The sequence below is a fragment of the Acyrthosiphon pisum genome, chromosome A1, assembly GCF_005508785.2.
Source record: "Acyrthosiphon pisum isolate AL4f chromosome A1, pea_aphid_22Mar2018_4r6ur, whole genome shotgun sequence".
Classification (NCBI taxonomy): Eukaryota; Metazoa; Arthropoda; class Insecta; order Hemiptera; family Aphididae; genus Acyrthosiphon; species Acyrthosiphon pisum.
In genome coordinates, this window is record NC_042494.1 from 34,894,732 (window position 1) to 34,951,907 (window position 57,176).

Sequence of the window (57,176 nt, forward strand, 5' to 3'; positions counted from 1 at the left end):
TTATCTCAACTTATTTATTACAACTTATATACATGTCAAACTATATATTACAATATTACACTATTTGAGGCCTGAGCACTTACGTAATATAATCTCCAATCAAATATAAACATTGTTTAATATTAATATTATTATTGGTTAGGCAGTCTAAGAATGAAGACTCAAATTTTAAATCATTTAGATCTCTGTAATATTAATTAATAATTTATTAAATTTATTGAAGTATTTTAAGCAGTATTTTTTTTTATTTGTATTTTTTTTATACATGTTAATAATTCAAAATTAAAATATAATATTACTTGAGAATAATTTTCTGACCTTTATCATATTACTTATTGCTTCATAACACATTATGTTAGATGAATATATTTTTATAGTATTGTGACTAGTAGCAATTTTTAGTTATGATATTAAACTATTAAACTATTTTCATGTAACCTGTTCGTCAAATGATAAATAATATAATATTTGATTTTAAATTTTAATGCAATAGTTATATTGTATTTTGATATGTATTTTATTCCAGGGCCTTGCACCCAAATTAACCAGAACACGTAACACCCTTAACAAATCAAACACCCAAAACCCATATAACCCAAATGATTCTAATTTCAAAACACCCAAATTAACCGGATCCTGAGAAATATTTTATTTTACAATCTTCATGTGATATTTAAATTTATAAATTATATTTTTGGTGCCAGTAATCGCTGGCACCATACTCACCTTCCTAGCAAAAAAAACGCTACAACAACCTTGCATGCTCTTTTAAAAACCTTCTTCGCACACACAATTCAGAAACATACCAACAGTATATACACTCCCTCACCATCTCAAACATCTCTATTTGGAAAGCTACTAAAAGTATTTTAAACCAAAAGAATACAATACCACCTATTAGATATCTTGATGGATGTTTTTCCAAGACCAATTCAGAAAAATCTATCTATTAGCCACTGACATAAATAACAAAGACCATACTCCCTTCATTGAAAAATCTCTAACTAACCGTCTTCCAATGTCCTTACCGACCAAACATACCTCGCCCAGCTAAATTCAATTCATCATAAAAAAATTGTCAAACAAAAAATCACCACGTCATGTACCTTATAACTAATCAAATTATAAAACACCTGCCCAAGAAAGCCATTCTACTCTTAACATTAATTTTTAACTCCATTCTTTGTCTCTCCCACATCCTCCACTTATAGAAACACTCCATTATAATTTTAATCCCAAAACCCGACAAACCACCAGACCTACCCTCCTATCGTTCAATCAGTCTCATACCTTCTTCGACAAAAATTCTAGAAAAAAATATTACTGATGCAAATCAATCCTATTCTATCAAGTCATAACATAATTCCTAACACCCAATTCAGATTTAAGAACAAACACTCGTTATCCTCAATACTCCATAGGTGTTTTTCTAGCCGTCGCCCAGGCATTTGACCGCGTCTGGCACAAAGGTCTCCTACACAAAATTTTTCCAATCATTTCAGTCAATTTGCCTTCGCCTCATTACAAAAGCCCCCTGGTACGTCAGCAATCTCTCCCTCCACTCTGACCTCAAAATCCCAACCATTCATACACTTGCCGCCCACTATTATACATCATTCCACAAAAACACTTTCAATCACTCAAATCCTCTAATTTCAAACCTCTCCTCTCTTACTCTTCCTAATAACCCACCTCGTCTCAAACGAAATTGGCCCAGAGCCCTCCTTAACACTAAATAAAAAAAAAAACCGGCTTAGAATTTTGAAGTAGGGCCTCCTCTTCTATCATGAAGTCCCGTCTTGTACACTTGTATTCCCCCCCCCCCCCATATTACCTATTGCATAAATTATTACAGATTGTATATATTCTTGTTTTCTAATAAAAAAAAAAAATTTTATCTGGTGATTTCAATTTTGTATATTTTATTATTTTGTTTAATAAAATTATAAGTTAGGTATAACAATATTTGGATTATTAAAAGTTTTAAAAATATATCTAATAAAAACAACTATAAAAAATGATGTTTTTTCTGAACAACACCCGTATTAAGTAATATTAATCTGAATTATAACAGTTATTATATTTTTTTATTCTGGTGTTTGAACACCCAAAACCAGATACCGGAATAAATCATTCAGATGCAGAGCTATTTTTATTCATAATAGAAATTTAATATAATATAGATGAATGTATATAATTATGGTTAGTGCTATCTGCCGTCTTGTAGTCCATTTTTGGTTAATTTTCCCAATTAGCTTATTAATAATATTTTATTAATCTTTATTACACTGGAACCCTTTTAAAATCTTTAGTGCTTATGTACATAAATCATTGGGGCTTAACAGGTTAACAATCGTTTAAATATTTTTTGAACATATATGTGTCAGACTTTAGTACAAAGTCTTTTACAAACGTCATTTTAATCCTTCAACTAGCAATTATATTTTCTAGGACACAATTCATTGACCCTAAAATATTGTGAAAAATATTTTTTAAATTTATCTAGTGACTAATATTTAAACATTTTAATTTAAATACCATTTATGTCCTTGAATTTAACAATGCAATACCGATTTACAAATATTAATAAAAATTTTTATTTTATTTATTAATTAATTGACTTATTGATTATTTTTCTTCGATTAATGTAGACAATATTATTAATATTTGGTCTAATAACACTGATTAAGGTTATAATTCATATTTTCTTAACCCAACACATAACCCACTATTTGCAACAGAATATAATTATCTATAATTTTATAACATTTTAATAATGATAAATAAAATGCATAAACACATTCATTGTTATTTTTTTAATTTCATTAAGATAAGTTTATTATTAGATAAACCGTAAACTTTAATGCCAAATAGGTATTGATAATTATTAATTGTACATTATAATAATAGTTATAACTTATAAATTATACTTGTATCTATATACTTACTGTTTATAGAAATAACATTAAACTCTTGATTGTACAGTGTTTTTATTTCGTTAAAATAAATATATTATTAGCTATGCATAAAATATGCCTATAAAATTTAAGGTTATTTTTTGATTTATGTAAATCGTTTGGTAAATTCAATTGTACTAATATCATGTGTTAAGTGTACTATATTTGTAAAATAAAATTATTTTGTCGATGTAAAGAATGATTTATTCAGTAATACCTTCATACGTCCTATAGTCCAGTCAAATTAGGTTTTCTGCTTGGAAAAACTCCCACCTTGCTGAATTTGGTACACACCTTTATGACATCGTTGTAAATAACGTGTAAAAAGTCACCATCGATGTCATGTACGCGTTAAAGGTTGTTCGAGGTAAAAAAAAAATTAGCATTTTTTTTAAATATCTCGCTTTATACTGGTTATGCAAAAAAAGTTTCAAACAAAAATTGTAGAGGACAAAATTATCTACAAGATGGTTTTACCTATATTTAGTGATGTGGATTTTACGTAAAAAAATTACCAAAAATTGGTAAATATATAATATAATCAGAAATATATTGAAAATTATTATTTATTATGACCATGATATTTATAAGTTTATAATAATATTGTATTCAAAATAAATGTGATGAGATTAAGATAAGATATAACGTATCGTATTAAAGAGTACCAGTAACCGCGTACACCACATCACAATAATTCGTATCACGTAACTGCCATTATAATTTTATAAAAATCCTAATTTGCATAGGCGTGACTAGACTTCATCCGCAGGGGCAGCCCCTAACTAATGACCGGCGCCACCTAACCTAACCGAAAAAACACCCATTACCCTCTGATAATAATTTGGGGGGGGGGGTAGTCCAACCAATTTAACATTTATATAGTTTAAAAAAGTCTTTTATTCAAGTGATCTATAACAAAATTCTATAAATAGTATGTACATAGAGGTACCTAATATGTTTAATAATTATAAGAATATTGAACAACACATTATATTTATATTATAAAACAATACGTATATCATTAGAAGTTATACGTTATTACAATTGTACCAGTTGGCAGTTACCCGCATAATATCATCATAAATCAATTCGACAATGCAATATATAATAATGTAATATTATTAGAACAAAATAAACAATGCATGACATTTTTTTTTCTAAATAAAAGCTGTAAGCCACTAGATTTAAGACTTGGTTGACCGGCGCCTTTCGAAAATTGCAGGGGCAGCCCAGGCACCCTAGGCACCCACCGTAGACGCGCTTATGCTAATTTGTATTACAATCCTAATATCTTGATAAAAAATACAAAGACATACAAATAAAGTGGTAAAAAAAATGTAAATTGTAAATTTTTTTTGTAAATTTACTTTACCGGTAAAATTTTACATGGTAAATTTATGAGACTCACATCACTATATATATATATATATATATATATATAGCCAATCGCACTAGCGGTATATACGAATCTTAACGTTTTTCTTCTTCTTCTTCTTCATATTTTTCTACATTATAGACTTTTGATTCAGATATATCCGCTGACAAAAAGTCAAGTGGGTCTATATCGTCTATATTGTCATCTAAGTTGACTGGACGTCTGCACTACGACTATAATGGTGACAAACTGATTAGTGATTTTATTATTATTAAACTTCCTCGAGTTCCTATGCAAATCTACAATAACTGACCATAACATTTCAGTTAAAATTGTAATAATATTAATACATAATGGGTAGGTAGGTAGGTAGGTATGCACATTAGAATTACTCTGTGTAGAGTATAAAACACAAAATTTCTATATTAATTAACTACCCATTTTTTATAGTATCTAGGTTATATAGGACCTGCTACTATATTCTTCCAGGATAAAAATTTAAATGTCTACGGTAGGTACCTAGGTATTCAATAGTTCAAATTATAAATAATATGATGTGTCAATGTTAACTCAAATAATAACTGAACAAATCGGTATTTATCATTACACAAATTAATCATCGGTAAATTATAATATATATCATTAAATAATAAATTGTTGTTTGAAAAAAAAAAGAATTAAAAAAAATTAATCGTTAGTTTAAAGTAATAATAATAATAATGATATTAATATTTTTTTATGTTTGACCTTAAGAAGGTTATAGTAATTCATAAGTTATATTTTATCGATTAGGTACCGATTATTCAGCGAACATACAAAACAAAGTATTATGCAGTAACTCATTGGTAGGTACCTAATCGAATATAATTATGAATTATTGTATCTGTAGATAGGTACTATAGATATATTTTGTACAGGTATGACTGTATGAGGAATAGGTAACAAATTATTACCAATAATTATATTATTAATAATCAAATCAAATATTTATTTTAATTAATTTTGGGAATTGAATAACTTCAATGTTTGGATTTTTTGTGTGACTTTAATTATGTTCTTGAAATTTTTGTCCGACGATAAAAAATGAGTCCGAATTATTTGTACGACTTTTTGTCCCTGACTGTACCGATTTCAATGTAAATAAGTACCTATACTAGATAGGCACCTACCTAGATATCGTATGAACAGATATTTTTATTTAATATTTAGTTGTCGAATTCAATGGTTTCTGCACATTATTTGAATATTTTGTATAGGTAAACTATAAAATACAAATTTTATGTACCTACTATGCCCATATCTTCAAAGATAAAATGTAAAATACAATTTTGCCCTCAAAGCAGCCACCATAGTAAACTTTTAAACTAAGGTTTATAGGCCTATTGCAGCCACATACCATCTATGAGCTTCCTGCGTACCACGGTTGAGAAAATATATTGTGGTCAGTGGCGTAATCAGGTGGCCAGAAGGACATCCGTAGTTTACAATGAATAGGTACGTTAAATATAAGACATATTAAGTACTTCCTACCACATTAAATATTTACCTTATATTTATATAAGTTGTTTGCAATAAATTATTATAAATACAAATTTGTTAAATATTTTATTAATTTCAGCGGGATTTAAGTAGGTATTTAATAATATAATATCTGGTCGTATACATTTACATATACGAATTATATCTTTTTTTATAGCGAAAACAATACAAATTCAATTTGTTATATAAGGTTTTTTTATTCCCCCCCCCCCCCTTAGAAATCCTGGCTTGGTATGCCACTGATGAGGGTACCTATATTCTTCTACGATTCACCTAGAATAATTTACGTCTTACTAGCTGATCCCCCGTGCACTTCGTTTCCCGTTAAATGTACCAACTCTATATGACTGAAACTTTTTTCAATTCGTCATTTAATATTCGGTGTATAGTGTTCAAAATTTATCTTAACTTTTCTATTGCCTGGAATAAAAATTCTGATTCGCAGCAGTACCTATATTATCAGGCAAGCAATCTATTACCTGCGGTAGATCGTGGACCCCGTGCTTTTTGTTCGTAACTTTATAATTTAACTCTAAAGTATCAAAGTTATACCAAGTATGTCACTGAACCAAGGCTTTGCACCCATTTAGCCCATATAGCCCAAACCCAAAAACCCTTAAAAATTATCAAAACCGTAAACCCATATAAACCGATTGATTTTGATGACGTAAACCCGAAACACTCAAAACCGAAATTAAATTCAGGTTTTAACCCATAACCCGTATAAAAAAAATATTACATTTTCAAGTGACATATGAATTTGTATGTATATTTCATGGAGAATTCAGTTTTTCATAATTGGGAATACTGGTTACATGTGACAAGTGTAATACAACTGATAAATTTTTTTGATTGTTTTGAATTGTGTTATTTTTAAATTTTTAATATAATATTATTATGTCGGTAGTGAACATTGTCTTGTGTATGTTTTTTCTTTATAACTATTTAATACTTTGTTGTTAAATCATTTAATATTTAATATTATACAATTTTAAATTATATTACGTGTGTCACTATTGTATTAGACATTAGTACTGAAAAGTTGGACTGGTTGGACCTAGGGGGATGATTTGTGAATCTAAAAAATCCGAGGCGTCACCCAAACGCATCCAACAAAATTCATTCAAATCGGTCTAACTGTTCAATCACAACTCACGTACAGTAGAATTATATATAATATAAAGATATAAGTCAACTTTTTGTAATGTGTCAATTCTATAGTTAATTTTTTCCTTGGCATATTTGATGAAAATTCATATTAATTGCATATTTCTTGATAGTTGCATATTCTACATTAATAATAATAATAATAATTCTATCTTTATTCATTAAAATAGTCATATATGCCTATGTCTGGACCTACTGCAGTCGATCGTACATAACCCATTATAGTATACATCGATAAGTTATCGACGAATGACGAAAAATATTGGATTTATTCTAATGGTAAATTTATAATTACCCTCACACGTCTATAAAAATCGTGGATATTCAACATTGAAAAAAATTGATAGTATAATCAACGGCGAGGTAACGGAATGTGACGAAGACGAGGAACTATCAGTTGAAGATTTATATAGTTTTAAAATTTAAATGAAACTTGAAATCGATTTGTATTACTTCATGCTGGTACCTACTCGCCCCGTATTAATAATTTAATATAATTAATATTAAATACCTAGTATAATAAAAACTTAGTAAATAATACTTTTAAAATCATATTATATTACTATTGAGTATTGACTATTGAGTATACCTTGCGCCACGAGAGAATGCTACGGTGGCTGACCAAAACTCGTATTTTTTCGCGCATCTCCACCACTTTACCAGCAAGATTGCCACCCGTCGGAGCGCTTCGGAGCACGCCTGTTTCGGCGGCAGGTGTGTACCTACCATAGACCAGTTGCAGCGTGGTGGGGGGGAAATTTAGCCAAGCAGTCATTTGGAAGCGCGTGCCGTATGCATTCTCTCGTGGCGCGGAGTATAATACATTAATACCTATACCTAAATAAACTAGAATAAGAACTCCAAGCTCGTTTTATCAGATGAGTTAAGTACCTAAATCTCTAGTTGGAAAAGATACTTAGTCCATACTTTATAGATACCTACAACCATAGGCGCAAATAGGGGGGACCTGGGGGCTTAGCCCCCCCAAAACTAATTATTTCACAACTATAATTTAAAAGCATCATAAGAGTTTCAAGTTTTTTGTATTTATATTTTAAGCAGTATATATGTGTGGTTTTTTAAATTTTAATTTAACAAAAAACTTGAATGTTTAAATGAAATGCCTACATCAATCCATAAATAAACGTCCAGAGTCCAGACGAATTAATAAGTAACCTACTAACCCACCAATTAAAATAAATGATGAACATAATAATAATATCATAATATAGACAGGATAGGACATTGGTAGGAAGACAGGAATTAGTATAATATAGACCATAGGTAGTAGGTTAAGTTTTAGGTATAGGTGTAATATATTATGTTATTAGGTACGTACTTATGAGTTATGACTTAAAGTAGGTATATAATATTATGCCACTTGCTTACTTATTGCAACATTCTGTGCTATATATTATTTCCTATTATTATATTTTTCTCATTTAACTATAATATTAATCAATGAATGATAATAAAATGTAGGCTACAATAGGAAGAAATTAGTAGATAGGATAGGTATAGATACCACCTACCTACCCAGCTATATATTATCGATTAATAACTGCTAAATACGCAAATTCGTAAATATCAATATGGGCGTTGTTTCACAGATAAACACTATATAGGTAGTCATTCATTAAGACTAACAAATTGAAAAAAGAAAACCATATGAACAAATTAATTGGTATGTAATGACGATGTGAAACGTACGATGTACCTATTATTATACTTTTACAATACATATGTATATAGCACCTAACGTATTATATAAGCATTATTCTAAAATATTACAGCAATTAGTAGGTAGGTGCGCTGTTTACCTACCAAGTACCAACTGGCAAGTGCCATTGGCTAATGCTTGTAGAGATTATAATAATACGTATCATAATAATATGGTCTATGCGGTATAGGACATATTATGTAGTAGGTAATTTACAGTGTTGACGCAATCGGCAATACTAATAATAAGCATTTTCAGATTTTCTATTGGAGGCGTTCTGCACATCTGAATTTTAATTCAATTTTATAGCACCTCCACCTGCAGGTTAGTTCCAAAATGTAAACTTAAGAAAAGTTTTTATTCTATACCTACCAGAAATTATATATTATCACTATTTTTAATTGTATTATGATTAATCATAAATCATAAATTATAAAATCTATAATTATTTTTTTATTTATTTTATAAAATGAAAAGAAAAACATTATTTTTGCAAGTGATAGGAATTTATTAATTACAATAGATGATTACCTAGTTATTGTGGTGCACTCTGTAAAATGGTAATTATATTTCTTACAAATAAAAACAGTTTAAACTCAGTTTTAATTTAGGTACCTATATGGCTATATACTACATAGGTAGGTACATAATATTATATTGATTTGCATAATTTAAATATCACGGCCCAGATATCACGTCAAATGTTTACAGTTCTTAAAAAATAATTTTAGTTCCCCACCCCAAAATGTCCTCTCTTGTTGCACCAATTTGCAGTGCTCAGGCGCAGTCAGGGCCGTGTTAAACCTTTTTGAGGCCCTGGGCGGTGGTAATGGGGAGCTCCCCATTGGGGACCCTACGACTCGGACAGAGTACTATTTTATCAAAACCGGCAAACAGGAGGACCCATCGAACGTGTCTAAAGTGAATATAAAAAAATGTGATTATAAAAAAACCAATAGGAAAGAAGTGCCTGGCAGTACTGAACTATGCACCTAACTATAGTGTGCACCTATAATCAGTTGTGCAGTATATCATTCCTACATATTGAAATAATATTTACAATAAAAATACATTTATTATAATAGATAATATAATATATTTTTATGATTAGCTATTGTTTGTTCTACATATTTATAATAAATTGAATTTATACATTCCACATGTTATCTATGTATAAATATTTTGAACATTTAAAAATTATTTTTTATAAATATCTATTTACTAACAATATGTATAATGTATATTGTATAGGTATATCAATCATAGTATGTATATAATATATATATACTATATATATATTATGGACATATTGATTAACATCAAAATCACAGTCAAAAATAAATAACAAATTCATAATAATATATATATAATACTATACATAAACACGAGATAAAATATTAATGATAAATCGCAAGTTTAGTCTAACGGAGAATAAAACTATTTAGTCTACTAGTCTTTTTTGTATATATATTTTTTGCGAACACAACTTTTCGAACTTGAACAACATTTATAGATATTTTATAAATAATAATTCATGTATATAATATGTATAATAGAGATATACATTATAATAACCTAGAGAGAAAATATTTTAACGATAATCGTACATTGTATAAATAACATGATATCGTTTTTTATGTTAAATAATAGTAAAATATTATTTTCAATTTAAAATTGTTGTTGTTTTTTTTTTTTTTTAATAGGAATGATGTTTGAAAGATATGATAAATATAATATATTATGTAATTTTTATTATATAATAATATATCGGATATAGGTAGGTATAACATTTAACATATAGTTTAAGAAGGATTTCTTGTATACCACCGTTTTAAATAGGTTCAATAACACAAAATAAAAATTTGTATACAATATAGAAAATTATACCTAATAATAGTATTATAAATTCAATTAAATAACCAAATAAACAATTCATCAGTCGGTCAGCAAGGGGAATCGGTCTCCGAAGCACCGTTAATTTGTTTCCACACTTTTTCTTCGATTTGCTGAAAATTAAAATATTACAATATCATTACATAATGTAATAATATATAATTATATTAAACACAATAAAATATAAATATAACTTGTAAATTGTATTTATATGTTTTAATAGCCACCGTTTTGTTATGTTAACAACTTAATATAACTAATATGATAGGTAGTGATTTTTTTTATCGATCTCTGAATGAATGGAATACTATTTCAATTTAATTATGTTTGATGAGTAAACTAATTATTACGTAGGTAATAACCAATAGGTATATATGTAATAGAGACATTAATACATTATGGTACCAACTACCTAGGTACCTACATATTTCACTTGTTGTTTCATAATATAATATTATCATTGTATACAATATCATGTAGGTATCATTAACACTAATGCTGTTATGCCTATGGGCAATGAGAGATTTTTGTTTAATTCAAACCATCACCAATAATGTTATTATTTTTCTTACACATTATATAAATAATTCCAACAATAAAAGCCAAAGGGTTCTTTCATTATTCAAGTTAGTTGCGTGCTAGATTAATACAATATAAATTAAAAACCTTCAGTATTTATTGTTTGTTTTTACGTAAGACATATTTTGTTCATAGTCATGATACTAATATACATAGTAAATAAATTACGAAGGCTTAATTAAAATCAACTCCTTAGTTGGAAATTGTTAGATTTCTATTGGAGTTTGCATGTTAAAAAATGTATTTATTTTATGGAATCTTGGAATAGATATCGGGGTTGATTATTAAATATAAAATACTAAAATACTAAAACGTGTTAATTTGTTTATGTTTTTCAGAGTAATATAAAAACAATCTTGTAGTTAGGTTATTTTAGGTTCATTCTGTATTTTCAATTATTATTATTAAAAATAATTATAATTTCTATAAACTGGACATAATAAATAACAAAATAAATTATATAAATTATAAATAACAATTGAACACCTTTCACTAGAATTTTTTTATCGTTTAGTAAATATTGAAGTTAATTTATTTTACGACTAATCGATTTTCGTTCAGTAATTTTATTGATAAAAGATAGATGAAATTAGTTATTAGACCGTTATGTTTTGGTTTTGATGTATATTATTTGTATTAGTTGAGTGTTTGATGTTTGATGTTTGATTTCAAAGCTTATGAATACGTTTTTAAACAATATTATTTGTATTTAAGATACTGTAAAAAATGTGCGTGTAGGTACTTACATAGGTATAATATTAGTTTAATCTACAGCAATGTTCTAAATAAATAAATAAATAAATAAATAAATAAAATAATGTTAAAATTTGTAATTAAAATTATGTTAGTAAAAATATACTTAGGTACTATCATTATTTTTGATTAATGTATTGTTAATTATTTTAATAGGTATTTAAATTATTTGATGAAAAGTGCAAACTGATTATAAAATATTTTTATGGATATGTATGTACCTACTATCTTATCATGATATTCAAATTATAATAATACCTATATTATTTCTTATTGCCTCATTCATAAATATACCTATGCAGAGACTTATTGATATGTTATGTAATTAAAATAGTCAATCATAAAGTAATGCTTACCTACTTAACTTTAATAAGTAGGCACTAGGTGACAGGTGCCTAGTTAATATTTTCCGGAAGTTTGTTTAGTTTTTAATTTAAAGACAAATTAAAATAAATAAAAAACAAAATACTACAATATTGATTTGAAGTTTTTCTGAACAATGATATTGACTGCAGTATCATATATTATTTAAGATCTATAGTATCTCTAGGTAAATAATATTTATAAAAACAATTATGCATTTTAATTTTAAATCATGATTATGATTTTGAAAAGTTTAAAAAAAAAAAAAATATGTAATTGAAGCACAAAATACCAATAGCTTTAGGTAAGTGCACCGAGATTCATCAATGTTTTCCCAAGGGCATTAATGTATTGAGCGTTGACATGCAAACGAGTATAATTATATACCATCACCATTCACCGTAATCACCGTAATTATCGTGACGTCTTACCCTGTGTACCAATTTATTACGGTCGTATCGTTCAATCAATTCTTTTTCCGACAAGTACGCCAAACATTCAGATTTTATAATGGATGCTTCGATCTCGGGTATTAAAGTTAGAGCAGCTCTATGTTTTCGTTTTAACATTGTTGACAACGACTTCCAACCCTTACTAGAAGTTTTAACCGTGACATCCAACCCAATGGTGTTGTTGTTTGTCTCTTCGGGCAGTTCTTCTGGCATTTCACATTCTACTTGGTCGTACACGCTCAACAAGTGTGCGCAATCTTGGCGCATCGATACGTAACCTAAGTCATCAGCGTTCTTACCATTCAAAATAACTGTTTTCGTGGTCTTCATGCTGGCTGCGTCACTATCGCTACTGTCATCCGTCCGGTCATTGCTGTGGCCATTTGGAGATTCTAAATCTTGGTATGTCTTGTAGTGCGTCGTCCAAATCTGCATCGAATCTGTAAAATATTAAACCACATGTACAGGTCAAATGCTTGTTTCGTCTTAAAAATATATATACACATGAAATATCCATGGGATGTTCAAACGCTTTGGTTATGGTATGGATATTGGATTTTAAGAATAATTTTGAGGGTAACGATAAAAATCTTATAATTAAGAGAAACCCAAAATAGTAATTTATAGATGTGCGTGACATCTGTTAAGCTTCAAACCAGATAATTAATAGATTAATAAATCTGCTAATTTAAACATATTTTATATGACTGACCGACAATACGACCACCGGTGGGTTTCCCTCAGAGTTCATTTTTTAATACTGAAATTAAATTATATATAGGTATTAAAAGATGGACAAATTAAGTCAGCGCAGAGATATTGGTTGGAATAGTCAGAATAATCCCCCCCCCCCAATACCTAGTTTTTTTTTAAATTCAAACACCAAACACCAATCATGATTCAGTAAATATACCTAATAGAAATCGCAGAGGAGGAACTTGAAAAAAAACATAGGTATACCAGTAAATGCTTAAATATTCCCAGTTTATCATTGCTTTGATTAAAGTACTTTTTTCCCATTCCTTTCTACACATTAAAAATTATATTTCATTTATCATACATCATAGGTTGAATAAACTAAAATTACACAGCATAAAATGTATTATGAATAAAATATATTTTGATAAGAAGTCATCATTCAAACTCCAGCGAGAACATACTGTACCTACTTGAGTACCCCGGACTCGAAACCTGCCCAAAAACATATACTGTGATACATAATATTATTATAACGAATGAAAATAATTTAGGTAACTTACCAGTTACCACCATGGTTACAGCATAGAACAATTAAAGACAATGCCATGGTGTCATGGTCTAAGACCACGGTGTTGTGGTTCACAATGTAGAAAATATAATATATATTTTATGATCTTTTCTACATCGTTTCAGTAATCTCGTGGTTATTACATTTTTTATCAATATTATTGAATATAGAATAGATATATTATGTCACATTCTAATTTAAACGAAAATAAAAATGGTAAAAGTAAAATGTCTTTTCTTATTTATTAATAATTGCGGGGAAAATAGGGAATAACTGGAATTTTTTATGTAAAACTAGTTTTGAGAACATTGATTTTCTTATTTTGTTGTAATTTAAAAACGAATAACCGTAGGTAGGTTATTGAAATTTCCACCAATTGTTTATATTATTATTTTAAAAATATTTTGACTGTTTTTGAGGCAATTGAAATTTTAGATTTTTTTTTAGGTTTTTTCAATAAATATAGATAAAAAATATATTGCACGGTCAAACACCTTGAAAATTTAACACAAAGTTCTTCATAATTCATAAGGTTTATATAGCCTATATATATAGTTTATATAATATTTATATAGCTACTTATAAATATTAAAGATACAATGCACATTTTTTTTATAGGAATACAAATTTGGGTAAAAATTAATTTTTAAACGAAAAATAACTATTTTAGTTTTTTTTGTTGTAATTTAGAACTTATATGTATAATATTATATTTTATATAACTACACAATGATATTTTTAAATTATTTAAATTAAATTTATGATATTGCTTATTTATAGTGCATACCGTAATACTAATAGTTAAATCAATTAGGTACTATAGTAATTATTATTTAATACAGTTATAGGTATATATTATATAGATTATAGGTACTTAGTTTATAAGTTTATAGGCTGAATGATTGTCTCCGCTTAAAATCGTTTTTCGTGTGCCAAATTTTATCATTGAATTCAAATTTAATACATTCATTATAGTTTACTCCATGACAAGGTACACTTGGACTCCTACCTTACAACAGATCGGTTACCTACTTCCGCCTTTTTCTTTAATATTGCAATTCTTCAAAATATGATTTTTATGAGTTCTTAAATATACTCAAAGACTATATAGTTTCGAATATTTGAGATTGTTTGAACGAATTAAACTCAAATTTTTCATATAAAAAGCACTGTATTTTACTTTAATCTATTGGGCAGATATTTTTTGAAAATTGTGATTTGTCTAAATCGAAATTTGAACCATTTGTTTTTAATTTATTAAACTTGGCGTAATAAGGATAATTGTATATTTAGTCCATGACACTATCCCGGGCTCCCAGTTATGCCACAAGTTAATTATTTTTGATTAAAATATATATATTTTGTATTTGCTTAGTCATTTTCTTATTAGTTATTAGTTATTATTCAAGCAATTATTACAAATTGTTTAATGAAAATAAAATAGTATATAGCTTACTTATTACAGTTTGAAAATGAATTAAAAATTAAACAATACCTATGTTTCATGTTTATTCGAATATCGTATCTACTATTTTTTCATACATATGAACACTAAATAATATCACATAATATATTTTATGGTATAAGCATATAATATATATATATTATTATCCTTAGTATATAAGTACCCAAGTGGCCAAGTATATTATATAGGTATTGTTAGTAACTTGGAAACTACTCGTTCAAATTTTGATTGAGATAGATCACAACCAAATATCAAATATTCAAGAGCGGAGTTTAATAAAAATTAATTTTTTTACTTAAAAAACTCCAAAAATTAGGTTTTGAATAACTGCGCTTTTCTAATGAAAAAAAAAATGGGGGTGAGTATGCTTGTGGCGAATATCACTATTGCAGTATAAATGTATAATATCGGGGTGGTGGCTGATTTTCTACTCACCTCTCTTCGGGCGATTCAACGTGTTTGGAGAGTCTGTTTCCGATGGTCTTCTGTAACTCCTCCATCAGTGACGCGTACTGGACGGGCTCGGCGGCGGGCGGCGGCCTGGGCGACAGGCTCCGGGGCGGCCGGTCACCGGACGCGATGGCCTCCTGGATGCTGGCCGACAGGGCGGTGTTCAAGCGGGACCTGTACACGGACGGTTCGGTCAGCTTCTCCAGGCACTCGTAAATTGGCGCGTTGGCCACGGCGACCGCGGACACCGAGTCCTGAGACGAGCTCTCCGAAAGTCCAACCGGCGATGGTGTCCGCGAGAAACTGGTCATCAGCTGCGTGGGCCGGCTGCCTGTGCCGTCCATCTCGACGATCACCACCGGTGTCACCGGCTTGGCCCTGCGCTTCAGCGTCACCGTCCGGCTGCACACGGCCGCGCCTGCCGTCACCGCCGCCGTCGCCGGTAGACGGTGGTCGAGCGCGCTCAGCGATTCTGTGGACGCGTACGTGGGGGGACAGCCACCCGGGCCCGCCGTGCCGTCCGCCTCGAACACCCAGGAACGGCCGTAGTTGTTGTCCGACGTTTTCCTGGCGGTACTATTCGACCGCAACACGCACTCCGATTTAACCTGCGAGGTATCAACGACGGATGCGGTCAGTGATATCGATAACATTATATATTATGTTACTGGGGTTGTCGATAGCTTAGGAAATGATTCCTGGGAAATTATGACAATATTTCCTAATATGGTAAGGATATGATAATGTCCATTGCCTAGGAATATTGTCATCATTTCCGTATACTGCAGTTTATTAGGCAATGTTATAACAGTAGAAACGACAGGTCAAGCAGAAAAACCAATTTCACTTCGGGAGGTAGCTATACAATATATAGATAATAGATATTTCAGGGAACAAGGATATACACAATGTCATTGTAAAACTAAATGCAAGACAAACAGAACGTGCGTGCTTGCAGATCGGCATCCAAAATTTGTAATTCTAAATCAAAAAGTCTAAATATCTTGGAATAGTTTTCCATTCGAAAATAAAAATGATTAGGTAATAAGTAACTGAATTATGTCTTGTCAAATTTTAATGACATTTCTTGTATTATTATACTAATGAAATTGACACAAAAACGTATTATGTGTGCAAGTGTACAACAATAACTAAGTTTCAATAAATTATTTAAATTGTTTTACGATGACGTTTATATTGTGCGGATTTTAGTGCTCTTATAGAAACGACAAATATAAGTACAATAAGACGTATATGTACTATAAATCGCAACAACATTTTAGAAACAATGCTAAACATGAGTACCTCAACGCATAGGCACAAATTGAGAGGGGGCTAAGCCCCCCAAACTTAGTCGTAGCCCCCCACCAAAAAAAAAAAAACCTAGGACATACAATTTTAAAATGCTATATTGCAATGGTCTACTTGCCTTTAATACATTCAGCCCCTCCCCAAGTCAAAAGTTGAAATTGCGCCTATGCCTTAACGGCTCTACATATTTGTTTCTTTTCTAAGATTACTGATACGTTATCGAAAATAGGAACTGGGCTACGGGTATTATTTGTCTTATTTTATACAGACACGTTGAAATTAGAAATTAGATTTTTCGGAATTATTATCATCGTTAGTTGTTATAAACTTTGAATCAAACGTTTTCATAATAAAAAAAGGTAAAGTTCTAGGACACCCTAACAAAAATGCATTCTTCTTAATTTTTTCACTCTTTCAAATCTACGTCTAACACAATAATAACATTGTAAAATGTGGCTATCGAACAATACCGTGCAGACTGCAGACAGTATTGATTTTCAAACACTACCGTGACACATTTATTGGCGTTGGGATGCCGAAACCGAGAGCGAGTATTAGATACATTTTTGTTGTATTTAATTTTATCTTTAACACTAGATACCTACATCATTGCTACTTACGTTTTCACTGAACTGGTGTGCTGCAGGTATCGTACCTATATTATTATTAGAATCGTATAGGAAAATCACATCACCATAACTGTTTTGAATTCCATTTCGAAAATTATGCACGATAATAACCTGGGTTACGGTTATTTTGTTAAACAGAATGGGTGTAATTGGTGCACATTTTGTTAACTTTACGACCCGATGAAAGCCGGCACATTCCCTTGCACAGATATTGGCGTACCTACCTACCTACATGTCTACAGTTAGCACGACGTATCCACTGTTCTATACTGTTGTATTACCATAGTCGACAATTTAATTACGCAGCTGTCTTTTTTCGAAAACGTGGAAAAAATAGTGTAGGTGGATGGACAAGTTTCGAAATTGTACCAATCAGGAATGCTTATTATTATTTTTGTTTATAACATACAAAAAATTAAAAAACCTGAACAATTATTGCCCTTTAAAATATCATATTTTTATTATGCGTTTAATAATATGTTTGAGAAGCAGTATCAAAAGAATTGTTATTTGTTTACGTTTACGGGTTACCTCACAGCTTATGTAGTAAATTGGTATTTCAAAAATAATCATGTTACATCATATATTATAAATGTCTATATGAATAATCTTAGGTTTTTTTTTAAACGTAATAATTTAAATTTTAAATAATAATTAACTGTTTTAAAAATTAAGAACATGTAGATGCACTGGAAAAACATATTTATAATGCTCTCATCTGACGATGAGATATATTGTGTAATGGTCTAATGTGAATCAAAATGTATAAAATATGCTATCCTATGGAATATAGATATGGATAATAAAAACATTAATTCTTATAACACAACAAATATTTCATGTTTTTCCTTTGTAAATTACTGTATTATTTATTTGTATTCAGTTAGTCAAGAGAAGTCAAGCAAAAACAATGTCATAAAACTGTTATCATTGTATTTTAGAGTCAATATAATAGTAATACGCAGTACCTATCGATTTTTAAATTATGGTGAGTTATAACCTATGGGTAATATTATCCTACAAAAGTATATATTATTCATAGTTACCTACATTATATTTTGTATTGATTCCGATAAAACTGATGTTAATAATTTATTTTAATTATAATAATTTTGAATATATTACGATGTTTGGATTTTACAGTGTATGAAAATTTTTTTGACATTTTCCGTATAGTTTCATATAATTTATAATGTAGTGGAGCACCACTTTTCCCCTTCATTTGGTTGTCATGGCGAATGATCTGCACAGAAAATATTGTTGTAATTCATTGTATTTTGCGGAACATATTTCGAGAAACTTTTGGAGTATTTTACCTTCTTTTCAATGTTATGATTTAAAATATATTTCTAAAACAAATACTTTTTTATTGGATTAAAAATAAAGCCACGGTTGGGTAGTTAGGTTTTCATTGCATAGCGGCTATTACAATACAAATGAGAAACATATTTTACTCGTTAGTAATATACATAATATGTATTTTGTTTTATAAGTTTAAAATATTTTATTTACTGTTTTTGGTGATCGATTGAAAGTAATTTTCCTGACCTCACTGCTATAATATAGGTACCTCATATACTTTTAAAGTGTATAAAAAGTAGAAATACTATTTTATGTATAAAGCACATGAAATGAAAACATACCCTTGGCATAATGTAATCGACATCTGAATTGTTATCTGGCTCTGTATTTTGTTGTGTTTTATCCACACGTAGCATACAACAAAACGTTATCTGCGAATCGAAAAATGCGCCGATTATGGCTACTAATGTGCTTATACTGGTAGTGTAACGAGCTGTAAAACAAGTACATAATATCATATCCATTATAATATACCATACCAAACTAATAACTACCTATATATATTAATATAAGTTAGTACCAATACACACATACACAATAATGACAATTATTTTTTATATAAAAATTAATCGAACGATATAATAATTACTGTAATAGCATTAGTTATATCATTGATTATAAAATAAATAGGTGATCATTTCATAAGCAATGATTACATAAATAATGAATGTACTGAAGTGTAATATATAATGTACCTACTGGTAACTGTAAGTAATCAGTATTGTCTTCATAGATATTAATAACAATTAATAATAATTACCTATCAGTATAACACTGTTAAGCTTTTTTTATTTTTTGATTGTAAGCAAAGGTTTTTTTCCTATCATACTAATTACTAAGATATAGATAAGTAAAAATCCCTAATACATTAATATGTGCCATTGTCTATTTACACATAGCTACATAATTTGACATTGTTTATCACAATATCCTGTTACGAAAATCAAAATACCTAGGTTTACGCAATAATGCTTTAAAGTTTGTCTTTTCTCACTTAAACAATTGGAAAAAAAGATTTAATTAATTTAAAATTAAAATTAATGAATATATTAAGTAGTTCCCATCATAAAATAAGGAAGGAACGTAATCTCTCCTAAACTTTTCAATAAACAACTAGGTAAATGGTATACATTTAGGTACTTCCGTTAAAAATCCAATTAGGTAGATACTTGTTTTTCAAATTATATTGATACGTTTTCAGGTGATTCTTTGGAAGAAATATCAAAGATTTAAAACAAATAATATTAAAAATAATAATGGTTAGTAAAAAATATCCTAAATTTAGAAAAAAACTTATCCTGCTCACTATTTAATGGAAAATACACTACTGACTGGAACTAAACTTAAAATTCACAATGATGTAGGTATTCAATTAAATAACTGTTATTATAAATCACTAACTAAATATTATACTCTTAGGGCCAGTTGCACCGTCTACGGTTAAACTTCGATTAAGCTTAATCAGCTGATAACAGATATTTAACCGGGCAAATTCGGCCGATTAAACTCCGGTTAACTTTAATCAGAGACGGTGCAACTGGCCCTTAAATATTCAGAATTTAAAACCAAAAACAATATGAAATGGAAAAATAAAATTGATATTAAAATTAAGTTATATCAGTTAAGAAATTTAAATAAAGTCTTAGGACCAACTTAATTGCGCCAAGTGTATTTAGCATTGGTGGAATAACTTATCCTTGATGGTAAAAAAGGTTTGAGTGGTGTATTTATTGATAATGCATGTTTCAAATGTGTCAAAATTTAACGTGTGGCTCAATAAAGAACAAAGGTATCCAACGAACAATTATTTATATAAAAGTGCCACCAGTAAAAATGTATTTAAAAGTACATAATTGTGGTACCTACTGTAAATGTATACATCTGAAAAACCACAATTTGTTTCACTCAATGTTACTAAAAATAAACACAAGATACTCAAATATGAATTCTCTTATAAAAATGACTTAAAAACCACATCAGGATAGACATTTTAAAATACTTGGCACTAAATTATGTAATTAAATATTTGAATTATTACGAATATTTTGAATTTTCCAAAATAGTTATTTAAAAAAAAATTATAGGTACTATAGTCCTATTGAATTTGTAATATTATGACAATCCATTATGATATTGTAAGTCTATTAAACATTCTTTTTATTTTTGTTAATCTCTCTATGTAATTCTATATACCTATGTGGCTAATGGTTATGTCCTAATATCCTATACATGGTAAAATAATTTAATATTTTATTGTAATTAATAATCATTGAATTCTATGCCTATCAAATGGTAATATTATATGATGTAACTTCGGATTTCTGGACACGAGTATTCTCAGTGGGGACTAGTATTCATATACTTATTGGTATTGCATAATATATGAAATTGAATTAAATAAATATGATATAGGTAGTATATTATTAATAACTTATTATACATAATATACATAAATAAAAAACAATAATAATTACCATATAAAATTAACGTTTCCAATCCTTCTCTTGACATGCTATCTTTGACCGATTCAGGTGTTAGGTATCTCCATTCTCCGATTTCTAATATGATTAAATTTACGATGTTCATGATCAGTATAGACACAGTGAGGCATAAAAGGCCTCGTTGTTTGGCCGTAGTCCAATCACCTACACACGAGAAAACTGCTCCTCCTACACCAAAGAACACGTTCTGCGAAAAATAAATTAGTATATACTAATTCGTTTAATTTATTTATTTAGAACATATTATTATAAGGTCGAGGTTTTTAATGAATAAAATAAATCTAGGTATGTTTTAAAGCTGAACGATAAAAGCTTTAAAGCTGAACTGATCAATATTTGGTTTAATATTATTTACATAATCGTTAGGTATAGATTCTAAGCAGAGCTGTGTTTGGTTGTACAATATTTGACGAGATTATACTTTGCGGGGTTGAAAGTAAAAACTTTCCAGTACTTTTCTAAATCATAACGAAAACCAAACCAAAAATCGTAAAAACGGGAATATTTATCTAGTACGACTGTACGAGTAATGAGTATTCGATAAAATTGATTTTGTTTTTTTGTTGAAATTTAAAAATTAATTTGATAGATACAAGAAATTTTCATCAAATAATTTATTATACTTTCATTTTGAGATTTTTTCAAAGGATGTTGGCTTTTTAAGTTATTCATGAACATTTGAGTTTTTTTTTAGCTATTTTCGATTTATGTTAAAAACATTTTTTTTCTTAGTCATAAATCTGGATATTTTAATACAAGGCTCCTCATAAGTTGTTCTTACGGCAATTAAAAAAATATCGAAAATACAATCACATTTTTTTATAAACGTGAGTAGTTTGAATTTTTACGATATTGCAAACAATTATCATCTTATGGTTTTAGTTATAACTTATTTGGTTGTAATTGAAACTTTTTGCCATCATAATAATATGTATTGCTATTTTCTGTACAAAATGACATTTTCGAAAATTTTCTCTAGTTTCAAGCGATTTATATATTTTATAGGTTCTACTATTTACACCGTCCTATTGTACGTATCAACGTATAAATTAAATATCAACAATATATGCGCTGTTAAAAAAAAAAAAAATAATTCAACATTTTATCGTATCACTAATGGAAATAAAAATAAATTATGATATATTATTATATTCAGAAATAGAGGTTGAGCGCTACACACCGTTTTCGCTCAGATCGTTTTTCGCATATACAATGACATGCCATTGAATTCAAATTTAACACGACCATTACAACGGTGACCAGTATCAATTACGGCGGAGCGACTTCCGCGGATTTTTTTTATATCATCATCTATTACAAAATATTATCTTGTCATCTGTTTCATACATTTCTCACATATTATTATCATAATGGTATTATTTACCCAAGACCCTGTCCATATGTTTGATCCTATTCTGAGAACAGGTATTGTGAACAGGAAAAATATGCCTGCTACTATTTGAACAGCGCCAACGCTTATGTACAGCACACTCCACAGCAGGTGTATGGCGGTGCATGCTTGAATCCAGCTTAAGCACATCAAGTCATCTATATGATTTTACTTTTTCACGACTTTGCACCCGTGTTGTGTGATTTGATTTCTATAAACATAAACAATTTAAATTTAGTAACATTTTTGAGTTTGTTGCTTGTTTATGAAATAGGCATGTGTAGGTGCCTATGAGTTATTATACGTTTTAATAAACGTACAAGTTAAGCTCTTGGACAATGCATACCCGTACGGCCTTACCGTACGTTGTATATAATTAAATTAAATTTACACATATATTATGTATTATATACATAAATAGATACCTAATAGACAATAGCATGCACATTGCACATGCTATATACATGATATATTATATTAAGCAAAATAACAATTATTAAACGGCTTTATAGTGTTTATAAATTATGGTAAATTAATCTTTTTAGGTATAATATTTTGCAAATTGTGATTTATTGGCTCTAAGTATTATTATGTGGTGCTTTGGAGCAACAAATGTTGAAGGTTAATGATAATAATATAAATAGGTCCTGACATTGAGACATTTTTTTATCACATTCTCATTTGTTGGTATCCATTCAACAATACACTTTCCGTCACGGTTACTAACACAAATTTATTTCCGGTAATGTTTTTCCTTCAAAAAAAATTATTATTTTTGGTACAAAAATATTATTTGTTACGTTGTTTATATTATTGAGATGTTAAACACACATGTTTTTCAGTTACAAGTCACCTCGTAATCAGAAGAACCATATAACCATGGTAGTTGTTCCGTGACGAACATAATATACATATGTATTTGATTTTACAATTCTGTTAATGCCTTCATAAATCACCTTAAAAACAGTCAATTAAATTAAAAATTGTATTTCATAAAAAAATTTTTATCTCTATAGTAATATACAAATATACATATTATATAGTTCATATGAACTACACTGGTTTGTGCATTCCAAAACAATAATACAGTTTGTATTATTCATATTTCTATAGACATTTTAAATTTTTAATAAATAAAAAAATAGTAAATAAACTAACAAAGGCAATGACAAATTACTCAACTTATCTTTGGTTGAATCTAATAATCAATGCTACACATTAAACTTTGAAATTTAATAACTGGAACAAATTTTTTGTATTGTGGTTCCAATGTTTGGTTTGTATCGAGGGTGTGAGCTATTTTTTTATAACTATGGCATATTTTTATAATCAGTTATTTTTGACAATAACATTTAACTTATAGTCCAAAGAATTTACAATGTATATCTAATAAGTAATAACCATTGAGTAGTGAGTAATAAAATAAATATATCTAGCGTTTGCCACCACTTAAAAATATTTTACGTTTTGTTTCCTTATTAGTTTTTAAGTCACTTATAACATAGGTAGTTATGCCATTTTAACTATACAATATTGTATTTTAGTTTAAACTTTAAAGTAAATAATATTATAATATTAGTCCATGGCTAGCTTCTATATAAAATTAACTAAAATTTGTATTATATTTAATTTACATACCAATATTTTCAATGTTAGGGTCCTGGAAAGTCTTGATTATACACTGAGTACAATAGTTTTTATCAATTCATGATACTTTTTTTATTTTACTTCAAGATTAGATAAAAAGGCTAAGAGGGCAGGGACCGTTATAGTAGATTATGGGAAAATAATTGCGACAACTAATAATAAAATGCACTCCATAGGATGATAATTATAATATGCATATAATAACTTATCAGTTAATGTAGGTATTCCTTTGATTCTATACCTATACTATCTTTATTTTGGTATAATAATTATTATATAATTGTTATTTTATTTTAGATTCCAAGTAAATTGTATTGTTCAAATTGTTTCTACTGAACCTATAATATTTGTATACACTTTAAAATAATATCATAAATTATATAAATTTTAAAACTCTTAGTCGAAGATCAACTTAGAATATTAAAATTGAACCGGCGAGGTGTATATAACGTAATATTAGTAATTATTTAAATAAATACAAATTGCTGTGAATGAAAAATAAAGTCAAAATGGTGAAGTTGAATAAATATTATTATACCTACTGCATTTTCAGAATAGAATGTGAAGTCATTAGTTAATGATTTGAATTTCAAACAATAGTTAATGGATTAAATTATGCAGATACGAAATAATATCAAAAAACAATAATATTGCTTTGTTATTTTGATTCAGGAACAACTTGAGGTATCTTTTATTTTACTTTTATTATTTCAAATTTAATTAGAAAAATGGGAGATTGGGTGAAAAATATTATTCTTTAAATCACATATTTGAATAAATAATAAAATTCCTACCAATATATATTAGAGAATTAAATGCATTTAAAGTGCCATAAATTAGTTTGTTGTTTTAAATTAATTACATTTCATGAAATCATATAGTTTACAACTGAAATATTATGTTCAAATAGTGTTAACGAATGCATTATAGATAAAGTATTAACAAAATATATTTGATACCTAATATAGTGTTATTTAGTAGTAACTATTAATATAGGTAGTAAGATATACACATTAATAGAAGTAGAATAATATTTTTGATATTATCACTCATATAAATTAGTTTTGTTTAAATGCCAGAAACCAGAATAGTTGTAATATTTTACAAAATCGCATAGGTACTATTTTATACCTATTAGGTATACTATGAATTACAATAGATACTTAAAAATAATTTTACATTGAATCTTTTTTTTAAAACGTATTTTGTACTTTTGCTTATTTTTTTGTAAACACACTTTTGATTTATGTTACATAAAGATCAGAATTGTAGGTAATTCTAATATTATATTATTATATAGCTACTTACGTTTTTCACGTTTTTATATAATTCTTGATGTTCATAAGCATTCTATCCTTCAATAGTAATATCCCTCAGGTATAATAATAATAATAATAATAATAATAACAATTCAATTTATATTAATTAATTTAATGTGTATTCATAAAATAATTTTATTTTTTCGTTAGTAATGAATGTTAAATTGTATTATAAATCCTTTCTAGTAATTACATTTTCATACTCATACGGATGATAATAGGATAATTTAAAACGTATATTATGTACCTGCCACTATAGTGGCCTATAAGTTATAAATGAACAGAGTATAAAATATAAATGTATTGTTCGTGTAATTGCTAATCAACAATATTAACTTCAAAATGGAATACATTGTTTTGTTATAAAACAATATTATTAAATACACATTTTAAATAAATATGCACAACCTTCATTTTCAGTTTTTTCGTACTTATGAAGTAACAAATAGATTCCTATTTCCTAAATTCATAAAACATTAGTATAGGTATCCACTCAGTTCACACAGTCACACAGAATATTTCTATTAGTATTAAATTAACTTTATGCGTATAGGACTTAATTATTGTCGTTTTTGTCATTTATAGCATGCGGATACGCTCGAGTATAATAACTACGTTATAGCCATGAACCGGATGAAAATTATGTTGCTGTTAACTTATTAACCAATTAAAAGGATGTATATATATATTATATTGCCGCATGATCTATTGGAATGGGAGTAATAGGGTAGGGGTCTTTTGAAATGAATTCGCACACCATTTACTGAAATAATAGACCTAATAATATACGTTACTATTATAATATATGAGAAATTAGGGTCTGAATATGTCATCCGTCAAAAATAGAAATTGCACACATGCTGCTCAACGCTCATTAATAATAAAAGCTATTATAACGTTAAATTAAATTTTGAGTACAATTGAATAAATAAGTTCCAACGTATCTATACTACTGTTGTAACTTAAGAATATCATATTACATAATATCGGAGAAAATATTAAGTCATATTGACAGTATACCTACACGAAGAGTTATAAAATAAATTAATCACCTCGCTCAGAATATAAAATACAAGCAATTAGGTAATTTCAATGTTTAATATTATGAAAAAAAAATTGTACCACACCTGTTTGTTATATTAGGGTATTTTTAGAGTCTAATCGGAGTAATGAATGTATCTGTTTTACAATTATGTATTTTTTATATTTTTTATATTTTTTTTAAAGCCCTGATGTCACTTTAATTAGCTGTTAAAACACTTCAACTATCAACTTTCATGGTGATTTTGGTAGAAATTATTATCTAGTTAGTACCTACTTGTGAGGGTCAAAAGTATAATCAGGAAGTTTTTTTCTAAATAATCAGGAAAAGCAAAAATAAGAAAAATGGAATTTTCATGTAAAATTTCTTTTATTTTTTATTTATAACTCAGAAATAAAACTATTTTAACTGTAGAGATTTGAATATTGTTCACCAAATATTTATTTAAGATTTTTATAGACATTTTATAATTGACTAAATGGACAGACAACTTACTATCATTGCCACCTAACTAGGTTTTTTTTACATATGTACCATATTTTGAAATAGGTATATAAGGAGTGATACTAAGTTCTTGTGATACTACTGCCTTATTTTTTCAAGTGAAAATCTATTTTTTTTTACAATAAATTATCAAGCAGGTGGCTTTTTGAAAATGATGATGTATCTATGAATCAAACAACTAGGTATAGTTTCTGGGCTATTAAATTATATAATCCACTCTGTGTTGAGTAACGTTTAGTAATAATCTATTTGTAAAATATGTATACTGTACGCTTCTGAATTAGAAAACAAAAATAAAATAAATACTGAGGATAATAATTAATAGTCCTTAAAATTTTGTAAAAAAATCAAAGCATTGGATAATAAAGTTATAAAAAGTATTTAAAGAAATCGGAATTTGAATAAATTCATTAAAAATGCGTGTGAGGCTCTGTAAGCATGCTTGAAGAATCACCATGTACATTAATTATTTATTAAATAAATAGGTTCGATAATGAAATAGTCTACAGAAGCTAAAAAAGCAGGTATCATGCATGTGTTCAATAAAATTAATATAACCTAAAGTAATTAATATAACCTACCTAACCAATTACCATCGAATGTTATACCTACACATAATAATTGCATAAGGATTTTGGTAAATTATTTTCTTTTAAATTTGTCTATAATATTATATTTTATAAGACTTTCGTAATAATAGGTAGTGAATAATAAACAGGAAGACGCTATTCTATCTAACACCGAGATATGCGAATTGGATCTTCATACAAACACACATTTTCTATATAGGTATTAGGTACTGCCTATTGGTGGTTTTAAACTAAAAATTTAGTTAGTACAAACTTCAGATCAAACTTTCAGATCTATTTTGGTACTTTATATATACTAATATAGAATTACAAACCACAATCGTATTTGGAGTTTATTAAACATTAAAAATCAAAACCCAAATTAATATTACTAATTTATTATTCATACAATCTATTGTCTCCAACTATAATAGTAGAATGTATATTAGGTATGCCATATTATGTGGTGAGTCAAATTGATTTTAATACCATGTTATTCAAGTAGTAAAAATGTAAAATAGATTAATGGATATAAACATTATAAACGCGAGTACTTAAATAATCAGGAAAACACCAAAAAACCAATAAAAATAAAAACAAAAAAACGGGAATATTTACGTAACTAGTTTTTGACAAAATAATTTTATTCTTTGTTGTAATTCTAAAATGAATACCGCAGAGATTTGAATTGTTTATAAACTATTTATTTATTAGCGTTTTATGCTGAATTTATAGACATTAGTCATGAAATACGTAATTTTAAAAATATTTCGCCTCTTTAATAATATTTTTATAAACATATGAAATTGTTTACTTTTACTATAGTTGTAATCGATTTATGTTTATACATTTTTTTGTAAATCAAAAAGTTAGAAAAGTTAATAAAAAATTAATTATAAATTGGTCTAACGACTAACGGTAAATAAAAATATAAAAAACACATAAACACAACTTTTTTTCATAAGGATCTTTTAATTTTTAAAATTTAAATTTGTCAAAATCTCGAGAATTCACAGTTAAAAATGTATTAAATTTTAAATTTTAATAAATTAAAAATAAATTATTATGCATCCTTAGAAGTAGAGCCTAATCACAGTTTCCGCTCAGAATCGATTTTCGTAGGCAGTGTTTATCATTGAATTCAATTTTAACACATCAATAACAGTGACCTACTCAATGACGAGGTAGGTACACCTGAATTCATACTATACGGCAGAAAGACTTCCACTGTTTTATTTTTTAGATTTAATTTTTACAAGGTCAATAAACATAAAAACATAATATAATCAACAATAAATAATACTGAACATTATGCATTTCATGTACCGATGTTAAACGAATAATAGTTAATACACATACTGAATGATTCTATAATCTGAAAGTTTATCATATTGCATTGTACATAAACTATGCAGCAGTGAACATATTTGAATAATGGGTATGTAGGTAGGATAAATATTTTAATTAGAAATATATATCAATAAATGACCTGCTTGTACTCTGATCTCATTTATCATTCTATTCTTACTGAATTTCGAGCTCGCAAATGACGAAGTGCTACGCACAAAAATATGTTTTCTTGGAAAACTTACTATTTATCGTCGTACAATCAAATCAAATCATTAAATTAAATACAGGTTAGGTACCGACCTACCTACAATCCAACATATCTATTACAAGTTATTTACAGAATGACTTACAAAGATTTGTCGATTTAAAATGTTTGAGAACTAAAATGTACCTACATTATCGTATTATTGTAAATAAATAAGCCGATCAATAATCATCCTGTATATAAACTACAGAATAATAATATTTAAATGCAATTTTTATGCAAAAATACTTGAATTCAATTGATTTTTTTTATACCAACAGTTAATTAACATAATTTATGAATATGATCATAAATATTATATGTATGACGCATGTATTCTGAGTGGTAAAAATAGTTTTAAACAACTTCTACAGCTACCCTAAATTATAATTATAATTTGTGCTACTCGTATTTGAAAAATAATACACTTTCGGATTTTGGCTGTAACGCGAAATCAAAAAGGTTGTAAGCTTCACCAACAGGCAACAGCTAACAGTTAACAGGTTAAATTTAATTATACAATAAATTACTAACAAATGAAGCATAAATTTAAATTAAATTTAAATGCTTATTATACTTGAAATATGTATGTAATATCAAAGAGGAAATACAAATTAAAATTAATAAATATTGACAAGACAAAATAACTTTTATTAATTTATTATATTTATTTCATAACCATGCAGGAGTCAAAAATAGATATGACTAAGGTAGTTTAAGAGTCTGTGAAAAAAAATATGTTATTGTTTTTAATATATTTTTATAAGTTTTTGTAGGATTGTATATATCCTGTATTCCTGTATTATCTTAAATCTGTAAATTAGTAACACTAAACTAATTATTTACATTTTTAACGTTTTACATTCAACCTAACCCATGCAATTTTAAATTAATTTTTGTAATAGCTATTTGTAGTACTTTGAACTCCACTTAATTTTGTAATATTTATCCTACTAAACCTATGCATACTAGACACACTCTAATTATTTTATTCTGTTTATGTTGTTTTGATTCACAATTAAATTTTCAATGATACTTAATTTCACCCAAAGCCTAAAAACCATACTGAAGAATTGCATAATCTGCATTGTTAAATACCTTCTCAAATCCCAAATGCATTTTATTTACGATATAGTACGTTTTTGAAACTTAGACCGTGTCTAAACCTAATTTAATTTTTTAGAACAGTTCGAGTAAGTATTTTTTATAAATATTTTAAGTATCTAAGCTTTTAATAATGTTATCTACAATTTTTCTTATTGTACCTATAAAGTTATTTTTCTGATCTTCGTTTTAAAAAAATAGAACCACAGTCATTTATTCAAATTTTTCAGAGAAAATGACTATTGAATTCTTACTAATGGGCTTATTAAAGGTTATAGAGTCTAAAAGTAGGTAATACATTTTTAAAATTTGCAGTTGTTTTATAGAAACTAGATTTTAAACTGTTAAATAATTATTTAAACATCATGTAATATATATAATATAATACCTAGGTACCTATATTATAGGTAATAATAAAATAATGATTTATACTTTTGTAATTCGTGTAACTTGTAAGTATTGAGTTAATTACTTAAGCATAGACATTGCAATTAAAAACTATTATGTAATTAAAGGACAAGGTAAAAAGACTTAACAAATATTATGATGTCATTATTTATAAGTTATAGCTAGTCATTTGTAATAATTATTATAATTTAAGGTAGATAAACTTGCTGATGTTTAATTTATATTTACCACCCACATAATGTTTTTTATAGTTTTGCTTCTTTAATACAATATGTACACATTTATGATTTATCTATTTTAAATTATATTATAGTCACTATGTATTTATATTTTATATGTTATGAGAAATATAGAAATAGCATAACCTTTCGAATAAAACAGAATACCGTAATATAATGTTCTGAAATTCGTAGACTTGTGAACGTGTGACAATTATGAATCGCAAAGATGATGATGGCATATAAAAATTAAAAAATTTTATATTGTTTGATCATTTAACATACTATATCAGTTCTAAGCACGTTGCACCTTTATATTGTTTCTTTGTATACAATACGTGAAAAAGTATAAATTATAACACTTCGTTTCGTTAATTTCAATATATTCTTTTTGGACAATTCGTGCGTTACGAATGAACACTTTTTATTTAACAAAAACAATTGGTAAGGCATAATATGTTAATTTTACATGTACGAAATTTGTCCTTCTATATAATTCAATACTATGTACGATTTATTGTGGACACTACATACGTCAAACATTTGCTTTTAGCATTTATTTTACGTTTACATATTATATGTTCAGTGTTCACTTACCTACTTTATTAACAATAATTGAAAAAACAAAATATTGGCGTACATCCGAAGTATGCAAGTTATCGGGTTTCGTAAAGGAATATATTATAATATTATTATGAACCATGGTTTATTGGTACAAATAATCATTGGGTTGAAAAATTAAACAATAAACGTTTAAATAGCGAGGTTTTTCATTGTTTTTGGTTATCCATCATTTAGTATATTATCAAACATCCAAATCGGTCCGTAGTCCGTTTACTATGTCTATACACTCTAAACAAGGACACTTTACTGCTATTGTATGTTTATATATTATTATGTTTGACATTCATTCTATAGGGTGACATATAGATTGCGAATTGTACGATGTTACAGTTTATACTTTATAGTCTATTATATAGTCTTTTCGTATATTTGTATGTATTATATTATATTCACACAATGTAGGGTGATGACTGATGGCTATTGGCTACTGTAAAATATGTCAATATAAATAAATTCGTCATCACTTTTTTTGCATTTTTCAGTTGGATCACTGTTATGTAAGTATGTAACTATATTTTAATAATTAAAAAAAATGCAAAGTTTGAGTCTTTGAGAATTGGAACTGATAGCCATAAATCATAATATTTAGGTAGTGCTGGATTTAGTATATGAAAAGGTAATTTGTAAACTGCCGTTATATACTTTATAAACTGTTTTTAAATTGCAATTAGGTACCTACTAAAAAAAAAATAAATATATCTGACGTCTTTGTTTCAAAGAAGGAAAAAAAAGAATCTATATTACGTTTTCAAGATTAAGTATTAAATAATACCTATATAGTACCTATACGGCTATACCTAGTACCTAAATATGTATTATATAGGTAGTAGGTAGTAATGACTATAACTATAGTCATTATAATGCATTGGTCCGGTATGAATAATGTATTCAATCGTTCAAACTTAACTGTTCTAATAAAATGTATCAAGTATCAAGTATTAATACTTCAGACTACAAATTCTAATAAAATAAGTTTAGAAATAAAATTACGTTATTAAAATATCATATAACATTTCATTAATATACGTTTATTGACTATGTCTTGGGGAGTATCAAACATTTTGCTGTATTTTTTTTTTAGTAAAAATTGTTATTTAGTAAAAAAACTTAAGTACCCAATAATAATCTCTTCAGAGGATACTCATAATTTGATTTCCTGCAATATCTGTTATGTATGTAATATCATTACGTATTTAGTTAAAATAAATCTAGATGTTCCTACATTACTCATGCTTACATTGGTATAATTTGGAGAGCCAGTTGCCATTCTGACATTTTATAGTGCGGACAAGATATCGTAGTGCCCCCTATTGTTTTAACCTCTAAATTCTAATTAATTATATGTATATTACAAACTTTTATATTGTTTTAAAAGCATTATGCTTAAGCTCGAATATTATTGTTCTGTGTGTGTTTCATATAATTACATAGGTCATAGGTACTAGGTAATTAGTAATTAAATATATTTATATTATATAGCTGTCTAGCCTTATAGGTGCACTTAAAGTTGTTGTATACATTATAATATCAATAGTATTAACTTGATATATTTTCACTCATTTGAGTATTCCACAAACCTTCAAGGACTGCTGAATAGTAGGTATGTAGGTACCAATTTACAATGTTACACGCATAAATTCAATATTGATAAATTATTTAGTTATAGTAGGAGGGCGTCTATCTCTTCCTCCCCTTCTATATTTTTAGACACGATAAATAAAAAGTATGTATTATTTTTTGCCCCCTCAAAAATGTACTCGAAGATATTATATATTATAATTATTGTTAATACTTTGGCGGAATGGCGGTGAACGCTCGGTCTTTATAAAAAATTATTATGAATCGGTGATTGGGTTTTAATTTTATTCATAATCATGATGGACTATTTATGAATTTTTTTGAGAAGGTGGATTCATATATTTTTACTATCGATCATGAACTATAATTTGATAATTATTAATTCAATGTACTTTAATTTGAAACTAGCACACGACGAAAAGCTTCGTAATGATAAGTTTCAATATTATTTTATATCCTGCACGTGGCATTGGTACTTATGAATGTATGGTAATAAGGCAATGCTCACGCCTAATATGCCTATAAACATGTCACATTATTGATTATTATTCCTAATTAATTACTTTAATATGTATAGTAGGTACCAACAACCAACCTATACCTTGTGAGTTGTGGGCACCAAACGTGGAACTAGTAGGTGGTTCAATTGATACTTATATTGTTGCTACAATGCTTTATTATAAAAATTTAGTTACCTATATCGATGCGCAGATACCTAATATTACATTTTTTTACACAGATGTATATTTAGTGCGTCGTATTTAATCTTACGTCGTAAGATATTTAATATACTTATGTGCCTATAATCTACAGGGGTACTGAATAATTTAAATACCTACCTACTATAATAATTAATAATGTATTATTGTTTTTACATTAATACCTATATCATTAATTGATAAGTACAATAAACTAAGTATAATAGTATAATACATTAATAAATAATATATATTTTTTAATAAGAGCTTTTTAACTGTTTTAGATACATTTTCAGGTGTATAAGTTAGGTTTCTTTAACTGGTTTGAAATCTAATAATGTTTTACTTATTATAGTTACGAGTATTTTTAAAATATATATTCGAAAGGTGTTTGAAGCAACATATACTGCAGTAACTAAGTCTTATTTAATTTGAATCAATAGGTAAGGTGTTTGATATAATATAATATGTCAAAGTGTGGCCACGTGGAAGAACTTTCTATCCTATATATGTCTAAAACTTTATCAGCATTCAGCATCTATTCAATATATTCTATTGAGACAATTGAATGTAATGCGGATTGCGCAATACAAAATCAATATACACTCTTTAAGCTCGTTATACTTTTGTAGGATAGGGCAATTTATTCCTGAAACATAATTAAGGGGGGAATTTCTTAAAATGCTTGAGAATAGCCTGAATTTGGAACTATCGAAAAATGAATGGTAATAAATTACTATTTATAAATCATTATTTAAGATATCAAACGGTGTAATTGAATAAGATATTCAATATTTTGACTAAAATTTAAATAATTAATTTCTCTTAAAGTGAAAATTAAAGTGAGTCGTACAATTTTATTTTAAATTATAATATAGTTTAATCTTTAAAATATGCATAGTATAATAATCAAAATAGTAAATAAATAAATGTATGGAAACATAAAATAAAAGATGTATCATGATGTATCTATAATATGTAAACTAGTAAACTTAAAATGTTAATTGCCAATATTAAATATTAAATAAAATTGAGAGACGATACAAAAACTCGTAGTTAATTGATAGTAAGTGGTAAATCACATCTACATGGTGCTGATCTCAGCAGTCTTACGATAGAAGATTAGTTATTCCGTGATTATACACTAACGTATGTATCACACGACACAGTGTATCACAAGAATTGAATACTTATTTGTGTAAGAGACCAGCTCAGTTCATCAATCATAGTTAAATTATAAAACATTAGAATGATTCACATTCACTTTGTATTCACTAATCGATACTTATTATTCGGAGTAGATACTGTTGCTCTATAATAGTGTAAATAGTATTTTTAAAATAAAATTGTACTTAAAATTATAAAGTATCTATATATTTTATCTATCTATTTTATTGTAAAAAAAAAAATTACTTATATAAAAATATACGTTGATTTTTTTTATTCCCGGGAATGATCCCGTTTTCACCCGAAATTCCAGGACATTTCGACGATCCGGTACCAAGGGTCGGTACGTGTAGGGTATACTTATGTAATATGCAAAACTGCTTTTACGAATTGTAATTATATATAATATTGTATTCAAAACCAATTTGTATTTACATCAATAAGTCGCAATGCAATTAATTTGACTTTTGTGTTTATTGCATAATGTTATACTGTTGTATAGGACGTATTAGTATTTTAATTTAGTATTAATTAGAGTTCAATATATTTATAGTTGTTATAATATTAAAATATGACTAAACATACGTACGAGTGTATTCCTCCTACAGTCCTACATTAAAATTTAAAAGTAATCATTATTATAATGTTCGTACATAGATTTGCTTGCATATAATTTGTAATTATAATGATACTGTTTATGGTTATAATTAATTGTAAAGTACCTACCTATCAAAAAAAAATTATTCAATATTATTTTTCCTCTTATTCAATATTTTGTACTTAATAAATTATGATTTATATACTTTCAGTTAAAATGGATTAGTCATTACTTGCAAAAATATTTTGTATGCAAAATAAGTAATTTAAATAACGCTATTGTATTAAAAATTATTCATAAGTATATAAATAACACTTTATTGATCTACATGTATAATACAATCGATATTTAGTGCCATTATAAATTATCGTTCTTTAAGTTTTTTAGGTTAAATAATTTTAAGCTCTATACATACTGAGTATTTTGTGTGGTTTTTAAAAACTTAGTTGGTAATTATCAATTACCTATTGAGTGTTATACTTACGACGTACCTATATATATTATATAATAAACTTAATTATTAAATAAATGTCTGTCTACCTGTCCACCTATATTTTATTATACGTTATAACTTATGATATAAAAACATAATAAGTGATTATTTTTATTACCTATAGCCAAGATAATAATAATATATCATAAATATATTTCTATTGGTATTACTATTGATAGATTATTCTTTGTATATTATGTATGCAAATATGTAACTCTACTATAATTTATTGAATAGATACTGTACAATTTATTACATTTCTTAAATGTTTAATAATAATTTGTACATAATAATATGCATAGTATATATATTCATATTCAGTAGGCGTATGGCATAATATATGAACAAATTCAAGGTATTTAAGATGTTATAATTATAATTTTGACCAATCGTCTGTACAAAACAGGGTTAGCAACTTAGCTGAGGGTAAGAACTGCTCCTATACACACACATACATTCAAAATAATTGTCAAGAAAATTAAAAATTAATTTCTTTAACAGATTAAATTTAAACACCTATTAAATATAATGTTTAAATGGTTAGGTATATGCATTTATTATCGAAAACTATAATATTATAATGTTGTCTAGTTCATGATGTACAGAGTGATTATTTTTACGACAGTCACTTATATTATCAGTCAATTTATGAGATATGAATAAAAATGTTTATGATTTATTTTTAAATTTGTAGTTTATACCTTCCTTATAAAATAAATCGACAACAAGATTATTGCACATAGATTATTTACTGTTAAATCTTAGTTGGTAGGTACCCAACATTGATTCTCTTTTGAAGGAAAATATTGATGTTCTAACAAAACATGCAGTTTACTATCCATTTATTGATACGTCATGTTAGTGAGAAAATTAAATATATATTTTGGTTTTAACATATTGTTTAGTGCATATAAATCTGGGCTCATTTTATAAGCATTTAAAAATCATGTAGATGCAATACACCCATAATTTCACAATGTACTATATTAACTTATTACCACTCACCTACTCTATATCTAAAACTACAAGTAGGTATAGGTATTAATGTATTTTAAAAATCATAAACTGTTACTGAGACTGGACGGTCAGCAGATGTATAAGTATAGTAACGTACGTCGAAATACATTTTAAAAAATAAGTTATTATTTTTAAAAGGTATTTGCTTCAACATTTCAACGTATATATATTTTAAATAGTTATCGTGGTTATGACCCTTCGGAGTTCGGGTGACTGGTACGGACACAAGAATATCCGCAGTAACACAAAATATGATTTAAATTTGTAGTTTTTATACGGTTTGATGTCTTACGTGGAAGAACCATGCAAGTAAAATAAGTTTGTATAACGAATCGTTAAAAAACTGTTCACATGATGTTCATTCCGTAACGACATTTAACGGACTTGAATAAGACAGTCAGTTTTGTATATAGTAATTATCCAACCAAATATTTCATTAATTTTTAAGAAATTTGTTTTTATTATTATTATTATCGTTATTATTATATAGACTAACTGAGCATGTAATTTTAACGTAAATATAAAGCGCACTCATTAGGTGCAATAACTTACTATATGATAATAAGTGCAGTCGGGCGTATACCTATATCGGAGTTACTTTTATTGAAATACTGCACGTGCAGTAGTGACTAGCGTATCAAGTTTACGGGCCCAATGGTTACAATAATTACAAATAAACTCAAGCAAGAAATATGAATAAATACAATAATGGGAAAATTCAAGATAGTGAAGAACCAAAAGAAGAAAAGTTATACATTGGCAATCCATATTATTATCCTTGCAAGTGGGCGATTGGAAGAATATTATAGTTTGTGGAGCATATTGAATTTAAAAATGAAATGTTATTACGTGAAGAAAAATAAGGAAGTTAAAAATTATTGCAACTATATTATACCTAAAAATAAGTAATATTTTTTAAGAAATTAGAAAACCTTGATTGGCTTGAACTCTCCAGTCTTCTATGTCGACTAGCGAGATGACAGTGTCTGGGAAGCAATAAAAACAGCGGAGTACAATCACGTGACAAGTTGTCATTTATAGGTATTTAATTAATATTATAGGTATATCATACCCGCTGCACAGCAAAAGACAAGAATTTACGCTGTACGCGCTTTAAATGATAACTACTACACGTCATGTGGTGTAGTTGGTGCAATGTCTATCCCACAATACGTCTGATCATTCCTAAACATAATCCCAAAACAGAGCGTAGAGCACAGTAAAGATACTTATTCGGAGCAACTGATTATTATGAATAATTAGTATCATGACACGGGTTTATTATTATGATACGATTCTTAATTAAACGGGTTATAACTTTATTCGAAATAATATTATATTATATATACGTTCTGCTATATTATGTGTATTGACCTTTTCTCGATCTGTTGCGCACCGGACCTGTCGTCGTCGTCTTCGTCGTCCGCGATCTCATCGGTCATGTACAGGTCGGACTATACCGTGTCGCGATCTCTCGTGCGGGTTGGTGTGCGGGCGGGGGACGGGGGTGCGAGATATGAATCGGCGGCTGCGGACAGAGATCCGCGATAGCGTCGAGCCGTGGACGGCGGGATGGTCGTCGGCTGTCGTCGAGCTACCCGGGGACGGTGCAGGTGACCGTCGGTTTGCGCCGCGGCGGTGACAGCGCGAGAAACGACCGCCGTGGTACGGTAGTAGGTATACGTATATCAGCGACGCGCGCGCACTGCTTGAGCACTGTATCGAGCTGACGGCGCGGCGGTTGCGTGTAAGTCGAGCGACCGTTGCGGGCGGTGTGTGCGCGCGCGACAATCGGCGCTACGCAATATACCGAGTTAACGCCGGCACAGCGGCAGCAGCTGAGTTGTACGTACTCTCGAGCGCGCGCGTACGTATAATGCGTTGTGTGTACGCTCGTACGACGCGCGCGCGCTCGCGTGTGTTCAAGCGTTATTGGTCACGGCCGTAGCGCGCGCACCTCCATGTACACACGACGTCAACTATACGGCGTGCGTGTCGCCGCCGTGCATACATCTATATACAATATTATTATTGTTATATTATAATTCCATTTCCACAACTGGTCTTGAATATCATAGGTACTTACCGGGTTGGTAAACGCGGGGGGCACTCTCCCCAAACAGATCCTGTCCAAAGAGCCTGTTTCATAATGTATACATTGTGGAAATATTACAATGAAATAAAAGTTATTAAAATATTATATATTATAATATGATAATACTGTTATTATGTGGGGTGAGCTAATTTGCAAAATATGTTGAAACCTCGAGCAGTAACCAAAAGTCAAACGTGCCTAAATCGAATGTGGATATGACGTCCGTTATACTAATACAATTACTATTAAACAATTTACGAATACCCAGTGATCCACTCACTCACCCAAAACGCTCCTTGTTATTTTCCTAATATATAGGTGCTAATCGCTGGGGTCCTAAGAATGCTTAGCGTCCTCTAATTTAGAGCTACCAATGGAAAGGCCATAATAAGTTATTATACATTTTTAGTTTACGCCGTCATTAATTATTATTATTTACAACACGTACAACAATATGTATACTATCAATTTATTATACATAATAATATATACTTACAATACGTTTACTATAATAATTACTTTAAGAGTAAACAAGTAAAGTGTTCACTTTTTTAAGATTCTCTTTTCCAAAAATGTATTTTTCACTATGCTGCAGGTCTAACTTTTATTACCTAATTTTTTTTTTATTAATCAAACTATAAACTCTTTATGTTTTAAACGTATTTTATATTTTTTATTTTACGTATAGGTGTGCATCTCTGAAACTTAATATAGGTACTATTTTGAGGTATGTTAATGTACAATGTAATTTATAATTAATATAGTTTTTTTTTGTATCAACAAGCTTTTAAAATTTAAAGTTTAATTAACTCTGTGCCCTTAAAATTCTCTCGGTGCTTAATAGCAATTAAGCACCCTTAATATATTTGATAGACGATTCCGCCAATTGGCAGTTATAGCGTCAACGACACCTGAATATTGACTTCAGCACTATTGACTGTCTGATATTACACCGATACAACAATGTTGCATTTTTTCCTCTTATTAATCAACAATGATATAATTAAATATTTAAACGCACAAAATGTAATATCCATATTATTATATCGCTACTGTTGTGTGTATATGCCGAGAAGGGTCGTCTAATACAGTTATACCGTATTATTATATTATAGTAGCCGTATATAGATAGCGGTCGTTGTGTCACGGACTGTGTGTATGCGCGCGCCTGGGACCGTATCGATGGCAGCGCGTCGGGCGCGACTAACAGCCATGCGCTGTGTTTCCAAGATATATATATATATACGTACAAAGGCTGCGTGGTGGTGTAGCGGCGGGGGTGGTTTGCGCGAACTCTAGAGCCATTTACGCCGGCCTTTGTTGGCGGGTGGTTGCTGGCGGGCGGGTGCACTCAAGAACGCGCCGTTAAAATAACATTTACGCGCGTGTGTGTATATAGGTATATTATATCCACGTGAGTCCCATCGTGACTCGCTATTACTACTTCTTTGGACATAATACAAAATAATATATTATATTATACAATTCAGAATAATATTGTTGTAGAAATTAGTGGGTTAGGTGTAATTGCGGCGACTGGCTCGCGATTTTGGAAAAGAAGAACAATTAATAGTAAGTGGACGCATAAATAGTGACGTATTAAAACATTGCGTTCCCGAATGTTTGACGTCTTAATATATTAATGTAATCAAGAACAATAATTAGAAGAAATACGTTGAAATATTATTGGGGAAAAAAGGGTTATCTACTATATTATACATCCCTCCGCGATCACTTCAAATCAAACACTAATACACTAGGTACCTAGTAGTGATGGTCGCTATTACGAGTACGCGGGATCGTCATATCGAGTACCTATACATATTATGTAGTAATCGCGGGTACGTGACTTTCATATCGGTCAAAATATAAAATCCATTTTAAAGCAACATTAATTTTAAATATAAAGATAAACCGTTTACTGTATACTTGTTGTAAATCTATGAAAATCACGATATTTTCTAACGGCCGTCGGGCCGTTCCTACAATGTCCGGTTTAACCGAATATTGTAAGAACGGCCCTAAGACTTTTAGTAATACGAAATATTATCATCTATCACATTTAACACTATACCTGTAATCAATAAATATAAATTCAATAATTTTAATACTTATTTATAAAACTATATGAGTATGTACTGGCAAAGTTCGGCAAGTGTTTTTTTTACTTATAACTGGTTTTAACTAGGTAGATATTTAATTTTATATTGTATTATTTAACATTACAATAGTGTAGATAATATATTAATTTTTAATGTAATATATTTTAAAAGTGTTATAACGATAAAAGAATATTTTTATTTTGTACAAATGCGCCAGATATACAAATATCTAAATTTATATTTTCCTAATGTAAAATTCAGCAGTTTTCAATTGATTAACATTTAAATATAGATTTGATATCAAATTATTAAAGTCAAACAGAAGAAAAACTATTAAGAATTGTTTTGAAAGTTTAAACATGTCTTTTTAAGTCCATTTTCCAATAATCAATTTATATTGACAAGCCAATTACCATAGTAACGCCCAGTAAGTTATAAATATAGATGATCATTTTAACGCACATTCCATTATACAATATCCACGTGACCACGTCTTTCTAGGTTTACTATTTATTGTTCTTTATTTTCAATTTTTTTTTAAATAATAAACTACTTCATAAATTAATAACAATGATATATGAATTAATGAAAAAAAATTTTATTATTTAAGATTTAAGTATAATATTATTTTTTTTTTGACCTTTGTTTCTTTACAAATCTTATAAATGCAATTAATGTTTGTACTTAAAAAACTAAGAAAAATATATATTTTTTAAATACCTACCTATATTTATTTATTTGTTTTTATTTTATATTGGAATTTCGAATAATTATTTACTTTAGTAGTTACAACTTATAAGTTATAGTACATTATCATTTATCAATTAAGGACCGATCACGAAATACATTAGCATCAAGCATAAATACCTAGCATAAAGTTATAATACACCCATAATATTATTTTTATAATTATTTAAAATGATAAAAGCTCATAAGACTTAGTATTTTATAACTTTGAATTTGTATTATTCAATACATTAGTTTTACGTTGTATTAATCGTTTAGAGTATATTTCTAACTAATTTTTACGATACCTAAATAGTAAATACTATGTACCTAATTTAATAAATACCCATAATTTAGTTTTGTATTAATTTAACAACTTTAGTTTGTAGTTTGTATGTTTACTGTTCTCATTGCATTTTAAAAAGGTAGGTATACATTTTGTATTGCACTTGCAGCATTGTTGCCTGTAGCAAATAATATATAATATATTCAATTTAGGGACTTAGGGTACCTACATCCTATAGTAGTTTAAGCTTTAACTTTTTTTTTACTTGATTTTAATTTATATAGTAAGTAGCAATATATAAATATATAATATTCCATTATAGTTAATATTAATATTTAATGATAAATTATTAGATTGATTTATGATGTTAATTGTATTAATTATATTCATAACTGATTTGATTTATATTAGGTAACTAAAAATGTATAATATAACTATTGGATTATTGGATTTCTGTATTATTTTGTATTATTATTAGTGTTATTATTACATGAAATAATAATTAATATAGGTATCACTTTTGAATTTTCCCATAATATTGATGATACAATATTATTATATATTAAATAGATAAATACAATAATTAGGTAAGTACTCTTACTTCATATTAGTATATTTGAGATATTTATATTTTGAAAAGTTTATTATAAATATAATTTTTAAACATTGAACATATGTAGGTTATTTAAGGTGTATACATATTTTTTGATGTCCCAATATTTTTAAATACAAATTTCGTGCCATTATATATTTATAAAAATCTTTTATAATCAACATAAAAACTAAACAACTCCTAGAATAAACCATAGTTCAATTTAATGAGAAACCAATGTTATTTTAATCCATATACTTGTTATATATAATTATATCATGAGTCATAGTATTCCTACTTTCTATACTAATTTTGTTTTTGGTTTAATTCATATTAATATCACACCTCTGTTGCGTGTTGGCAGCTGAGCTGTATTGTAATCAGATCATTTAAATTTCAGTTTTTGGTTAAAAGATTTTGTAGTAGATACATTAAAAAGTTTCAAACTGTCAGTACGTAACAACAATAAAAAAATTATAAAATATAGAAATGTGTTTTAATATTTTATATAGGAAAAATGTACATTTTTGTGTATTATTGTTTAGAAGTTATTTAAAATTTATAATTATACTTAAAATTATCTTCAATACTCAGTTCACGCATCAATTGCTTGAGGTCATTATCAAAAAAAAAATTCAATGAGTAAAAATAACCTGGAAACAGTGTAAAACATCCAAGGTGAGATTATAAAAGAATTTTAAATTACAAACAAATAATAATATAATAGTTAATTAGAAAAATATTATTATTATTATTATTGATAATAATAATAATAATAATAATTATGTGTTCTAAATTAAAGAAGCATAATCAAAATGAGACCGAATTATTGAAAAGTATAAAATTGTAAGAGTTTATTCGTTTATTTGTTGTTGAAATCTTTGCATATACTTATAAAAAATCCTTATTTCATAAAAGCTTTATTCCTAATGTAAACAACATAGGTACTGATAGGGGGAAATTTTCGAATCAAAGCGGGTCGGGTCATTATTCTTACAAGTTTTAAAAACCATATATTTTTTTTTTATAATGAATTAAGTGGGTTGTGCAGACAAATTGCCATAACACTTTGAAATGGCAAACAATAAGTATAGTGAATATCTAGACTCTTAAGCTGATTCCTGCAGGTGTACCTACTATGTGGTCATACGTATTATATATTTCCATTTTAAAAATGGCTCAATTTTAAATTTTCTTTAGATAAAAATAATGACAGTCTTAAAGCTGTTGTTTCTAAAGTATTAGTTGTGTTACATTTCCAATACAGAAAGGTGCTAAATGTTTGGCTTTAAAATCCTAAAAAGTGTTTACTGAAAATAAAGTATACGAGCATCTACGTCTTAAATTATTGTAAAATCAATGCATTCATTATCCTCTTCATCGCCCTACTTAAAATCTATATTATGACAAACTATAGAATTCATGTCAGTTACAGTGTGTAGCTTTGGCGACTATATAGTTTAATAATGGCGTGGTAATTAAGGATTAGTTTAATAATAAGCTATGAGGCCATGAGGGAATCAGGAAGTTAAGTATAGAAGTAACAATATAAGAAAGAAGAAATAACCAGAGTTAGTCAAAAAGAGTGTTGGCTTAGAGTCGATGAAGCCATGGAGGCAGTCAGAGACCAGAAGGATAAACCAGTCAAGTAAAGAATAATGTAATTAGTATTAATTTAAGTATAAGTTGTATTTTTAATATTGAACTAAGTTAATTATTTATATAAAAAATATAAATAAATTATGAATTTAGCATGTTTTAAGTTTAATTATTGTCATTTGTTTATTGTTATTATTACCTAGTTGAATTATTATATTACATATTATGTATGAGGTAACCCATATAATATAGCAGCAAAGCAACTGTAGGTACGTATTGAGGCCGACATCCTAGGCGGCTAGGCCTCGCAAACATTTGGAAACTTTGTACCATGTGTGAGAGAGGAGACGTTACCTTGCATACATTTATAAATGATACACTTATAAATTATAACTATTAAACTATTGTTTTTTTCTATAATATGGGTGAATCCATGTGTAAAATAATTACAAGAATATAGAGGCTCTAGTTCTTAAAAATTACTTCGAAAGATTAAAAGGCTAACGATAAACATGCGCAGTTTAAATGTATTTTGTAGTAGGTATTTACTATTTAACATAGTGTAATTACTAATTACTATTTCTGGCTCAATGATTCAATAATCGTTTGGTGAAATCAAGCAATCGGCGTTAAATGTTTTATAGATGGTAGGCCAACCATACAGTTGTTCCTTGTATAATATTATTTTTTATTTTTTAAAAATAAACTATGATTGCACAACACTGTGCGGTTTGCATGAAGTCTTTTGTTACTATTTTAATGACTATTTAATCATTACGTATCCATGCAATATACTAAAATTATTTCACTTTACAAATTATAATAATTTTTAGGCATAACTACGAATGTGTAAAATATCGAACTTATATAGACACCCCATAGGTACTAATGCTTCTGGCATGTTTGGAAATGTTCTTTGTGTTTAAATTTGTACATAATACCTATTATGTTATGACAGTAAGATTAAAAAAACGTACACAAACATACCATTACCATTACAAATACCATTTGCGTAATGTATACAGTACATATCTATGCTATTATCGGGACAACTCACAAAAAAAAATGTCCACAATAGCGAAATTTCGATTTTTATTTGTAGGCACCAAATATTTTATCATGACAAAATAAGCCTTAACCTTGTTCTTCAGAACACACATTTTCCAAGACCCATCGATAATGAACCTGTCTTACGTTTAATATCCGTTATTACCTATTCATCAGGTATCAATATCAGTTATTTCTGTACATTATATTAGTATAAAATGTACCATTGTTCTAATAATGCTTATTTAACGTTGTTTCGCAATTAGTTACAACCTTTTCGACAGCTCACACAGTCACTTTACCTATAGGTAAAAACCTACACGTTGTCAATTGTGTACCTACAACCTACTACGTTTTATCTCATTATTATTATTTATTATCTACAGTATATTATATTCTGCATACTACGTTGTTATTAATAATATACCCGTAAACATATGAAACAAAAGGGGTTGAATGTTTCGTTGAATAAAAAATAAATGTTCATCCAGGTGTAATATAAATTCTTTTTTCGTATTTATATTTGCGTTTCTTGTGAAGGTAAGCACTTAAAACATGATTATTCGCATACGAAAAAAAAAAATAATATATTTTAATATTTTATATGTTGCAAGCATGTCAGGTGTATCCACGTGACCACGTATATTATTATACTTACATACCTACTAAGGCAGAAAGACTCGTTGGATTTATCGGCGTTTATCGCTGTAATTGATCAATAAAATTATCTCAAATAAAATATAATTTTACTTCATTGTATGATGTTCGTTTTAAATTTTACATACCTACGTAATGTGTATTTGTGTGTATATTACATAGAGTAAAGAATATATAAATAAAGTATATTATATATATCATTCCGTAATGCAGCTCTCGTTACTATTGAGCCTCGTATTGCTGGCCACCCCTGTATCCTGTTTCTAAGCCCTAAGGTATAACAAATATATATATATATATATATATATATATATATATGATATATGTATAATCCCAACTCTGAAGAAAGATTTTAATTAAAAATTCTTACACTTGAAAGCAACTTACTTACTAATTTACTTTACGTGAAAAAAATTATGAACGGTTTGTACGTTAACTAAAGTTGATCACTACACAAATATCATTTTAATATTTAGCACAAGAAAGTTATTTTTTAATTATTATACTTTTTTTGTCCTTTTAACGAAGTGTTTTTTTATGAACATTTTATTCTATATTAATTATGACCTATCAAATTAAAGTTTTTTTTTTTACTGACTGATAATGAGTAAGGACATACGTTCATTCGTGTGCTAGCAACCCATGATTATTGCCGAATTATTACCGAGTACTTTTTCTACACGTTATTATTCCTATACTTGGGCCCGTTTCACATGGACGCGTATCGTACGTGCGCGTTTTTACTTTTTAGTTTACATTGATTAAGTTCATACGCGCCATACCGGCGAGGGAAAAGCGCCATCGTCGGAGTGGCGCGTATGAATTTAACCTGCAATGTAAATGAAAACGCGCGCGTGAGGTACGACGCATATGAAACGCGTCCATGTGAGACAGCCCTTACTTTGGATTGATATTTTTGTGAATTAACATCAGTAAATACCTATATATTAAAACAGATGTATGAATAATTACAAAATTATGATTGTATAAACGATTAATATTACCTATCACGTGATAACTATTTATAAATACTGAATATTCTAATCATAATTATACATAAGGTGTATAGAGTACTACGTTATGAGCTACACAATAATATTGAATGAATAATTCTAATAAAAATCAATTTTACCTCCCATTAATTAAAATCATCCCAATCTACGGTAGTTAAATGTATAGTTTTCTGAAATTGTTCACAGTTTTGATAAATATAGCGGTGGAGACGGCGAAGTTCATAAATTATAATACTGAAATAGTTAAACACAATTCACAAATGATTAGCAGTTAGCACTTCTTTATTAGACTATACCAAAGCTATAATAGTTCCATACATAAAATTAAAGTGCTAGTATAATTTATAGTTTCTATAAATAATATTTTGAATATTAATAAATAATTAAAATCATTATTTTTAAAATATCTAATTTCGTTCCAACTTAAACTTAAAATGTCTATAAAAACAATTGTGTTTTTATATTTTTAGATTTGTTGATTAATCTGTCGGTTGGCACTACGTATCTGTCAGTCTCGCTATGTAAATATCTTAAATCAAAATTACTTATTGTACAGATGTTGTATAGATTGTAGTTAAACATATTTTTAATAAAAACAAAAAAAAAATATTTGTTGATTTCATTATGAACTACATAATATTATCAGAAACCTTATACTAAATGTTCAAGCTTTACGACCAAGCCTAATTTTTTTTATCAATACTTAAATTAAACCGTTGAAATTGTTGAAAGCATATTAAATATTTATTATAGTTTAGTTGAATCTGAATATTTTAAACATTTTATTGAGAATATAAAATAATATTTTAAGTAACAGTGTAATTTAGATGAAAATTTCAAATCACGAAAATATAATAGGTACAAGATTCCTCATAAGTTTATCTACCTTTATAAAAAAAAAAAATGTCCGCCGGAAAATCAAATTAAATTTTTATGACCGTTTGAAGTTCAAATTTTTACAACGTTGAATATTCACTCGATTTCTCATGTAGCGATATTCTTATTTCCTCGTAATTTAAAAACGAATATCTGTAGATACTTAAATTTACACATATGTTTATTTTATCAATTTGACAACAATTTAAAAAAAAAATTTGGTTCGTTTGAGATATTAACGGACATATAAAATTTGAATTTTTTATAAAATGTTTAATACGTTCAACCTTTATAGCTAAGGATTGACAATTTAAAACCCATTTTACCTGCTTTTTTTGAAATTGTTTTATTACGTTACGCTATGTCCTACTTGAACGCAGCTGCAAGTGCGGATGAATTCTTATCTGACATGTTCCAAACGTGGCAAACGCGGTAAAATACAAGCTGTTTTGTATATCTCCACGTTCACGCAGGACATATCGTAATGTTGGCACCGTAGTTTTTATACTACTGTTGTAGAAATGTAGAATAATAATAGAATAAAAGTGTAACGCCTGTTAGAGCGGCAAATTAAATTACTTCGGTGTAGACTTTTAGCATGTATTTTACAAATATAAATGTAATATAGTGGCCTAGGACCATACAATAATAATGAATTAAATAAAATAAAATAAAATACATGTTTATAATAATTATAATAGAAATAGAAAATTGGGTAAAAATTATTGGGAAAAAATAGCAAGTCTTTCTCTCAACTAACCGCATGGGATTTGGTGTATGATTTATGCACGTTATATTCTTGCACTTTATATTTTATATACACGTTCTCAATTTTTGATTTATGGAGTTCACTACATACTGGACATTTTTCGGCAAATGATTTAAGTGAAGTCTTATAATGACATTTAACATTGAAAACTTTAAAAACAGCTACCTATACTGTCTGGTGGAAAATCGAACAAACAAGCAAGGCCCCTGAGCTTATGTAGGTACATTATTATCGGTTTTTACTTTTTATTCATAGTCTGCGGGCCGGATGAAATTTGTCCGCGTTCCGCCATTTGGTGAACAGTGATGTGTATACATTACACATGCATATAATGTACATAAATCACGATATATTATAATTATATTTATAATTCTAAATAGTAGCGAATTTTGAAAATTTGATAATGTGAACTATTATTAAATAAATCATTTTTTTTTCATTCACAATATCTAATTATACCTTATCATAATCTTTTATCACACAAATTCATAGTTAAAATCTTTTTTCTTTTAAAAATTAAAAAACCATTTTTTTTTTTATATAAATGCATAGTGCATACCTATATGGCTATACTAATTACTAGGCGTATTATTATTATTATTTGTGGTTAATGATTGATACAAGAATATAATATATTTTATATTTCTTTAAAATTGTTCTAAATATTTTGATCTATAATGTTACTCTTTAAAATATTTTCTACTAATCCAATGATATTAATAAAATAAAAAGCATATCCTATAAATATAATTTAATTAATGTTTAATAAATCAAAACACGTAACTAAAAAATATAGGTAGGTTAGTATATCTTTATATATATAATTCTACTGTACGTGTGTTGTGACTGAACTCCTCCTAAAAAGTTGGACCTATTTTAATGAATTTTTCGTATGCGTTTGAGTGCCCCCCGGATATTTTAGATTCACAAACCATCCCCCTAGGTCCAACCAAGGTATGTGGTCAAATGGAGATTTAGAGATTTACGGTGGAAATTTTTGTTTACAAATGGTTGCCATGGGTTTTAAAACTATTATAATAATTATTATAATTATTGGTTGCCGTAAAATCAGTGTATTCATTCAATGCATTTAATTTTTTTGTACGCTGTGTTTTGATATTATATGTAACGCAATTACGTAAATATTGAGTGTATCATACTCACATAAAGTTACGTACATAAAGCAATACCTGCACGTCTCCGTGGACGAGGAGGCAATGTTGGTCGACGGACTCGGCATTCACAATTAGTCCAGCCGTTTAGGAGGAGTTCAGTGGCATACTTGGTATAACTTTGATACTTTAGAGTTAAATTATAAAGTTACGTACAAACAGCACGGCTGTTAATAATACACTGCTGTGAATTATAATTTTTGTTGAAGGCAACAAAAAAGTTAAGATAAATTTTAAACACCATACACCGAATATTAAATAACGAATTTAACAAAGTTTGAGTCATATAGAGTTGGTACATTTAACGGGAAACTAAGTGCACGGGATCAGCTAGTATTATATATATTATATAATATTATAATGTTATTTTATTATATTTTTTACAATAAATTTTCCCACCTTGCGCATCTATATCTAGTGATAACTGGTAATAAATAAATATATACATGTTTTTTTTTAGCTTACTACGTGTGAATGTGTGATGACTAATTTAAATTTTAAATAATAATGGAATAGTGAGTAAGTGATTAGTGGCTTAATACTAATGGTCATAATTTAAACATGAGGACGTTATAATATTATTATACATAGTATATGTATATAGGTACCATAATGTACACTATTATAAAACTAAAGCTTTGCTTAGTGATTACATTAAAACTTTTCTGTACTAAAATCGAATAAAGTTAAACAAAAATATTTTTTTCGATAAATTATTTAATTTTAACCTCAATAAATAAATAAATTTATTTTCAACATTGAAGCTTAAAAAAATATTGGTTTATATAATTTATTAACATTTAACGTATATTTAAAATTAAAATAGAGGAATTTAATATGTAGCACATTAAATTCTTAATGTCATTTTGTAATTTAACTTTTTTTACTGCTCCTAAATAATAGGTAGTAGTAGGTACTACAAGTACAGTATACTTTATACATTACTGCGTGATACTTTCCATGGCAGTTTAGAAAATAATAATGCTAAAACAAAAATAACTGTAAATAGACATTTTATCAGTTATACACTTATACAGAATATGATAAATAATTAACAATTATTGTGGTACTGTTATTGAGTTATACGTGTGGGTGCCGAGTGTCAATTATTTTATCTTCGGTTTATTATTTTTGTGTTCATTATATGAATCATTGATTTAATATTTAATAACGTATTAAATATAGTTGGAACTAAGCATAAATATTAAATAATGTACAAATGTACCTACAATATAATATTATTATTATAAGCATAATACAGTCATTCTCAAACCAATTATTTTGTGCCATTACGGAGTATGTCCAATCTTAGATAATATTATAATGACAATATGACAAAAAGATGGCCGATTGGATACCTAGTCTACCTATTTGAACACTTGATTGTCATTTAATGTGAGCTAAGGTGGCGAGGAAATTTGCAATGTTAAATCTTACATGTCATCATATTATGCCAAATATTTTAAATCAAATGTTTATGATTTTCACTCACGGAATATCGTTGTTATAAACTAAAGTCTCAATCTATATAGGTTACTATTTGTCTTGTTATGATTTACGAAGTATAGCAATTGCGATATATATCGAAAATATACTTGAGTACCTATATAGAGTATATAGCTAGTAAAAGTATATTTGACCTGGAGAGTGGACACTATGTGTAAATAGACTTTTACTCGATATAATAATATATTTACTCACTTTAAAACAATATAGCAAGGTAAAACAGCATTTTTTATAAAACCATGATAGATTTAATTACCTACAATAATAATAGTACCTATGACTGATTAGTGATTTTAAAATTATATTTTAATTTAAAGTACCTATTTATAAAATAGGTTTGTACTGAAAATGTTAATACTTTTATCGATTGACTGAACAGTGATTATTAAAATATGTATAAACGACTGTCACCACAAATAACTCATACTATTTACACATTAGCTACACTAAACATGCAAAATCTAGGGACTAGTTATAGAATTTGTATAAGAATCCTATAATCACCAAAATATCAAAGCTGCGAATTTATAATAAAAAAGACCATGGCTGTTTAATTATTGTAATTCAAAATAAAAAAAAACATGGCATTTTGGACGCATCCATATGTAAGAATAAAATATAATTTTATAATTTGGATTCATACTTTTAAAATATCTATATTTAATAGTTATATACTTATATAATATAATATATTTAATAGTTATATACTTATATAATATAATATATTAAATTAATATCGGTTTGGAAATTTGTTATTAAAAGAAAACTTGTATAACTACGGACGGAAATCAATAGGTATGACACCTATTCTTAGTACCGTGGGTACTCAATCTTTGTGTCATATTTAATGTGCATGAGGTATTGAGGTATGTATAATGGCGTGTATTTTACTGTGGTGTCCTCGAGTGGCGAGTAACCATCTTATGTCGAATCCACATCATATAAAGAAGAATGGGTGAATAGATGGTCATTCCGGTATTCTGTTGTTCAGACATAATAAGGGAAATTGTCGATATTTATCTTAATATACTTTTTTATAACCAGAATAATAATGCGGTTAAAATAAAAGTGTTGATTTCATAGGCGTAATCGGAGGGAGGAAACTGCACCATCAGATATTTAACCGAATGCGAAATAGTTTCATTTCACTTTATAGATTTTTAGTTTTACCACACACTGCCCTCCCCCCCCCAAGAATTTACCCCAGATTACGCTAATGGTTGATTTCATAATGTAGGCCAGAATAATTGGCTATTCAGTATTCGACTCGAGTCCTGAATACAAAAAGTTAATTTAAAACAGAATTAATACAAATTTAATACATTTTTTTAGCTTAGATACAAAAAGAAAATGTTTTATGAAATTCTAACTCACAATAACAATCAAATTTTCGTGACTATGAATTTCATCAAAATTCTAACTTTAAACACTTATAAAAAAAAATATTGTGACTGTATTTTCGGTAATTTTTAAATTGTATAATATTATTATATAATAATATCATATGAACTTATGAGCAATATTGTATTTAGTTGTCTAACTGTTTGACCTAGCAATAATATTGACATATAAAGTAGAAAAAACTACATCAAATCGATAATATAATATGTCTAAAATAGTTTTTAATCATCACAAAAAAAAAAAAAAAACAATTTTGTCGAAAAAAGGTACTAAAAATTATAAAAATGTCCGTTTTTCCGTAAATATTCTGAGCGGTGTGCGGGTGAATTCTATTCTGACCATGTTGTTCCAAACGCAACAAACGCGGCGAAATACAAGCTGTTTTGTTTTTACCTACATTACGCAGCAAGTCACAGATGGCCTGGATGCATTGGTGGAAAATGGAGAGGGGGGCGCTTGAGGGGGCTTAAAACCTAACACCCCTCCCCCCCCAAAGCTCATCAAGCCCTCATATTTTGTTTTGCAGGATCGATGTCTAAGCTCCGCACACATTGATGTTAATAATGTTAGCCCCCTTCACATTTTGATGGATTTCCCCCTATGCCTTGACGGCGTACTTCGAAAGTGCTTATTGATAATTATCGATGAATGTTTAACTATTAACCTATACACGCCATAACAATTCGGAATATTGCGATATTTTGTATACAGTCTCAACTAATTCTCAAGGTCCAAAGACGAATTTTTCATAAATTTTAATTCAGAGGACAGAAAGTATATAAAAAAGTTATATTAAACACTGTTGTTTGTTACCCAATGTCCTAATACACAGAGCAGCGGCATGTTCAAGTCAACTTACTGTTGATAGACTGACTGACTGACCCGCGAGGCGTATTGAATGTAATAACGATCCAAAATAACATGTAGGTAAATACATTAGGTACGCTTCTTATATTATCTAGTACTTAAAAAAGAAGCAATTGAATGATGGATGGTGTAATATTGTTTACGGAAAGGCATTAGGCAAAATATAATATAGTTTCGTATTGATTTATTTTGATATTAAGACGTTTTCAGTTCATAGTTCATGCAAAATTCCCATGAGGAAAGGCTATCCACCACATTCCACATATCACATAATATGTAACATAATTACTAATACAGTAACACCCATGTATTAAAATAATACCGCAAGAACCTACTACCTAGGTTCTAGAATTTAGAATGGCTCTAAGTTATAAATTATAATTTATAATAGTATTGTAGAAGGTATACCTACCTACTAATATCTATCTATAATATACCTCACTAATCACTATACAGTAAACACATTGATTAATTACATGCGCAATTAATCAATGTTATACATAATTGATAATACACCTTACACGTAAAACAATATACATAATATCCATAATTAGAATGTAATATAGACTACAGAGTGATTCACCAAGTATGCTCACCCCCATTTTTCTTAAAATATAATGAAATTATTTAAATTCTGATTTTTTGGAATTTTCAAATATACTTGACTATTTTTTAAATTCTTGAATTTTTTTTGTAGTACTTTAGGAGTGTTCTGTGGAGACTCAAACTTCTGTTTTTCAAATGAGAACCCCCTTTTTGAACGCAATTTATTTACCAGTTCATTTTTCTGAACATTTCGATGTATCAGAATAAAATTCAAACAATAGTAGTTTTTAAGTTATTTAACTTTGTGTACTAAGGATAATAGGTCCATGATAAAGGGTTTGGAAGATATAGGGGCTATGGTGATTTAAAAATGTAGGTAATTAATATTAATTTATCAATATTAATAATTTGTAAAAATAGTCCAAGTATAATAAATATTAGATCTAATATTACAATATTACATCTTATTTATACTTTTGTAAAATCACTTTTAGAGACTATTATCCTTAGAATAAAAAATTTAATAGCTGACTGCTGAGAAACTACTAGTCCGAATTTTGAATTGGGTATACATAAACTATTTAAAAAAAATATCCACTAAATAATTTACAGTAAAAAGGGGAGTTCTCATTTTAAAAACAGAAGTTTTTATCGCCACAGGACACTCCTTAAGTGGTACAAAAAAATGTCAAGAATTCAAAAATATAGTCTTTAAGTATAAGTGTGTATAAAAAATGTATCAAAAATCAGATTTTGAATAACTGCCTTATTAAAGAAAAAGGGAGTGAGCACGCTAGGTGAATCACCTTCTGTATAGATATAATATACCTATGTCTACAATCTGCATAAAAAGAACAATTTACAATAAATATAGGTATTATTAGAATAGAGAACATTCAAGTTGCATGAAAGCTAGAAGGTAAAAAAAGAAGACGCCACTCGCCAAGCAGTGACACTATTTGAGCCGGATTATTTTTCAGTTTAATTTAAAATGATATGTAAATGTAGACTTTTTAAAAAAAAAATTAATGAAATTTAAGGTCTCTACAACAGTGCGGTTTTAGTACTTGGAAAGGATTTAAAGTGATAATGCCAGAGTCAAGATTTTTAATAAGTAATATTTAAATTTAATGGGAACTGTGGTGACTGGATATTCATGTAAGATACAGAACAGTGGCGTACCTTTTTAGGAATTTTTCACGGAGGGGGTCCAGTTAATTTTTCAAACACAATATTTAAGTGGGGGGGCTCAGCTATAGAATATATTAATATTATAGCGATATCGTTATTAGCGATTACAATGATGTGTTTTGTTTTTTTTTATTGTAATTTAATATTTTAATAGTATCTTATAAGGTTTTATATTTTTTAATAAGTATTTACAATTTACTATTTAGTAATAATATTAACATCGAATGAGCTTAGGTAGGTATTAATGTTGGCGTGGTATAATAGTTTGGTAAGTGTGCTAAAAATGCAATTTATTACGATCGCAGGTGAAATTAAAATATTCGCACATTAGTCATTAGATATAGCTGGTAGTCTATAGTACTTTGTATATAATATATATAATATATTATATATTCTTATCGTAGGTACGTTATATGAGAACCATTATTAATTCGAATTTCTTTATAATTATTACGCTCATTCTGACATTCTTCTTCCTAGTTAATTACCCGTACCCACGTCATGAAATATACAGGTATGTATTTATATAGTAATGATAATAATATATTATTGTAGAATAACTAGATTCCTAGATATTACACCAAGTATTTGGGTACATCATATTAAAGTGGATTACATGCAGGTGTTTACGAGAAATTGAGTGTTCGTCATAACTCATAACAATACGAAATCTTATTTTTCCCGCCCACGGGTTACAGGAAAACCAAAGAGTTCGAGACGGTCAGTTTTTAGAAATACATGAATACGCGTATCTACGTTACCCGTTACCAGTGGCGTATTTAGGAATTTTGATAGGGGGGGGATGAAATATATAATAATAGGTACACTCAATAAATACGAATATAATATACATTTTTAAAATCCTCTTACTTGTTGGTTTAGTGTGGATCAAGGTGAAATAAGAATTAACACAAATTCTATAGTACCTAATAGCATTTATTATAAATTCATACCAACGACAATCCCGTGTTTAATACG

The 57,176-nt window shown here is 28.0% G+C and overlaps 1 protein-coding gene across 4 annotated transcripts; it reads right to left on the bottom strand.

Annotated features, from left to right (window-relative positions):
* Positions 1 to 9,834: 9,834 nt before the first annotated feature.
* On the bottom strand, positions 9,835 to 39,628 carry LOC100168065. Of its 4 annotated transcripts, XR_511060.3 has the most exons (7): positions 39,128 to 39,628; positions 23,168 to 23,384; positions 21,757 to 21,970; positions 19,564 to 19,715; positions 15,966 to 16,588; positions 13,098 to 13,238; positions 9,835 to 10,764 (listed from the first exon to the last, which is right to left on the bottom strand). XR_511060.3 is itself a non-coding variant. In XM_001947572.5 (6 exons), exons 2-6 carry the CDS (start codon positions 23,321 to 23,323, stop codon positions 13,166 to 13,168), a joined length of 1,218 nt encoding a protein of 405 aa, XP_001947607.2. In that variant the 5' UTR covers positions 23,324 to 23,384; positions 39,128 to 39,628; the 3' UTR covers positions 13,018 to 13,165. The 4 variants fall into 4 exon arrangements, 3 of the variants coding, with proteins under 3 accessions (XP_001947607.2, XP_016662912.1, XP_016662913.1); XM_001947572.5 differs by lacking the exon at positions 9,835 to 10,764 and having other exon boundaries at positions 13,018 to 13,238; XM_016807423.2 differs by lacking the exons at positions 9,835 to 10,764; positions 39,128 to 39,628 and adding an exon at positions 24,812 to 24,907 and having other exon boundaries at positions 13,018 to 13,238.
* Between the last annotated feature and the right edge of the window lie 17,548 nt (positions 39,629 to 57,176).

Coding starts and splice junctions, on each gene's coding strand:
- LOC100168065 (XM_001947572.5), bottom strand. CDS start 23,323: ATGTGCTTAAGCTGGATTCAAGCATGCACCGCCATACACCTGCTGTGG. Junction 19,716..21,756: donor GGAAACGTTAATTTTATATG/GTAATTATTATT, acceptor CTTGTTTTACAG/CTCGTTACACTACCAGTATA. Junction 13,239..15,965: donor GTTGAATCGCCCGAAGAGAG/GTGAGTAGAAAA, acceptor AATATTTTACAG/ATTCGATGCAGATTTGGACG.